Below are 72089 nucleotides of genomic sequence, written 5' to 3'. Positions count from 1 at the left end.
TGGGCATCCTTGTCTTGTCCCAGATTTTAGTGGGAAGCTTTTGAGTTTTTCAACATTGAGTACTATGCTGGCTGTAGGTTTGTCATATATAGCTTTTATTATGTTGAGATATGTTCCCTCTATACCCACTTTGGCGAGAGTTTTATCATAAATGAGTGTTGAATTTTATCAAATGCTTTTTCTGCATTGATTGAGATGATCATGTGGTTTTTGTCCTTTCTCTTGTTGATGTGATGTATTACATTGATAGATTTGCGTATGTTGAACCAGCCTTGTGTCCCTGGGATGAACCCCACTTGGTCATGATGTATAATCTTTTTTATGTGTTGTTGGATTCAATTTGCTAAAATTTTGGTGAGGATTTTGGCGTCTATGTTCATCAGTGATATTGACCAATAATCCTCTTTTTTTGTAGTGTCTTTGTCTGGTTTTGGTATCAGGGTGATGGTGGCTTCATAGAATGTATTTGGGGGTATTCCCTCCTTTTCAATCATCTGGAAGAATTTGAGAAGGACTGGTATGCGTTCTTCTTTGTATGTTTGGTAGATTTCCCCGTTGAAGCCATCTGGTCCTGGACTTTTATTTGTAGGGAGGTTTTTAATTGCTATTTCTATATCCTTTCTAGTGATCGGATTGTTCAAGTGTTCAGTTTCTTCTTGATTCAGTCTTGGTGGACAGTATGTTTCAAGAAACTTGTCCATCTCCTCTAGGTTATGCAGTTTGGTTCCATATAGTTTTTCATAATATTCTCGTATGATATTCTTTATTTCTATTTTGTTTGTTGTAATTTCTCAGTTTTTCTTTCTTATTTTGTAATTTGTGCTCTCTCTTTTTTCTTCTATGTGTGTTTGGCCAGATGTTTGTCGATTTTATTTACTTTTTCAAAAAACCAGCTTTTGGTTTGGTTGATTTTTCTATGGTCTTGTTAATCTCAATTGTATTTAATTTCTCTCTGATCTTTATTATTTCCTTCCTTCTGCTGCTTTTTGGGGCTTTTTGTCCTTTGGTGGGTTAACTTGTTTATTTGAGATTGTTCTTCTTTTTTGAGGAAAGCCTGTATCGCTATAAACTTCCCTCTTAGCACTGCCTTTGCTGTGTCCCATAGGTTTTGAGTTGTTGTGCTTACATTATCATTTGTCTCAAGGTATTTTTTAATTTCAGCTTTAATTTCCTCATTGATCCATTGGTTTTTCAATAACATATTGTTTAATCTCCATGCTTTCCTTTTTTTCTCCTTTGTTTCTCTGTTGTTGATTTCCAGTTTCATGGCATTGTGGTCAGTAAAGATGCTTGGGATAATTTGTATCTTCTTAAAATTGTTGAGGTTTCTTTTGTGCCCAAGCACATGATCGATCCTGGAAAATGTTCCATGTTCCCTTGGAAAGAATGTATATCCTATTCTTTTGGTGTGTAATGCTCTGAAAATATCCACCAAATCTAGTTTTTCTATTGTAGTATTTAATTTCTCTGTTGCCTTGTTTATTTTCTGTCTGGAAGATTTGTCTAGTGATGTTAATGCAGTGTTAAAATCTCCAACTATGATTGTATTCCCATCAATATCCCCCTTTATCTCTGTTAGTAATTCTTGTATGAACTTAGGTGCTCCTATATTGGGTGTATATATATTGATGAGTGTAATATCTGCATCTTGTATCACTCCTTTAATCAGTATTAAATGTCCTTCTTTATCTTTCTTTATGGCCTTTGATTTAAAGTTTATTTTGTCTGAAATTAGTACTGCAACACCTGCTTTTTTGGCTTTTCCATTTGCATGGAATATTCTTTACCATCCTTTCACTCTCAATCTATATGTGTCCTTCTCCCTAAATTGGGTTTCTTGTAGGCAGCATTTTGAAGGTTCTTGCTTTTTTATCCAGTCTGCCACTCTATATCTTTTGACTGGAGCATTTAGTCCATTAACATTTGCAGTAATTAATGATAGATGTGTGTTTATTGCCATTTTGAACTTATCTTTGCAGTTGAATTGGTATATCCTCTTTGTTCCTTTCTTCTTCCTTTTGTGGTTTGGTAATTTTCCTTTGTATTATCATGGATTTTATTTAATTTTTGTGACTCCCTTGTAAATTTTTGACTTGTGGTTACCCTTTTTTATAAATCTATTAACCTATTATTATAACTGTTTTTATTAAACTGATAGTAACATGATCTCAATCCCATCTTACGCTTTAGAAAATTTAAATAAGAAAGAAAAAATATTCTATATTTCCCTGCCTCTCTCTTCCACTCTCAGTGATTTGTATGTTTTCTTTATTTGTAATTCATGAATTATTACCTTTCCAGTGGTGAGTTTCTCATTTCTGTAGCATCCTGCTGCTTTCCTATTTAGAATAGCCCTTTCAATATTTCTTTTAGCGTGGGTTTAGTGTTGCTAAACTCCTGCAGCTTTTTTTTTTTTTTGTCTGTGAAACTCTTTATTTCTCCTTCTATCCTAAAGGATACCCTTGCTGGATAAAGTATCCTAGACTGCATCATTTTTTCATTCAGGGCTTTGAATATATCTTCCACTCCTTTCTGGCCTGTAGTGTTTTTGTAGAGAAATTAGCTGAGAGCCTTTTGGGGGTTCCCTTGTAATTCACTCTTTGCTTTTCTCTTCCTGCCTTAAGAATCATTTCTTTAACCTTGACTCTGGCCATCTTGATTATGAAATGTCTTGGTGTGGGTCTATTTGGATTCTTCCTGTTTGGGACCCTCTGTGCTTCCTGTACTTGGATATCTGATTCCTTCTTTAAGTTTGGAAAGTTTTCAGTCATGATTTCTTCAAAAACCTTTTCAATCCCCTTTGATTCTTCTTCCCCTTCTGGGAACCCTCTTATGTGAAGATTGGGATTGTTTATATTATCCCATAGGTCCCTTATGCTATTATCATTATTTTTTTTTTTTGCTTATCTAGTAGTTCTTCTGAATGGGTGCTTTCTATTGCTCTGTCTTCTAGATCACTAATTCGTCCCTCTGCATTAACTACTCAGCATTGCACAGCTATTAGGTCATTCTTTGTCTCTGTCAATGAGTTTACCCATTCTTCTTGGCTCTTCTTTATAGCTTCAATTTCATTTTTGACATATTTTATATCTCTAAACACTATCTCTTTTTATTCCTTCAGCAATTTGATCAATCCTTTTTTGAAATCTTGATCTAGTTGGCTATCAATGTCTAGTTCATTGATCTTTCTTTCAGGGGATTCCTCTTGTTCTTTTAATTGGGAAAGGTTTCTCTGCTTTTTAATCTTGCTCATACCTCTCTGGTATTGTGCTTTATGGAGTATCAGTTGTCTATTTTGGATCTTAAGGATTTTATCTGTCTAGTGCCTATTTAGGAATAGAACTTAGAAAAAAAATATAAGAGAGAGAGAGAAAGATTTTTAAAAGAAGGGAGAGAGAGGGTTTGAAAACAGTGTATAATGAATAATAGAAGAGCAAGGTGAAGAAGAGTATTAATCGGGTTGAGACGTCCTTTTAAAACCTAAAAAAAAAAAAAAGAAGCGGTGGGGAAATGAATAGATGTATTTGAAACCTGTGTCTAATCAATAACAGGACATCAAAACCCAAGAGAAATAGAAATGAATTAAGAAGTAAAAATTAAGGGTGTAATTGAAAATAGAACAGGTAAAAACAGATTTAAAAAAAAGGGGGTTGTCGGTGTTCTCCTGGAGTCTGTGTGCTTTTAATGTGAAGTCTTTCTGTCTTCGTCCTGTTTTGGTAGCTCAGCTTGTTTTCATAAACCCTCTGTTGGCGCCCTCATCTGTGCTGCTCCCAGCACCTGTCAGCAAGCAGATCGCTCCTCCTCCTAACCCAGGGTCAGATGCAGCTTTCCTCTGCTGTGGGCGGGCTGGTCACTGCCCCTCCGGATGCCATAGTCAGATGTTGTAGACTGGACAGGTAGGAGGGCGGGTCGTGCCCCCTCCCAGCACTTCAGTCAGGGGCTGTGTTCTTGCCCGACAGGCGGGGGCTGCTCTCCCTCTACCTGCGCCGCTGGTAGCTCCGCTGCTCTGTGCGGCTGCGCGCTCCGCCCTGGTCGGCGCTCCGTGGGTGGCTCAGGGAAGACTGAGGGACAGCCTCATCCCTGCTCCGAGCCAAGACCCAGCTCCTTGTTTGTCTTTGTGGAGCAAGTTCTCTGAGGGTCCAGGATGGAAGGATCCTATCTGCCCCGGGCTGTAGGCGAGTCTCAGTCTGGCCTTTGAGGCTGCTAAACCCTTCAATGCGGATGAAGGTTTCGCCCCCGCCCCCGCCTGAGGGTTCAGCACCTGAGAATTTGGCGGCTGTGCCTGAGCCCCACCTCTCTTCCCCTGAAAAGTTTCTGCGGGTTTTCAGAGATGGGGGTAGGCACCCTTCCCCCGAGAGCACATCAATCTTGCCGTTTTAGAGGGCCCAGGTTTTTCTGTCCTGTACACCCACAGCCACGGCCCCCAGCCCATTGCAGTTCCCAGGGGCTGCCTCCGTGCAGCCGCCCCCGTCCTCCGCCCGGCTTGTGCAGCCTGGCCCTGCCCACCGCTGCCTGCCCGCGTCTCAGGCTGGGTGTCGGGAGAACGCTTTGTGCCCGTTTAACTTAGTTCTGTCAGACAAGGTCTACTCTGTACAGGTCCGAGCCTCAGAGGCTCCCCCTCCGTCCCGCTGGCCTCTCAGTTGGAGAGGGGAGACCCAGTGAGCGAGCTCCTGCCCTCCTTTGCCGCTCCCTCCCCGCGGGACCCGTCCCGTGCTGCTTTGCCTTTTGTTCTTTCTTTTTTCCTTTTCCCCTACCAGATTTTTGGCGTCTATATCTTTTGAAGAGGGCGATGTTCTGTCAGATTTCCGCAGGCACTCTGGTTGGTTGAGTGGTTCTGTAGATGTGGGTATTGCTGTATTTGTGGGAGATGGTGACTTACGAGCGTCCTTCTACTCCGCCATCTTGCCTCTTCTGGGAGTGTTCTAATTTCATTGATTTACATGTAGCTGTCTAGCTTTCTTAACATCACTTGATGATGACTGTCTTTTAGGCATTGTATAATTTTGTTTCCTTTGTCATAGTTTAGTTGACCATAGGTGTGATTTTTATTTGTCTCTGTGTTCCATTCCAGTGATATAGATATTTCTTTGTTTTCCAGCATTGTGCTCTTTTGATTACTGTATTTTTGTAATATAGTCTGAGATCTGGGAGGGTTATGGGCTATGCCTCCAACTTTGTTCTTTTCCCTCATTGTTACTTTTGCAGTTCTGGTTCTTTTGCAGTTCCATACAAATCATAGGGCTGTTTTTAGTTCTGTGGAAAATATCATGTAGTTCAATCTGAATCTCTATATACGTAGACATCTTTTGTAGTATGAATATTTTAACAATATAAATTCCTTTAAACTAAGACCATGAGATTTTTTTACATTTCTTTGCATCATCTTCAAATTTCTTTATCAGTGTCCTATTGATTTTATTATCTTGGTTTTTTCATAGGTTTATCATTTTTTGATCTGATTTCATATGGATTTTTTAAAATTATGGAATATTTCATTCTTAGTGTAAAGAAATGTGACAGTTATTGTATATTAATCATGCATCATGCTACTTTGCTAAATGTCTTTATTAGTTTTAGTTGTTTTGGTGTGGAGAATCTTTAGGGTTCTCTATATAGATTATCATGTCATCTAAAATAATAACAGACTTACGACATTGAATCCAACATGAATAACTTTTTTTCTTGTCCGAATTCTGTTGCTAGGTCTTCACGTACTGTGTTTAATACAAATGGTGAGAGTGGGCATCCTTATCTTATTCCTTAATTTGGCTTCCAGTATTTCACTTTTGCATGTTATGTTGTCTGTGGGTCTGTAATTAATGACTTTAGTTATGTTGACATATATTTCCTGAATCCTAATTTGCTAAGAGGATTCTGTCGTTTTTAATGTTGTTCTTGTAGTTGTTGGTGTGAGGTGATACCTCACTGTAGTTTTGATTTTCATTTCTCTGATAATCAGTGATATTGAGCATTTTTTGATGTGCCTTTTGATTATTTGTATGTCTTCCTTGGAGAATTGCTTGTTTAGGTTTTCTGCCCATTTTGATTGTTTTTTTTATTTTTTCTTATTCAGTTGGATGAGCTGCATATATACTCTAAAGATCAAGCCTTTGTTGGTTTCATATGCAAATTTTATTTCCCATTCCGAAGGTTGTGTTTTTGTTTTACTTCTGGTTTCATTACTGTGCAGAAGCTTGTAAGTTTCATTAGGTCTCATTTGATTATTCTTGCTTTTATTTTTTCTATGAGAAAATTTTCGAGACTTATATCAGATAGTGTTTTGCCTATATTTCCCTCTAGGAAGTTTATTTATTTAGTCTTATGTTTAAGTCTTAGATCCATTCTGAGATTTTTGTGTATGGTGTTCTAGCTTCATTGAGAGTGTTCTAGCTTCATTGATTTACATACTGCTGTCCAGTTTTCCCAACATCATTTGCTGAAGAGTCTGTCTCCTTTCCATTGTATTTTCTTGCCTCCTTTGTCAAAGATTAATTGACCAAAATTTTGTGGGTTTATTTCTGGACTCTCTGTTCTATTCCATTGGCCTATATGTCTGTTTTCCTACCAATACAGTGCTGTCATGTTGACTGTAGCTCTATAGTATTATCTGAATCATTAGCATAAAGAAATATCACTGATTTTTGAACCTTAATCTTGTAACCTGCTACCTTGCTGAATTATTCCATCAGTTGTAGTAATTTTTGTCTGGATCTTGCAGGGTTTTCGATATATAATAACATATTATCTGCATATAGTTATAATTTTACCACTTCCCTTCCAATTTGCATCCCTTTTACTTCTCTCTCTAGTTTGATTGCTGTGGCTAGGTCTTCCAAGTTTATATTGAGTTGGAGTGGTGTTACTGTGCATCCTTGTCCCAGATTTTAGTGGGAAGTTTTTAACTTTCTCATCATTGAGTACTATACTAGCTGTAGGTTTGTTATCTATAGCTTTCATGATGCTGAGTTATGTTGCCTCTATGCCCACTTTGGTGAGAGTTTTTATCATAAGTGTGTGTTGAATCCTATCAAATGATTTTCCTGCATCTATTGAGATGATCATGTGGATTTGCTACTTTCTTTTGTTGATGTGCTGTGTTCATTGATTAATTTGCATATGTTGAACCACCCCTGTGTCCCTGGCATGATCCCAACTTGGTCATGATGTATAATCTTTTTTCTGTGTTGTTGGATTCTGCTTGCTACTATTTTGGTGAGGATTTTGGTGTCTGTGTTCATCAGTGATATTGACCTATAATTCTCTTGTTTGGTAGTGTCTTTGTCTTGTTGTGGTATCAGGGTGATTGTGGCTTCACAGAATGACTTTGGGTGTACTCCTTCTTTTTCATTATTCTGGAAGAGTTTGGGAAAAACTGGTATGAGTTCTTCTTTCTATATTTGGTAGAATTCCTCGGTGAAGCCATCCGGTCCTGGACTGTTATTTTTAGGGAGGCTTTATATTGCTATTTTGATTTAATTTCTAGTTCTCTGCATTTTCAAGGGATCAGTTATGTCTTGAATCAGTCTTGGTGGACAGTATGTTTCCAGAAAACTTTCCATCTCCTCTAGGTTATCCAGTTTGTTTCCATAAACTTTTCATAATATTCTCGTATGACATACTCTATTTGTATTTTATTTGTTGTAATTTCTCCATTCTATCTTATTTTGATAATTTGTGCTCCCTCTCTTTTCTTCTATTTGAGTTTGGACAGAGGATTGTTGCTTTTACTTACTTTTTCAAAAAACCAGCTTTTGGAATGGTTGATTTTTTTCCAATTATTTTTTGAATCTCTATTTTGTTTATTTCTTCCCTAATATTTATGATTTCCTTCCTTCTGCTGCCCTTTGGGGTTTCTTGTTCTTCTTTTTCTAGTTCATTCTGCTGGTGGGTTAAATTGTTAATTTGTGATTGTTCTTCTTTTTTGAGGAAGGCCTGTATGGCTATAAACTCCCCTCTCAGCACTGCTTCTGCTGTGTCCCATAAATTTTGTGTGGTATTGCTTTCCTTTCCTTTTGTCTCAAGGTTCTTTTTCATTTCAGCTTTGATTTCTTCTTTGACTCATTCGTTTTTTAGTAACATATTGTTAACTCCCCATGTTTTCCGTTTGTTCTCATTTGTTTCTCTGTTGTTGATTTCTAGCTTCATGGCATTGTGTTCAGAAAAGATGCTTGAGGTAATTTCTATCTTCTTAAAATTGCTGAGGATTCTTTTGTGCCCAAGTACATCATGAATCCTGGAATATGTCCCATGTGTACTTGAAAAGATTGTATATACTAATTTGTGGGGGGGCAATGCTCTGAAAATATCCACAAAGTGTAATATTTCTATTGTATTTTTTAACTTCTCTGTTGCCTTATTCATTTTCTGTCTCAGTGATAGGTCCAGTGATGTTAATTCAGTGTTGTAAATTCCAACTATGATTAGATTCCCATCACAATCCCCCTTTACATCTGTTAGTAATTATTTTATGTACTTAGGTGCTCTTCTATTTGGTGCATATGTATTAACGGGTGTGCTATCCTCATCTTGTATCACTCCTTCAATCGTTATAAAATGTCCTTCTTTATCTTTCTTTATGGCCTATGTTTTAAAGACTCTTTTGTCAGAAATCAGTACTGCAACACCTGCTTTTTTGGCTTTTCCATTTTTATGGAATACCCTTTTCCATCCTTTCACTCTCAATCTATATGTATACTTCTCCCTGAAGTGGGTCTCTTGTATGCAGCATATTGAAGGTTCTTGCTTTATTATGCAGCCTGCCACTCAATGACATTTGACTGGAGCATTTAGTCCATTAAATTTACAATAATCAATGATATGTTTTTATTTATTGCCATTTTGACCTTATCTTTGCCGTTGATTTGATATTTCCTCTTTGTTCGTTTCATCTTCCTTTTATGGTTTGGTCATTTTCCTTTGAATTATCATGAATTTTATTTAGTTTCACTGACTCCCTGATATGTTTTTGTCTTTTTGTTACCCTTTTATAGAAGTCTTTTATACCATTATTATAACTGCTTTTATTAAACTGATAGTAACAAGATCTCAAACCCATTCTACTGAGAAAGAAAAATTTTAAAAGAAAGACAAAAAAATTCTCTATTTTCCTGCCTCTCTCTCCCACTCTCAATTATTTATATGTCTTTTTTAAAAATTTTATGTTTAATTTAGTTATGATTAATGAGTTATCACCTTTCCAGCTGTGTGTTTAACATTCCTGCAGTATCCTACTTCTTTTGATTTTAGAGTATACCTTTCAATATTTCTTTTAGCATGGGTCTAGTATTGCTAAAATCTTGTAGCTTTTTCTTGTCTGTGAAATCTTTATATCTCCTTCTACCAGAAAGGATACCATTGCTGGTTAAAGTAGCCTACAATATATCATTTTTTTCATTCAGGACTATGAATATATCTTGCCAGTACCTTCTGGCCTGTAGTATTTCTGTAGTGAAATCAGCTGGGAGCCTTATGGGGATTCCCTTGTAACTCACTCTTTGCTATTCTCTTACTGCCTTTAGGATCATTCCTTTATCCTTTTCTATGGCCAACTTAATTATATGTCTTGGTGTGGGTGTATTTGTGTTCTTCCTTTTTGGGACACTCTGAGCTTCCTATACTTGGATATCTGATTCCTTATTTAAATTTGGGAAGTTCTCGGTCATTATTTCTATGAACACCTTAGCAATACCCTTTAATCTTTCCCCCATTCTGGAACTTGTATCATGCCAAGATTGGCATGCTTTCTATTATCCCATATATTCCTTATGCGTTTTTCATTTTTTTCTCATTGTTTCTCTTGTAGCTCTTCTAATTGGGTGCTGTCAATTGTCCTGTCCTCTAAGTCACTAATTCTTTCCTCTGCATTATCTAGTCAACATTGCAACACCTTTAGATCAATCCTCATCTCAGTCAATGAGTTTACATATTCTACTCATTTCTTCTTTATAGCTTCCATTTCATTTTTGACATATTTTGTATCTCTAAATACTTTATTTCCTTCAGTCATTTGATCACTCCTCTTCTGAACTCCTGATCTAGTAGGATATCGATGTCTATTTCACTGATCATTCTTTCAGGGAATTTCTTTTGTTCTTTTAATTGGGAATGGTTTCTCTGCTTGTTCATCTTGCTCCTACCTCTCTGGCACTGTGGTGTATGGAGTATCAGTTATCTAATGTGGTCTTAAAGGAGTTTGTCTACCTAATGTCTATGTGGTAATACAACTTAGAAAAAAAAGAGAGAGAGAGAGAGACAGAGAATTTTAAAGAAGGGATAAACAAAAGTTTGAAGACATTGTATAATTCATAATAGAAGATCAAGTTGAAGCAGAGTTTTGAAAAACAATAATAATAAAATTATTTTTTAAAAATTTCAAAGGGATTAAAATGGGTGTGTATATAATTGCCTTAGAAGTAAAAATTAAGAGGTTAATAAAAAATGGAACCGTTAAAAAGAGATTAAAACTTTGGGGTGGTCCGTGTCCTCCTGGTGACTGTGTATATTTAATGTGAAATCTTTCTGTATTCATCCTGTTTTGGAATCTCATCTTCATTTTATCAGAGGCCCTCCATTGGAGCCCTCACTCTGCTGCCACCAGTGTCTGTCGGCAAGCTGATCGCTCTTACCCCCAACATTGCATCTGGAGCAGCTCTCTTTGACTTGGGCTTGTTTGTCACTCTCCTTCCGGATGCTGCAGTCAGCTGTTCCAGACTGACCAGGCAGAAGTGGGCATCACACCATCTCCTGGCACCATGTTCAGGGGCTGCGGTCCAGCCCAAAAAGTGAGGGGCCACACTCCCCCTCAGGGTGCTGGTCACTTCGCTGCTCTGTGTCACTGTACTGTCTGCCTCGGGTTTGCACACCAGAAGTTGGCTCCAGGAAGACAGAGGAACAGCCCTGTCCCTGGTCTGGCCCAAATCCCAGCTCCTTGTTTGTCTTGGTGAATCAAGTTTTCTGAGGAACCAGGACAGAAGTGTCCTATCTGCCTCAGGCTGTAAAGAAGTTTCCGTCTGGCCCTTAAGGTTGCTATGTCCTCAGAGGTGCATGCAGATTTTTCCCCCACTGCTGCCTGGGTGCAAAGTACCAGAGGGTATGGTGGCTGTATCTGATCCCCAGTTATCTTCACCTAGAAACTTTTGTGGGTTTTCAGACATGGTTATGCACCCTTCCCCACACAGGGCACATCTGCCCTATTGTTTTATGGAGGGCCCAGATTTTTCTGCCCTGTGCACCCACAGCCATGGCACACAGCCCCCTCCATTTCCCCTGGCTGCCACAGTGCAGCCATTCCCATCTACCACCCAGCTTGTGCAGCATGGCCCTGCCCGCAGCTTCCGGGCTGCATTTTGATCTGGGTGTCTCTGCTTGTTTAACTTAGTTCTGTCAGCCTACTTATACTCTGTACAGACCCAAGCCTTGGAGGCTCACCCTCCATCCTTCCGAATTCTCAGTTGGAGAGGGGAGACCCAGTGAATGAGCACCAGCCCTTCTTTGCAGCTCCCTCCCTGGGGGACCTGACCCCCTCTGTTTTGCCTTTTCTTCTTTCTTTCTTCCTTTTCTCCTACCAGCTTTTCCACATGTTTACATAGTGAAGAGGACAATGTTCTGGCAGAGTTCTGCATGTTCTCTGCTTAGCTGAGTAGGTCTGTGTGTGTGAGTCTTGGTGCATTTGTGGGAAATGGTGAGTAACGAGCATCCTTCTAATCCACCATCTTGGCCTCTGCCCCCAAAAAGTTTCACTTTATGGTGGAAGATAAACACAGCCTGGAAATAGATGGAAGAGATATTTCATGGAAATTACAAGAAAGTGCATATTGCAATGATAAACTCATACAAAATACGTTTCAAAATAAGGGCCACAATGAAAGATAAATATGAGATTATATAATGAAAAAGAGATCAATATTAAAATAGGGTATTACACTCATTAAATTATATATGGACCCAACACCGCAGATCCAAATTATATAAAGACATATTAGTAGACATGAAGGAATTAACTGATTATAAAACAATAATAGTAGATGAATTTAACACCTCTTTATTCTGAAGGCCAGTTCAACCAGAAAGAATATCTGTAAGGAAACAGAGGTCTTAATAGTATATTAGATCATTTGAACCTAACTGGTTTATTGGTCATAGCATCAGAAAATCAGAACACATAAACTTTTCAAGTGTGCACAGGATGTTATCTAAGGAATTAACCACAAATTATGTCATGAAAAGTGCCTCAGGAACTTTAAGCAAATATAGATTACAGCAAGTATTTTTTCATACTCATAATTATGAAAAAATGCATCAACTCTAGAAAGAAGAACAGGAAAAGCACAAACATGAGATTAAACCACACCCTTTAAAAAAATAAAACAACGTCAATTATGAAATCAAAGGGGTAATAAAATCATACCTAGAGACAAATTACAATGAAAACACAGCTTCATAAAATGTATGGGATGCAGCAAAGACAAATCTATCAAGTAAGTTTAGAACAATTAAGGCCTTTTACAAGGAACAAGAAAAACCTGACACAAAGGACCAAGCATAACACCCAAAATTACTTGATATAAAAACAAGCAAAACCCAAAGGCATTAGAATAAGAATTCTTTAATGAGTACTTTGAAAATAAATGAAATAAAAATCAAAAAATAAATTAAATGTCCTAAAATCAAGAGTTTTTTTCTTAAAAATATTAACAACCTGGTAAGCATTTAGCCAGGCTTATCAAGAAATACACAGAATGGACCCAAACAAAATAAGAAATGAAAGAGTAGAAATAACATTTGATATTACAGAAATACAAAAAAAGATTATGAAAGCACTGTGAGAAGTTATGTGACAAAAAACTGGACGACCTTAAAGAAATGGATACATTTCTAGAAACGTGTAGCCTACAAACACTTTATAAAGACAAAAAAGAAAACTTGAAAAGCAGAATCAGTATAAGTTAAATAAAATCTTTAATTTTAAAAACACCCCTTGAACAAAATGCCTGGGTGCCTTCACTGAAACCTCTTTCCCACCAACTCTTTCAAAAAATGCAGGAGGAAGGAAAATTCCCAGATTTATTCTATAAGGCCACCATTACCCTGATAACAAAACCAAAGACACTACCAAAAAAAAAATGAAAATCCAATATCCTTGATGAATATACATTCAAAAATCCTCAAAAGAACATCAACAAATTAATCCAGCAATACATAGAAAGGATTATACACGATGATCAGTTGGATTCCTTCCAGAATCACAAGGATGGTTCAACATACACAGGTCAATCAGCATGACACATATCTAACAAAAGAAGGACAAAATTCACAGGACCATGTCAATACACACAGAAAAAGCATTTGACAAAATTCAACATACATTCATGATCAGAACTCTCATGGATGTGAGTATAATGGGAACATCTCCCAGCATAATAAAGGCCATTTAAAACAATTTATAATTCTCAGGGGGAAAAGCTGAAAGCCTTCTGGGTAAATTAGGGTAAAATATAAGGGCTCCTACTCTCACCATTTCTGTTCCACAGTAAAACAATAAAGGAAGAGGAAAAGAAAAGGAAGTAAAAGAAATGCAAAATGGAAAGAAAGAGGCAAAACTGTCGCCAGTACTGATGACATAACAATCTGCATAGAGAGTCCTAATGGATCCACACTGCCTATTATGAATAATAAATAATTTCAACAAAGGAGCAGGGTACAAGATTAATGTAAAGAAGTCTCTTGCATTTCTACACATTAATCATGAGATACCCTAAAATGGACGTTGAAAGCAATACTATTTAAAATCCATCCCCTCGAATATCTTGGAATAAATGTAACCACATATGGGAAAGGTCTACACACTGAAAATTATAAAACATTGACAAAGAAATTAAAAATTATTCAAAGAAATGGAAATATGTCTTGTACTCTTGGATTGAAAGAGTTTGTATTGTTAACATAGTCGTACTACACAAAGAAACCTGCAGATTTAAGCAAATTCCTGTTAGATAGCTATAGTGTTTTCCATAGAAGTAGAAAAAAATAACTGTTTTACATGAAACCATTAAAAATTGCCAAAATGATCTTGAGAAAAACAACAAATCTGTAGATATTACCCTCCCAGATACCTTACTATACTACAAACCTACAGGAATAAAAACAGCATGGAATTGGCACAGAGATATAATCAATAAAAACAGTCTAGAAATAATTCAACACACCTATGAGTAATGAATCTATGATAAAAGAGGCAAGAGTACACAATGGATAAAATGTCACGTCAATGGATGTTGTTGGGAAAGCTGGACATCTACATGTAAAACAGTGAAATTAGAGCATTCCCTGACATCATATACAAAAATATACTCCAAGTGTATTAAGGACCTAAATATAAGACCTGATACTATAAAACTGCTAGAAGGGAATATAGGTGATACCCTATTGGATATATATCATAGGAATATTTTCTTATATCAGTCTCCATAGGTAAAAGAAATAAAAGCAAACATAAGCAAGTGGGACCTAAACAAACTTGAAAACTTCTGCACAGCTAAGGACACAATCAATGAAATGAAAACTCTGCCTGTGTAATTGGAGAACATATCGGTAAACAATGCAAATGACCAGGGTTTAATAGATGTAGGTAAATAGATGCAACATACATTTAGGTTACACAACTCAATGTGAAAGGCAAAAACCCAATCAAAAACAAGGGCAGAGTAACTGAGCTAATATTTTTCCAATGAAAACATAAAGATGAGCAACAAGCAAGTGATAAAATTGCTCAACATTACTAATTATTAGGTAATTACAAAACAAAACAACAAAGAGGTATCACTTCACACTTCTCAAATGGCTATTATCTAAAAGTCTACAAATAGAAAGTGTTGGAGACCATGTGGAAGTAAGAATTCTCTTGAATTCTCTTGGTAGGAATGTAAATTTGAACAACTTCTATGGAAAACAATCGTCAGATTTCTTTAAACCTAAAAGACAAATACCATATGAAACATTAATAACTCTCCTCAGAAAAATCTGGGGAAAACACCATAAATTGAGAAGAATCAATGTTCAAAACAGCATTGTTTATTATATGCAAGACAGGGAAGCAATCCAAGAGTCCACAGTAGACTATGGAATTAAGAAGATATGATATTTCTATAAATATGCAATGGTATAAAATGCAGCCATGAAATAGTATAACACATTGCTATTTCAACGTCATGAAAGGACCTAGTAAATAATGTGCTTAGTGAAGTAACTTATACAAAGACAAAACTATATAATATAATTTATGTTTGGAATCTAAAGAATAACAGATATCTATGTAAATCTATCTATAGCTATCTATTGATAGATGGCAGATAAATAGATAGATAGAAGGATAATAAATGATAGATAGATAGATATATAGATAGATGATAGATAGAAAGATAGATAGATAGATAGATAGATAGATAGATAGATAGATAGATAGACAGATAGACAGATTGATTGATTGATTGAATGATTGATAGAGATATGATAGAAAGAAAGAGAGATTAGATAGACAAGACTGAAGCAGACTGAAATATATGGGAAAACATTTATCTTTACCAAAGTGGAAGGGAAGTGCAATTTTATGGTATGATATTGAGGGATATAATATAGAATACATAAAGGAGAGAAGCAACAAGATAATCTGTATAGATCAGGGAATTATACACAATAACTTAGAATAATTTAATGTTAAAAATATTGTCATAATTTATAATGCAATATTATCCACAAAGAGGTTGGTATCCCTTAACTGTACATCTGAAACTGCACAATATACTACATCAACTGTACTTCAATTAAAAATAAAACATCTCATGTATAATTTAGCCCTTTTTCCGCTGATAGCAGCTCCTTTAATATTGATTTATTTTTACTCTTTAACTTTTAATATTACTGTCTCAAATTAGTTCATTTATTCTTGTGAAGTTGTTACCAGATTGATGTATATATATTTATTGCCCCTGATTTCCTATTTTTCTTTCTTGAATACATATAGTAGAGAAGCTTTTAAAAACATACCCAAAGAAACAGTTGCAAATTTCTCATGTTGTCTACTTAGCATTTTGTTCAATGTTTTGCATATTTTTGCTCTCTTATTTTTCTTAGTAGAGCTCTTTTCTGCACCCCGTATAAGGTGTCTCAGTTTTGTTTTTTCATCTCATTCAGGTTTTTTTTGTCTGGTAAAGACTTTATTTTCACTTTATACCTAAGTGATAACTGTGCAAGGTAGGGTATTCTTGGGTGAGAGGTTTATTATTTTAGGAGTTTGAAAATGTCATTTTATTTACCCTTGGCCAATGTTTTCTGCTGAGAAATCTGCTGAAAGCCTAATGAGGTTCCTTTGTAGATTATTATAATATTTTTTGGCTGCGTTTAAAATTTTCCTCTGTCATTGAGTTGTCAATTTGCATCTGACGTATCTTGAATGTCTCTTTGCCTTAAAGTTATTGGTGTTTTGTTGGCTCACGGACTTGTATATCAGTTCCTTACACAGGTTTGGGAAGTTATCAACTATTACTTCTTTAAATAAACCATCAGCTACATTCTAACTTTCTTCTCCCTCCAGGATTTCACACTAAAGTGCATTTCCTGAAGAAGTCTGATGGCTATTGTAGAATTTCCTCACTTTTTAATATCTTGTATCTCTGCCCTCTTCTATCATTTCTAGTTTTGTATTGGTCAGCTTGGTAAATTCTCTTCCACATAGGCAGTCTGCTTCCAGTGCTTTCTGTTGCATTCTTCGTCTCAGTTTTTGAGTTCATCTCGTCCTCCAATTATGTTTGGTTATTTTATAGTTTCAGTCTCTTTGGTAATGTATTGCTTATCAGCATTTAATTTATTCCTAAGCTCACTAAACTTATATCTGAGTTTTGTTTTATGTATTGAGATTCTGTATGACACCTATTTGGAGTCTAAATTATATGGCAATATACCATGACTTTAAGTTTGCTGCAGGGTTGACATTGTGTGTGTGTGCGTGTGTGTGCTCGTGTGTGACTGTGTCTGTTTTGGTGTCTGTGTCTGTGTATCTGTATGTTACCATGCCCTATAATTTTACTGTGATTGGTCATGGTCTTGGTAATTTACTGCTCTGATGACACTAAATAACAGATTGGGAGTTGAAGACCTTGCTTTTGTTTTCTGGTAGTTTGCAATATTGCACAATTTTTGGTTTTACTTACCTGAGCTACCTCTGATAATATTTCAAAATGGCACTTTCCAGTCGTTACTGTCTGGATAAAAGATGTGCTTTCATTGTCACTTCTTAGAATTCTCCGGTAGTTAATGCCACTCTTGTCACTGGTATGGTGAACACTTCCTTTTATCTGATATGCCTTGAGACTCAGTGTACACATTGAGGAAACATGCAAAGACAGGTGGGTAATTGGAATCAGGCAAGTGCCTTTCCCATGACCAGTTTTGCAAGGTAACTTGTCTCCACCAATATGAATTGGGAGTTAGGACAATGTCATGAATGTCTGAGTGTCTGAAGGATGGAATTCCTGTCTCCATTGTGGCTCCCTCCTAGTTACCTGTGACCATGAGTACTGGTGCAGTTTGAGGCTGAAGCTGTGTGAACCACTGAGACCCTGTTTCTACTGGGTTCTCTGAACCTGTAGGCTCAGATACCCTAGTCAGTGGTCCTTGGTTGCAGGCACCAAATCTTCTCTTCCCTCAGTAGAGCCTTCTTTATGTGTTTTAGCCCACCAAACGTCAGCTGTACATATGCGTTCTGGAGTATTGTTTTGTGTTGTAGTTATTTTTGTTGAGATGTGAACGTTTTACTGACTGTAGATTTAAGGGGAGAGACAGAAATAATTTAAACTTATGTCACTTTTTTCAAAGTATATACTTTTTCATTTAAATGCTTAAATTATAATAAGGACATTATAAGAAGAATAAAGAAATTGAACAAATCACCCCCCTTAATGTCATAGTACTACAAAATATTTTATTTTCCTGGGTTCTTTTCTTCAATATTTTTCCCACATACACGCACATTTTACTAAAATATATGCCTATAATTTCTTTAAAATCATTTAATTTATTAAAATATTTCTGTGCTGTAAATATAGCACTGTTGCTCCTCTAATTTATAACTAGTAGCTTGCATATTTCTGTCTTCCCCATCCTTCTTGTCTGTCCCCAAAGGAAACCACTACTTGGAACAGTACACATATATATGTGATTATGTTACTGTTTCTTTATGATTATTACACTTATATCTTTAATTTTCTCATGTAAGTTATAACTTAAAGTGTTTTTGTCTGTATGATTTATTTTCATATATACAACACTCTCTGGGTCCAGTCACATTGTTCCAATTTGAAGAATTTTATTTTTTGATATGGCAATGACTATTTATTATGTTACCTATATCTCACATCTACTTCAGCCAATCATCTCTTGATGGGCAGTTGATTTGTGCATCTATCCTTGGCTATTATAAATGATGATGTAAAGAACATTGGGGGTAAAATATCCTTTAAAGTTAATGTTTTCATATTTTTACAGATTTATACCAAAAACTGGAATTGCTGCAACATATAATGCTTCTATTTCTAGTTATTTGTGCACTGTTTATACTTTTATATAAGTGGATGCATCAATTTTTATTTCCACCAACAGTGTACCTGGGCTCCATTTTATCCTTTGATGGTTGTCATTTGAAGACTTTTCTAATAGCCATTTTGGTTGCTGTGAGATTATATTTCATTCTGGTTTTGATTTATGATTCCCTTATGAATAGCAAAATTATGTTTCTTTTTATGTGCATGAAAATCATCCACATGTCTGTTTTTGAAAAGTTTACATGAAGACCCTTAAAGTGTTTTTAAGATGGGGCATGTGTTTTAAAATATTGGGTCTAATATGCTACATATATATTATGGCTATTAACACCATCTTGGTCTCATTGTCTGAAGTTTTTCCTTCTATTCTATGTGTTGTCATATTTCTTGTAGAAGGTTTCCTTTGCTCTGAAAACGGTTTTGCACTTCACACTTATACAAGAATTAGAATCCCTGTATCACGTAGAAAATCTAATTTTTCCTTAGTAAACTTAAAACTATTATTAATTTTCCTTTTTTTAATTAGGAGACATATCAAAAATAAATATTGCTATGATTTATCTCAAAGTCAGTTCTCCTCATGTTCTTGGTCAGAAATTGTATAGTTTCAGGTTTTACATTAAGGAAATTAATCCATTTTTTTTGTATTCTATGGAAGGAAATGCTCATACATCTTCTTTTTACATGTACTGTCCTGTTTTCCCAGAACTACTTGTTGAAGGGATTGCCAATTTTCCATTGTATACTCTTGCCTCCTTCATTGTGGACTAATTGACCATATGTGTGTGGGTTTATTTCTGGACTTTTTATATTGTTCCATTGATCTATGTGTGTCTTTTAGTGATAAATTTTGATGTTTTGAATACTGTAGCTTTGTAATATGTTCTAAAGTCAGGGAGGGTAATACCCACAGCTTTGTTCATTTTTCAAAAATAATTTTAGGAAATTTGTGTCTTCTGATTTTGAATATTATTATTTTTCTCCTTGTTTTGTGAAGAAACATATGGATTCTGGGAGAATAGAAATTTTCTAAAGGAAAAAACAAAAGAAAAATACTAAAATTTAGATTATAAATCATACAATATTAAACAACCAATGGATTGCTGTATAAATCAAAGGAAATATATTAAAGAAAATGACAACAAAAACAAAGTCCATGGGGTATAGCAAAAGCAGTATTAATAGGGATGAATATAGCAAAATAATCCCACTTATTCAAATAAGAAATATCTCTCTCTTATAACATAATCGTACAAACAGATGATGTAGCAAAATATGAAACAAACTTGTTAGTAGAAGGAAAGACAGCTGAAAGATCATAAGATACACGAATAAAAAGATTAAAAATAGAACCATTCAATCATACTAAATAATGGCTATTGAAAGATAGATAAAATTGATAAAATTTAACCAGACTCATGAGTAAAACCAGAATACAGATAAATAAGCTCATAAATAAATGGAAGTTACAGTTTATATCAAAGAAATACAAAACATTATAAGAAGATACAACAAATTATATGTCAATAAAATGGAAACCCAAGAAGAAATGGACAATTTCTTAAAAAGACATAATATCCAGGATGGAATGAGAAAGAGAAAATATGAACAGATTATCACTAATGAATTTGAATAAGTTATTAAACAAAATCTTCCAAGAAACAAAATTCCAGGCCTAGACAGCTTCACAGGTGAATTCTGACAAACAATTAGAGAAGAGCTATCACCTATACTTCTCAGAGAATTCCAAAAATTTGCAGAGGAAAGAAGGCTTCCTACCCCAACTTTCTGTATCACATTACTATTAAAACTGGAACAAATACCTCAAAAAATTACAGGTTAAATACTACTGATAAGCATAGGTGTAAAAATCATCACTAAAATGTTAGCAATGAAAAAAATACAGTAAAAGGATTATACAGTATGATTAGTCCATTTTATTCAAGGGATGCAAAAGCGATTCATTACCCACAAATTAATTAATATGATACACCACACTAACAAATTGAAGAAAAAAATAATATGCTCACTTCAAAAGAGTCATAAAATGTTTTGAAATATTCAGTATCTATTTATGAGTAAGTTTCTCCTCAAATTGGGCATGAGGAAACATACCTCAACACAGATAAGATCATATATTACAAGAACTCAGCTAACATGACACTCACTGATTAAAAGCTGAAATCATCTCCTTTATGGACAGGAAAAAGACAAGAATGCACACTCTTTCAACTTTTATTCTGAATAGTATTGGAAATTCTAGCCATAGTTATCCAAAATAAATGTAAATAAAATATGGCTAATTTAGAATAGGAATAAAAGTATCTGATTGCAGATGACATACTTTAAACAGAAATCCTTAAGATGGCACCTCAAAACTACTAGGGCTTATCAATGCATTTGATAAAATTTCATATTGTAAAATTAACATACAGAAATCTTGCATTTCTGCACACTAACAACAAGCTAACAGATAGAGAAAGTGAGGGAACTGTCTCACTTAGAGTTGCATTACAAAAAAAATAAACCTGGAAATATATCCAATCAAGGAGGTAAAAGAACTGTACACAGAAAACTATGAAATATTTATAAAAGAAATTGAAGATAATGCAAACAGATGAAAGTATATATTGTGTTCATTGATGAGGTAATAATATTGTTTCAATCACAGTATTAGCAAAGAAAATACACTAATTAAATTCAGTGCCTATCAAAATACCAAGGGCATTTTCATAATTTACAATAAATAATTCTAAAATTTACATGTAAACACAAAATTGTTGAAATCACTAAAACAAATAACAAAAGAAAAAAACAAACCATAAATACAAATTTATTTTATAAACAACAAAGAGGATGTATCACTTTCCCTGATTTAAAACTATAATACAAAGCTACAGTAATAAAAAGAATTTGGTAGTGGCACAGAACAAAGGGAATAATGGCACACAAAGAATGCCTAAAAATGAAATCAGACAGTTATGGTCATTTAGACCATTATAAAAAATGAATATACAGTGGGGAAAAGGTAACCAACAGGCATATGAAACCGGTCAACATCACTAATCATCAGAAGAATGCAAGTCCAAAACACAATGAGAGTTTATGTCAGCCCTGTCAGAAAGAATATAATCAAAAAGATAACAAATATAAGTGTTGGTGAGTATGTAAGAAAAACAAACCTGATGCACTGCTGGAGTGAATGTAAATTTGTGCTGCCACTGTGGAAAACAGTATGCAGTTTTCTCGAAAAATTAAAAATGAAATATAATCCAACATTTCCATATCTGGATACTTATTCCAAGAAAATAAAAACACTAACCAGAAAAGATAAATTCAAACATATATTCCCTGCAGCATTATATACAATAGACAGGATATAGAAGCAAATTAATTGCTCATCAATAGATGATGGATAAAGATAATGTGTGTTTATAATATATATATCTACACAGCTATATTTTTATCTTTGATTTTATTGATTAATCTATATTTACATGTATATATAAATATATATGTATATATATATGCACACACACAGATAAAATTCCAATGGGTTATTACTCAGCTATAAAAAGAATAATTTTTTCATTTGCAACAAATTTGTAGACCAAAAGGGTAATATGTTAAGTGAAATAATTCAGAAATAGAATGACATATGATATATGATTTTACTCATATTTGTAATTTAAAACAAATGAAAATAACACAGCAGAAAAGGAGATATAGATATACAAAGAAACATGTTGTTCACAAGAATGGGGGAAATGGGGTGAGGAAAAAGAAATATTTCATGAAAATTAAGAGAGAAAATTTTCCAGTTGCAAATTAAATGAGTCAGGGTCAAGAAATGTGCTGTATGGGGAATAGTAAATAACTACGAAATATCTTTAAATAGCAACATATCATATCTAGATATATTCTGGTTATCAGTTTGAAGTGTACTAAAAGTTGCAAAGAGTTTGATGTTTAAGAGATACTAACACAGTTTATAAATTAATGTTCACTTCGTAAAGAAACATACTTTTAGAAAGAAATTAGATTTGTAGTTAACAGGGGCAGGGGTTGGGAAAGGAGAATTTGATTAATGCACTCAAATGCTATAAACCTCCAGCCATAAAATAAACGTGTTCAAGGGATGCCCCGTAGTAATATGAAAATTACAATAAATACTGCTTTATGTTATATATGAATGTTGTTAAGGAAGTAGACAATAAGGTTTTATATCACAACCAAAAGGCAAATCGTATTTCTTTAATATTGAATCTAAATGAGATAATGAATTCTCCCTAATGTTGCTATGATATTTGTTTCAAGATACTTGTTAATCAAGCCAATATCCTGGACACCTAAACTTACACAATGTTCTATGCCATTTATATCTCAATAGATGCAGAAGGAAAAATGGAAAGACAATATTCATTTTTCCCATGATATTTCTCATGATTGTTTCTGCAGCAAGTAAATTTGAGTTATGATATACTTATCCTAGGTAAAGATACTAATAAATATGTGATTCTAATAAATAATACATAAAGATACTAATATAATTAGTTTTACCACGCCTTAAACATTGTTCATGTTAACAGCCCACTGCTTCTGTAGGCATCAAAATTTCACTCTGTGTATTCATCTGAGATTAGGAAATGGATGCTCTTCTGCTGAGTGATAAAGTTCACTGTCTCTGACCGATGGTCTCATCTCCATGACAGCATCAGTAAGAAAGGAACATGCTAGGTTGCTAAAAATCTCAGCATGGGAAAATCTCAGAACCCCTACAATTCTTAACTGTTTTGCAATGGGAAGTCAATACTGACAAAGACTTGATTTTGGATAACAATGTGGTGTTTTCTCATGGTTGCATTAGAGAATGTGAGGATAATCATTGAGACCCACAACAAATATTCTCGCTCAAGAGCTGGGCAAAGAACTGTAAATTTTCTGCATTATTAGGACTGAGGACTGCTTTCAAAATGATGACAATGCAAACTCTACTCCATGTAGTCCAAGGAAAGAAAGATTATTGCAATTTCTAGGTGAACAGGAATAAGTCAGTGGTTCAGTCTCTATAAATTAGTCAACGGGTGTTCAAAGCCAAAATAAGTTGTGACAACAATGAGAATTAAAAGAAAAATAACTTAGATGTAAGCTTAAATTAAAAAGGAGACACAATCCTGTTCTGGGCTCTGTGGACTGAAGAATGTACCTGCCTCAGTCCAATTCAAGGGTTCAGAGGCTTGGCCCTAGCTTCAGCTCGGGATTCAATGAACAGTTAACAATTAGTATACTGGAAGAAATATAATCTACCTCTCCCTGATCGGTAGAAAATCTGGTGGCTCAATGAAACTCTTAATACACAGATATTCTGCCAAATGCAGAGGAATATTTCACTGATGACTCAGCTAAGACAAACTTAACAATCCATCTTCACACACACACAGTGGTAGACAGATTTGTAGTATTTACTGGGAAGAATTCAGTGGGCAGTGCACAGAGAATAGTTTTCAAAGCACCAGCCAACTTTTGTACTTTTGCCAATGGTCTAGATTTTACCAGGGAGAAAACTACAGATGGACAAACAAACAATATTCTTCTTTAGGATTTTGAATTTTGAAAGTAAACTGTAGCTTTTGGCTTATAAGTATAGAACCTTGTTAAGATGATTACGGTAAGACCCACTGTCTGATAAGAGAGCTGGAAACTAGCTGCTGAACCAGCCCATCTGAACCCCAGACTGCTAATGTAAGCAAAAACATAGCCACCATCAGATTTGAGCTGACAAACTTAAAAGCGTGATGTTTCTGTTGTAGGAAAAACCACTGCTGTCAATACACAGATCTCCTACTGCAAGTGGTCTCTTTCTTCTCTTGATAAAGGTCATATTGGTGGGATGTTCCAAGAGCTTACCCTGGACCATTTGCCCATTCTCCAGATAATCAAATACTTTCTTCACAACTGGTGACACATTTTCAGGACTCAATTTTACCATTCCAGTCTTATCAGCTGACACTGGCTGCATGATTATGACCAGAAGCCTTAGACACCCTGACCTTGCCTACAATTTTTCCAGCCTTTCAGGGCATTTCACATTCTGAAAATGCTTCACCTTTTATTTTAAATAAATGGGAAATACTCAAAGTCTTCCAGGAATATATTATATTTCCTAATATCTGCAGAAATTTGGTAATCTTGCAGTTGGACAAATTTTAATTCCACCACCCTCACCTCCTACTATTCCACACATATTAGATTGCAATTTCGTTACTGAATACGACCACCACAACCAAGGGTCTAGTACCTCTTAGATACTTCCTGTGTTAAGGTTAGAAGGGGCACAAATTATGTGGGGTGTATAAATCTACATTAAAAGTTTGAAATGGCACTGTCTCTTCTGGACAAAGCTCTGATTCTAAGAAGTAAATTAATTAGAAGGCAGTATAGTTATTGGTATGGGGAAGAGAATCAGCTATTTTGGGTGGGTGTGTGATGAAGAGATAGGAAGAAATCCAGCAAATGAGAATGGAATACTTTATGCCTCTCGAGGCATGAATTAAGAAGAAAATAATACTTTGTCTACTTTACCTACTTCCACTTACTGTTTTGAGTGACTAGTCCTTGGGCTATGAAAAGAGCTAGTTTGTGGGGAAGAGTAAACACCATAACGAAATAGTTTGAAAAGCATGAGAGATTTGTTGTTTCAGGAAAGTAGATTTTCCTTAAAGTCAACATGTATCTTTCATTCACTAAATATTAAATTGCATCCTGTGGCATGTGCTGTGCTTACAGTGCTGGTATCCAAGTTAGACAATGAAAGGGGGATAGACAGAAAACATCTGGAGGAGGTGGTTTCATGCTGAGACTGGGAAAGTCTAAGAAGGTAAAAGGAGGATACCTAAAGTCCATGGATGAGCTGGAACAAAAGTGGTAAGGTTGGAGCTTATATTGTTGACAAGCATTTGCCTGGATATATCTCCAGATACTGTGAAACATAAAGATATTCCAAGGAAGTCAGATACCAGACTTATTAAGGAATGACTAAACTAAGTTGAGTTTCTGGGCTTAGAGATGGATAGGCATTAAGTGCCAACCTGAGGACATAAGCTTGTCTTTAGCTGGAACGTAAAAGCAACATAAATTATTGACTTGTTAATATACTGTAGACTCTTTAGTTCAGGAAATGAAACCACCAATTGGAATGTTTTGAGAACAGCACAAAGAAGACCATAGATAAAATTGCTTCTTAAATTCTACCACATGCTTAATATGCCATCTGAGACTACATTATGTGAACTTTATGGTTCCAGGAGTGACACAATAGAGACCATGATCCCTGGGCTTGTCCTACATTTACCTTCTGTTCCAACCTATCCTAACTTAAAACTATTAATACTTTCAAGGATGAACCAGAAACCATTTAGTACATTTGTCTCTCTCCATGTGTTAGTTTTTTTCCAAATTCTTCCATTTTCTCTTCTTCCTTACAAGAAATTATTTAAATTTACTTACATATTGTTCCATCAAATGATCAAATCAATCAAATATTTTTTTTCTTAAATGGTTACTTAGTCTCACATTTAAATTTTAACTCCATTTAAAACAAATAAGGAAAATACAGGTACAAATCTATGTTTATTGTTCAAATAAGAAATTTGCAGATATTTGTGGACATTTGACAACATCAATTTTAATCTTTGTTATCTTGCATAATCTGGTAGTCCTCTGGTAGATCAGTTTTAATTAGGATGACGTTGATAAACTGAAGATGGTTGATGAGTTGGCTTTGAAAGAGAGGTAGTTGATGTATCAGCTATCCCTGGCACTGGAAACCGTGGGTTGCTCCCTGGTTGAAATTTAGAAAAACGACCTTCACTGGCAGATTTGTTGTGATATCTATTTGGAAAAGTAGAAGGCTCCAACATCAGTCCATAACAATTGCTCTGTATGGGAGACAAGATGCTGTATTGAGAATTAGAAGTTGTAGTTGTAATGAAGTTCACAACAGTGTCATTTGCTTCATTGAAGCTGCTTTGAGAGTGCCCGTGGACAGTGGTAAACTGACTTAAAATAGCACGTTGATCCACTGCAATTTGCACTCGTGGTCTAACTGATATTGATGATGGAGGAGAAAAATCACCTCTGATCGGGGTATTTGTATCACCAATAATGTGGCTAGTAGGGGGCTGACTTATTAGATTCATATTTAAATTTGCAGGAGATAAAAATGCACTTTCTCCACTAGTGTCAGCCACAAAACCAGAATTAAGATTATCCACATTACCACCTGATTTAAAGTGCTTCTTGTTGAAATCTTCATCCAATGAAGATACCAGAGAGGCATTTTTAATCCCAACTCTTCTTTTTATTCTCACTAAAAGCTGGGGACAGACTCGTTTAAAATTTGGATAATGATAGAATTGCAGCTACAACCAAAGGAGAAAAATTTTAGTAATATTTTAAACCAAAATACAAGACTACAATAAGCCTAACTAATAAAACCTCAGATTTCACGTTTACTGTGCATAGAAAATATCATCAAAATATAAACAATGCTGATGATATTTTGAAGTTCCTTATTTGGAAAATACAAATTTAAATTTTATAGTCATCAAATTTAAGAAGTTAACATTTGCAGCAACGGTGAATTCCAATTTTTAAAGCAACTTTAATACCTTTATTTAGATTTCTGGTGTGATTCATAGTTGCAAGCAAAGTTTCTCATAATCTTGACTACTTAAGGCACTGTCCTCATTTTTTTGAAAAAATAAAGGATTTTAGTCTTAGTAGTTCTATACAATTTTCAAAATCTAGCTTTACATTTATATTACCATAGATTGATGTACAAAATAAACTTTTATATATAAGTTACCAAGTCGTAACTAATATTTCTGAATATCTTGCTTAAAACAGAGACTAATTTTTCTTCTGCCAGAATGTCAGCTAGACAAGCAGATCTTTGAAAATTCTGCCACTCTTTACTAAACCCATAAAGCTTAAGCTCTCTAACTAAACTTTTCATACTTCCAGTTTCAAATATAGTGAAAGGGGACTTTCTTTCCAAAACTTCCTTCTTAAAGACATCTTCATCAATCACTACAGAGGTTCCATTATCATCCCAACAGATGGATTTAAATTGGTCACTCCCAGTCATTTTCCAGAGTATTCTGGGAAATGTCAGAGAACGAAAATTATTATCTTCATCTGGTTCAGAGACACAATGTGTGTAACATGGTCTTTTTATCATGGATTCTTCAGAGAAAGTCTGGAAAATATTTTCCTCAATCATAGACCTCAAGTCCAAGTCCCCAGAGAATGTTTGATCACACAATAGAGATCTACCGGGGTTTCCTGAACCAGTTTGTTCATCTTTACGAGACACATCTTGAATTTCTGAACAAACATGTGCCATCTCAAATAAATTTTTCCACAGCTACTTTTCTAATCAGCATGATTTTGAGCACTGCAGCTACAAATGCAGCTTTGGCAGTCTTGCACAGATAAACTGCTAGGCCATCACAATGGTTCTCAACCTGAGTAGCTGTCACATCACAAAGCGACTGATCTCCTACCAACCCAAGAGTAACATTCAGCCACTGTTTACTTCTCATTCATCCAGTTAAAATGAAACATATAGGATGCTTATGTTTATAGTGTTATCTGCAAATCTTATTCCCACAAAATCTTTTTAAATAATTTAATTTTGGGGTCTATGAAATAAAACCAATCTCCATCCTTTTGTACACAAATTTATACCAGATTGGTGAACAGAGTATAAATAATGCACAAAATATCTATAGTAATTTTAAAGTTTTGGAATTTAAAGTGAAATTTGTGTAAAAACTGTAAAGAAATGGTATAATGATTTCATCATCATTTGTAATTAAAGTGAAACTTAGTTTGATTTGGAAATGGAAGTAGTTATTTATCTGTGTACTTTACAATATGTATCTCTATATTCAAAACATGTGAAGAATAAATATGTTTATTTTTTATGTTTATAAATAAATGATAAATATTTATGAAATAAAATTAGATTAAAATAATCATTAAAATTTAAGAAATCCCAAAGGGTGGCATTTTTGTTTTAAATTGTAATTCAGTGCTATAAGTAAAACAAATGTAATTTAATATACTACTTTAAAATTACAAGAGAGACAATCTTATGGTATATTTACAAATGTTTGTTTTTGCCATTCTTTCACTCAGAGGTTTCTCAGTGCATAGAACTAATAAATTTTCTTGTCATCTATATAATACATACCCTTGGGGCTTCTGTTATGTGTTCCAAAATGATGTTGATTAATACTCTTATGCACAATATCCTGGGTTCAATAAATGTGCCTCCATTAAGGGGGAAACAAACAATCAAAAAACAAAGAAATAACAGTGTATGTGGGTTGGGGTGGAAAAGACCAGGTAATGCATTTTAGGAAGCAACATATTTCTCAGTCCTGAAACATTTGTCATTGTAAGTATAATACGGCATTTTAAGGCAAGTGTCTTGTGCACTAATTGTAATAATAGCTATGTTCTGTATCAGTAAACTGTAGTAAATCCAGTTCTACCAATACTTATATACTTATTTAGAAATAAATTCCGTTAAACATAAGCCAAATTCAAAATGGGAGATAAAATTTTTAAATAAATAAATGTACCCTCAACTACAATGTAAAATTTTCCTTCAGTATCTGTAAATTCCATTCTAAATAAATAATAGCAACCTGAATTTATTGCACGTTATAAGTATTAGAAATTATAGTTAAGTTGGGTTTAGTCCTCATTCATAAATATTACTTAACATATGTAAATGAATATATGTGATACCGTCCATTAGAAAACAAAGAATTCAAAAATAACAATCTGAAAATATGTAGGAAAATTATTCACAGATTGGATATTACCTTTTTTTATAAAAATATTCTTAACAAATTTGCTCTAGATTGAATGTAACTAAACATAATAAAAGCCATATATGGGAAACCCATGACTAACATCAAGTTCAATATTAACATACAGTAATGTTTTCATCTGGCCCAGTAATAAGAAGAAGTAGCTCATTTTCAGAAGTCCTAAATTACAGTACTAGATGTCCTAGCCAGAACAAGTAGTCAAGAAAAATTATAAAAGGCATCCAACTTGTAAAAATGCAGTAAAATTTTTACAGATGACATAATTATGCATAGATAGAAAACTCCATATACTCCTCCAGTGACTGTTAGAAATAATGAACAAACTTAGTAAACTTGCAGAATACAAAATCAATATACAAATATCCGTTGCATTTATGTATACTAAAAACACATTATCAGAAAGAGAAATTAGGGAAACAATTGTGTGTAAATTAATACCAAAAATATTAAAATACGAATAAATTTGATAAGTGCAATAAAAGATCTAAGCATAGATGTGTAAATTACAGGTGCAAGAAATAAAAGCAAACAAAATAAATACAAAGATATTCTGTGCTCATGGATTGTATACATTGTGAGGAAATATTCTAATCTATCTTTTACATGTTCAATCTCCCAGCACTAATTATTGAGGAGAATGTCTTTTCTTCATTTTATACTCTTGCTTTCTTTATCATGGGTTAAAAGATCATAGGTGTGAGGGATTATATTTGGTTGCTCTATTCTCTTCAATTCATTGGTGTCTGTTTTTGAGCCAGTATCATGTTGTTTTAAATACTAAAGCTTTGTAGGACTATTTAACGTCAGAGAACTTTACACCATTATATTTAATACACTTTTTGAAGATTATTTTGGCAACTCATGATCTTTGTGGTTACATATAAATTTTGAAATTATTTGTTCTATGAAATGGAAAATTATCATGGGTATTTTGACATGAATCACACTAAATGTAGATTGCTTTGGGTAGTAGGGTTGTTGCAACCACATTGTTTCACATTATTAACACAAGAGATTTTTTTCATTTCTTTGGACCAGTTTTAATTTCATTCATCAATATTTTCTGTTTTTTAATGTATAGGTTTTCTCCTTATTTGTTAACTTATTTGTAGGTTTTCTTTACATATATATAATTAAATACATTGTATTTGTAAATACATTTCCTGCACAAATACAACAGGCAGAAGGCAGTGGCAAGTCATATTCAAAGTCCTGAATGAAAATAGCTGTAATCTAAGATACTTTATCAAGCAAGGCTACCTTTTAGTGTAGAAGGTGAGATAAATAGCTTCCACACAAGCAAATACTAAAAGAATTAAGCAAGAGAAAAAGAAATAATGAAAGATCTACTCTAAATAAAAAACAAGCAGGAAGCTATAGAACAGAGAAAGGTATAATTAGAAAGGAAATAGCTACAATGACTTACAACAGAATAAATATGATGTTGTAAAACAGGACGTCAAAATTTTATGCGTCACCGACTGAAACATGAAAATACAGTGTTTTCTTCTTGTTTCTCTTCTCTGCAGGATGGGTTTGAGTTATATTCTTATCAGTTAAAATAAACAGAAATATCATAGGTCAATATAAATATAAAACAACGTAATAATAAGTCAAAAGCTTACAATGAATTCACAAAGCAAAAAAGAAACCAAGATTATAAAAGAATACTTATCAAGCCACAAAAAGAAAAAGAAATGAACAAAAAGGAAATACCAATCAACTGGAAAATGAAGTTAAAAATGGAAATAAACACTAGTCTATTAATAATTATCGCAAATGTTAATGGATTTAGTACTTCAATCAAAAGATATATATTGTCAGATGGGATAATATAACAAGACCCTACATTATGACGAATACAAGAGAACCACTTTTGCGAGAGGAACACACATCAAATTTATGTCAGAAGATGGAAAAATATATTCCATTCAAATGTACATATGAAGAATGCAGGACTAGCAGTACTGACTTCACACAATAGAGACTTTACAAGAAAGGCCATAGAGAAAGATAAACAAGGACATGATATAATGATTAAAGGAACAATGCAAAATGGGGGTATTATACTCATTAATGTATATGCACTCAATAGAGTAGCCCCTAAATATATAAAGCAAATACAAATAGATAAAAAGACAGAAATCCCTGGGAACACAATCAGAGTTGGAGACTATAACTCCCCATTACATCACTGGACTGGTCTTTCACACAGAAAATTAATAAGGGAACAAAAATACTAAAAGACATTATAAAATAATTGGAGATGGTTGATATTTTTAAAACAGTAATTCTCCCCAAAACAGAATATGCACTCTTTTCTGTGCACATGGAACATCTTCTAGGAAAGATTATGAACTCAGGCTCTGAAAAAGCCTCAAAAAATTTAAGAAGATAAAAAATATTTCAAGCATCTTTTCTGAGTATAATACCATGAAACAGAAAAACAGGGAGAAAAAATGACACCATCCAGAATAAAAAACATGGTACTAAAACAAGGGGGAGAGTTGATGAAATAAAAGAAGAAATTACAAAATATCTTGAGAAATATGACAAAACACAGCACAAATTCTATGGAAAACTTAAAGCAGGCTTAAGAGGGAAGTTCATAGTGAAAAGGCCTTCGTCAAAGAAGAAGAACAATTTCAAATAAATAATCTAACATTCTATGTAAACTAATCAAGAAAAGAAGAGCAAACAAAACCAAAAGTCAACAGAATGATGTAAAAAATAAAGACCATGGAAGGAAGATTTGGAATAGAGATTAAAAAATAGAAAAAAATTAATCTAATTATTTTTTAAAATAGTAAACAAAATTGACAAATCTCTGTACAGGCCCACCAACAAGAAAAGAGAGAGAACACAAATAATATAAGAAATGAAAATGGAGAAAATACAAAGAGTACAACAAATTTGCAAAATATCATAAGGGATTACCATGAGCAACTGTATGTAAACAAACTGGGCAACCAGGAAGAAATGGAGAAGTTTTTGGAAACATTCAGCCCACCAATATTGCATCAAGAAGAAATTAACCATTTGAACAGACAGATCACCAGAAATCGAATAGAAATATCAATAAAATAAAATTCTCTGCAAACAAAATCCAGACCCAATTACCTTCACTGGGGAATTTGATCAAACATACAAAGAAAAATCCATACCAGTCCTCCTCAAACTCTTCCAAAAGATTGATATGGAGAGAGTACTCCCAAACTGACACCATAGGCCAATATCAAACTGATACCAAAAGCAGAAAAAGACACTACCCCAAAAAGAAAACTATAGGCCAATATCATTGATAAACATAGATGTAAATGTCCTTAAGAAATTATTAATAAACAGAATCCAACAGCATGTAAAAAAAGATCATGCACCATTTACACTTTAGGTTCATCCCAGGAACACAAGGATGGTTTACCATTTGCAAATCAATCAAACAATTGTGATACACCATATCAACAAAAGAGAAGACAAAAATGATATGATCATCTCAGTAGATGCAGAAAAAGCATTTGATAAAATTTAACACCTATTTGTGATAAAAGTTCTTATCACAGTGGGCATAGAAGGACCATATCTCAACATAATGAAAGCTATTTATGACAAATATTTAGCCAGCAAATACTCAATGGTGAAAAACTGGAACCCTTTCCACAAAAACCTGAGACAATACAAGGATGCACATTCTCACAATTTCAATATAGTCTTGGAATTCCTAGCCACAACGATCAAGCAAGAACAATAAATAAAATGATTCAGACTGTAAAAGAAGAGTTAAAACTGTCATGATATGCAGATATGACACTATATATAGAAAACTGTAAAAGCTTCACAAAAAATACTTAGGGTAAAAAAGGAATTGGGCAAGGTAGCCAGTGTAATGTACAAAAACCAATTAGATTTCATTACACTACCATTGAATCAACAGGAAAAAAAAAGTATAGAAACAACCCCTTTTATAACTGCACCCAAAACTATAAAATGCTTAAAAATAACTCTGACCAAGTAGGTGAATGACTTATACATGGAGAACAGGAAATCATTGTTTCAGGAAATCAAAAAGGATTTTAAGAATTGAAAAGATAACCAATGGTCTTGTAATGGAAGAAATAATATTGTTAAAATGGCCATACTGCCCAAGGCAATCCACAGACTTAATCTCAATTTTTATCAAATTATTCAAAACATTTCTTTTTAGGACTGAAACAAATGATCATAAGAATTATATAGATACACTAAAGATCTATAATTTTCCAAACAATATTGAAGACAAAGAAAGAGGCTGGAGGAATAACCCTCCTGGTCTCCATACACTATTGCAGACCTACAATAATGAAAACGACATGATATTGGTACAGAAACAGACATATGGCCAATGCAACAGAATTGAGAGACTAGGAATAAATCTACAGGCCTATGTTCAATTAATCTTTGACAGAGTAGCCAAGAATATGACTGAGAAAAGACCATCTCTTCACCAACTGGTGTTGGGAAAACAGGATAGCAGCAAGCAGGGCAATGGAGTTAGAACACTCCTTCTCTCCATACACAAGAATAAACTCAAAATGGCTTGAATACTTAAATGTAAGGCAAGACAGAGTAAATCTCCAAGAAGAAAACATAGGCAAAACACTCTGAGATAAATCTCAGCAATGATCTCCTAGTACAGTCTACCCAAGTAATGGATGTAAGAGCAAAATTATTAAAATTGGACCTAATTAAACTTATAAGCTTTTGCACAGCAAAGGGAACCATAAACAAAGCAAAATGACTAACTACAGGATTAAGGAAAATATTTAGAAATGATGCAACTGACAAAGGCTAAATTTCCAAAATATAGAGTTCATACAACCTAATAATAATACAAAAAAAAAGAAACCCAATCTGAAAATGCACAGAAGCCCTAAACAATACATTATCCATTAGAGACATACAAATGCCACATAGAAATATGAAAAAAAAATTGCTAACTCTCATTATCAGAGAAGGGCAATTCAAAACTATAATGAATTATCACCTCACATTAGTCACAATGGGCGTCAATAAAAAGTCCAAAAACAATAAATGCTGGGGAAGCTATGATGAAATGGAACCCTCTTACACTGTTGGTAGGAATGTAGTTTGTTGAAGTCATTGTGGAAACCAGGATGGGTATTCCTCAAAAGAATAAAAATATATTTAACTTATCCAGCAATCCAACTCCTGGGTATATATAAAAGAGGACCCTAATTCAAAATGTCACCTGCACACAAATGTTCTTAGCAGTGCTATATACAAAAGCCATGACATGGAAGCACCCTAAATGTCAATCAACAGATGACAGTATACAGAATTTATGCCTTATTTACAAAATGGAAGAATATTCTGCCATAAAAATTGATAAAACAATGACATTTGCAGCAAAATATATCTCCCAAAATGTGTCATTCTAATTGAAGTAAGCCAGAAAGAGAAAGAAAAATTATACATGGCATGACACATGGAGAAACCTAAAAAAAAAATTTGGATGAGAACACTATGATTTCATCTACAAGTATGAAACACACTTGCAGATCTACATAATAATCTTATGGTAACTGCCGAAATGGTCAAGGATAGGATATATTTGGGAGCTGTAGATTTATAAATGTTATCCACTATATATAAAAATAAATATTTTCAAAATGTCTATTGTATGACACAGGGCAGTATGTTAAATATCGTGAAGTTAAATTTAATAGGCATGCAAACATATGCATGAAGTGGGTCACTGTGTTATGCACCACAGATTGACACGTTGTAAATGGAAGTAGTTCAATGATAAATAAATGAATATATAAGTAAATAAGAAAATAAATAAGTAAATAAATAGACAAATTAAATAAATAAATAAATAAATAAATTATATTTAATAATGAATGTAATACAAAGATTCACGCTACTTAACTTTACACATCAAGAACCTAGGAGAAAACAGAAAGAATGAAGAAGAAAATTGAATGAATGAGAGTAAGGCAAATAACAAGAGAAATAATTGAAAAGATAACAAAAAATATACCTAAGTGTGATTCTTTTAAACATAAACTGGACAAAAGTTTAGGTTGGCTAAGAAAATAAAGACAAATAAAATTTGAAATAGAAGAGAAGATATTAACACTGATGTTGTAGAGATGCATAGCATCATAAAAAATGACCACTAGATAACAATTTGAATGACCTAGAACAAAAGACAAATTCCCAGAAATATGTCTTCCAATACTGAATCAAGAAGTAATTAGAAAGTTAAATATAGCAAAACTGTGTATGAGCAAATCAGTAATCCAAACCTCTGAAACCAGAAAATATTTACAAAAAGTCTTTACCGGTATATTCTGTCATATATTTGAAGACAATTTTTCACCAATTCTTCCCCAAATCTTCCAAGAATTTGATGGGGTGAAAGTTTCCAAACTAGATTTATGATGCCAGCTATATTTGCATAAAATGCTAGAAAGGACATTATATGCAATATATATAATATAACCCTCATGAACATATAAGCCAAAATTCTCAAGAAAACACAAGCAAAATGGATTCAATAAAACTTTTAATGTATCATACACATACATGAGTAAAGGGATTTATCCCTGGGTTTAAGGAAACTTCAAAATATTCAAATCAATAAAGATGACATGCCACACTAATAGAATGAGAAATAAAACTCACATAATCATCTCAATAGGTGCAGAAAGAGTATTGTATATAATGCAACATCTTTTTAAGTTACTCCCAACAAATTAAATTAAACCTGTCAGAGGCACGATATAATATACACACAAACACTGTGTGGAGATAAGCGAAGCAGTTCTCTGTTTATTGATTCTTAGGAAAAGGGTTTATATACATCATGCACAATGCCTCACATATCATCTAAGTTATAACAATGTTAATAATCGTAAGCTATTTATGTCCCCATGCTCCTGCAGTAAGCATAGGATGTTAAATGATCAAGGATTGTTTTAAAGTTCATCACAGAACTTCATTAAGTAGGCCATCTCTTATCCAGCCGGCTCTGCCTGTCTTACGTTGTCCTCCTATGAGTATCTTATCCAGCATAGGCTATCCAGCCAACCATACAGGATACATTGAATAGGCCATTTCTTTTCCAGCCTGGATATGTAACACTCCTCACAGCTTATTTATTAGTTCAGCCCATGGGCTTATTCTCTAGAGCCTTCAGACAGGGGCCTACGAACCAAACATCCCTTGACAGAAAACTGGATGAAGAAAATTTGATGTTTATATGTTATGGAATCAATACTTTGCATTCCTATCAACAGTTTCCATGGTGTTCCCTTTTCTCCACAATCTCACCAATATCTATTTCTTTTCCTTTTGTTGAGAGCCTTCTGACAAGTGTGAGGTGTTGTCTCATTTTTGGTTTATGACTTTCCTAATAATTTATAACTCTGAACATATTTTCATGTGTCATTTAGCAAACTGTATGTTTTCTACAGAAAATTGATTCAGATCTATCTATTCAGTACCTATGGACTTTTTTTAATTGAATTGTTTGGTCTTTATTTTGTTGTGGTGTATGAGTTTGCCATATATTTTGGATATTAACACTTGATAGGAAAATATCACTTGCATATATTTTCTCCCATTGTCTTGGTTGACTGTTCATTTTATTGATCATTTCTTCTGCAGTGTAAATCTGTTTAGACTGATACAATCACCTTTTGTTAATTTTGCTTCTGCTTCCCCTGCCAGAGGAGACATATGAAAAATCAAATTAAGTCAAGTGTACTTCTTTTGTTTTACCCTAGGATTCGTTGTTTTCAGGTTTTATGTTTTATATGCCCAGGAGTGGGATTACTGTGTCATAAGATAGGTCTATTTTTATTATTAAAAGGAACTTCCGTACTGTTTCCAAAGTGGTTGCACTAATTTTCATTCCCACCAACAGCGTTGGAGAGTCCCTTATTCTCTACAACCTCCACAGTCTTTATTATTTGTAGACATTTTGATGACAAACCTTCTCACTAGTGTGAGGTAAAACATTATTTTATTTTTGTCTTGCCTTTGTATAATGATTAGCAATATGAGCATGTTTTTATGTTCCTGTTGGTCATCTGTGTGTCTTCTTTGGAGAATTGTCTTCTGCTCATTTTCTGGCTGGGTTGTTTGTAGATTTTTGAAATGGAGTTTTATAAACGATGTGTGTATTTTAGAAATTAGCCTCTTGTTGATTGCATTTTTTCCAAATGTTTTCTCCCATTTGGAATTTCATGTTTTCATTCTGTTTATTTTGCTGTGTATAAGCTTTTAATTTTAATTCAGACTAATTTGATTATTTTGCTTTTATTGTTTTCAGCTTGGGAGAGTGAGATAAGAAAATCTCAGTACAATTTATCTATTGTTTTCCTTATGTTAGTTTCCAGGAGATTTATTGTGTCATGTGTTAGATTCAGATAATTAAATCATTTTGAGTTTATTTTTGTACTGTATGAGGGAGTGTTCAAATTTCATTGATTTACATGTAGCTGTCTAATTGCCTCAACATCACTTGCTGAAGACTGTCTTTTAGGCATTGTATATTTTTGTTTCCTTTGTCATTGTTTAGTTGACCATGGGTGTGATGTTTTATTTCTACCTCTGTGTTCCGTTCCAGTGATATAGATGTTTGTTTTCCAGTATTGTGCTGTTTTGATTACTGCATTTTTGTAATATTGTCTGAGATCTGGGAGGGTTATGGGTTATGCTTCCAACTTTGTTCTTTTCCCACATTGTTCCTTTTGCAGTTCTGGTTCTCTTGCAGTTCCTTACAAATCTTAGGACTGTTTTTATTTCTATGGAAAATATCATGTATTTCGATCTGAATCACTTTATATCTGTAGACATTTTTGTAGTATGTATATTATAGCAATATTATTTCCTCTAAGCTAGGACCTTGAGATTTCTTTCCATTTCTTGCATCATCTTCAATTTTCTTTATCAGTGTCCTAATGATTTTTTATCTTGATTTTTAATAGGTTTTTCATTTTTCATCTGATTTCATATGGTTTTTTAAATTATGGAATATTTCATTGTTAAAGAAATGTGACAGTATTTTATATTAATCATGAATCATGCAACATTGGTAAATGTCTTTATTAGTTTTAGTTGTTCTGATGTGGAGAATCTTTAGAGTTCTCTATATAGATTATTATGTCATCTAAAATAATGACTGTTGTACTACATTCAATCCAATTTGAATACAATTTTTTCTATTCCAATTGTTGTTGCTAGGGCATCCCATACTGTGTTTAATAGAAATCTTGAGAGTGGGCATCCTTGTCTTATTTCTTATTTTGGCTTTCAGTTATTCACTTTTACATATTATATTTTCTGTGGGTCTGTAATTAATGACTTTAGTTATGTTGAGATTTATTTCCTGAATCCTACTTTTGTAAGAGGTTTCTGTTGTTGTTGTTGCTGTTGTTGTTGTTGTTGTTGCTGTTGTTGTTGTTGCTGTTGTTGTTGTTTTAATGAATAAATGTTGAATTTTTTGAAATGCTTTTTATGGATTTATTGGGGTGACCATATCATTTTCACTTTTTCTTTTGTTAATTTGGTGTATCAAACTGATTTGTGTATGTTGAACCTCTCTTGTGACCCTGCAATAAATCCAAGTTGATCATAGTGCATGATTCATTTTAGCTATTGTTGCATGCAGTTTGCTAATGATATTTGGTAGAACTTTTGCAACTAAATCAATCAAATATATTGGCTTGAAATTCTCTTTGCCTGTACTTTGTTGGCTTTGCTATCACATTGATGAAGTCTTCATTGAATTAATTTGGGAGTTTCCCACATCTTCACTATGTTTGAATAGTTTGAACAGTATAAGTCCTGTTTTGTATGTTTGTACAGTACTCCACGACAGCTGTTTATATCTGCACTAATGTTTAACGATTTTTTTAAATGAAGATTCTAACTTTCTTCTAGTAATTAGTTTGTTCAAATTATTTGTTTCTCCTTATCTCTGTCTCTTTCTAGACATTTGCCTATTTCTTCTAAGTTGTCCAGGTTATTGGCATGTATGTGTTGACAAAATGATCCTTTTTTTGTATATCTGAGGTAACAATTATTATTTCTCTTTTTATTTCTTATTTTATTTCTTTGGAGCATCTCTCTTTTCTTCTTGGTGCACCTGGCTAGAGGTTTTTTGATTTTGCTTACCTTAAAAAGAAAACATAAAACAAAATCTGGTGTTTTACTACTCTTTTGCATAGTGTTTTTGCTCTCTAATTTATATTTACACCTGTAATATTTAGGATCATGTTTTCTTCTATTTTTAACTTTTTTTATTCGTTTATATTCATTTTACAAAGTTGACTCAAATTCCAGCGAAGAGCACAATCTTTCAGTTACAATGAACATAACACATTTGTTTTCCCATTTTTTCCTCAGTGAGCTGCCGTAAGATGTTTTCTATATTTCCCTGTGCTATATAGTACAATCCTGTTTATCAATTCTACAATTTTGAATTCCCAGTCTATCTCTACCTGCCCCGTGCCCCCTTGGCAACCAAAACATTGTATTCTATATTTATGAGTCTATTTCTGTTTTGAATTTATGTTTTTTTTTGATTTTTGTTTTGTTTTGTTTTTAGTTTCCACTGATGAGCCATCTCATATGGTATTTCTCTTTCTATATATGGGTTACTTCACTTAGACTGATTTTCTCCAGGAGCATCCATGTTGCTGATAATGGCATTATGCTGTCAGTTTATAAGCCTGAATAGCATTCCATTGTATAAATATACCACCTCGTCTTTATTCAATAAACTGTTGATGGACAGTTTGGACTTTTCCACATCTTGGCTATTGTAAATAATGCTGGCTATGAACATTGGGGTGCAGGTGTCATCCTACAATAGGGTTTTTTCTGGATTTATGCCCAGGAGCGGGATTCCTGTGTCATATGATAAGTCTATTCCTTGGCTTTTGAAGAATCTCCATCCTGTTTTCCACAGTGGCTTCACCATACTGCATTGCCACCAGCAGTGAAGGACTGTTCCCTTTTATCCACAGCTCCTCCAGCATTTGTCATTTGTGGATTTTTGAATGATGGCCATTCTGAGTAGTGTGAGGTGATACCTCACTGTAGTTTTGATTTGCATTTCTCTGATAATCAGAGATATTGAGCATTTTCTGATGTGTCTTTTGGTCATTTGTATGTCTTCCTTGGAGAATCGCTTGTTTAGGTTTTCTGCCCATTTTTGTATTATGTTGTTTATTTTTTCTTATTCAGTTGGATGAACTGCTTATATACTTTGGAGATCAAGCCTTTATAGGTTTCATATGCAAATTATTTTCCCATTCCGTAGGTGGTCTTTTTGTTTCACTTCCGATTTCTAACTGTGCCGAAACTTGTAAGTTTCATTACGTCTCACATGTTTATTCTTGTTTTTATTTCACCTGCAAGAAAATTTTGGAGACGTAAGTTAGATAACGTTTTGCCTATATTTTCCTCTAGGAGGTTTCTTGTATCTTGTCTTATGTTTAAGTCTTTGACCCATTCTGAGTTTATTTTTGTGTATGGTGTTCTAGCTTCATTGGGAGTGTTCTAGCTTCATTGATATTCCTGCTGCTGTCCAGTTTTCCCAACACCATTTCCTGAAGGGACTGTCTCAATTCCATTGTATTTTCTTGCCTCCTTTGTCAAAGATTAATTGACTAAAAGTTTGTGGGTTCATTTCTAGGCTCTCTATAATGTTCCACTGGCCTATATGTCTGTTTTCCTACCAATACAGTGCTGTCATTTTTACTGTAGCTCTTTAGCATTATCTGAATCGTTAGCGTAAAGAAATGCCACTGATTTTTGAACCTTAATCTTGTAAACTGCTACCTTGCTGAATTCTCCGTTCAGCTGTAGTAGTTTTTGGTTGGATCTTGCAGGGTTTTCTCTATATAGTAACATATTATTTGCATATAGTGAGAATTTTACCTCTTCCTTTCCAATTTGCATCCCTTTTACTTCTCTCTCTTGTTTGACTGCTGTGGCTAGGAATTCCATGATTATATTGAGTTGGAGTGGTGATAGTGTGCATCCTTGTCTTGTCTCAGATTTTGGTGGGAAGGTTTAATTTTCTCACCATTCAGTACTATGCTGGCTGTAGGTTTATCTTTAGCTTTCATGATGCTGAGATATGTTGGTGAGATTTTTTATCAAACTTGAGTGTTGAATTTTATCAAATAATTTTCCTGCATCTATTGAGAAGATCATGTGGTTTTGTTCCTTTCTCTTGTTGATGTGCTGTATTACACTGATTGATTTGCATATGTTGAACCACCCCTGTGTCCCTGGCATAATCCCCAATTGGTCATGATGTATAACCTTTCATCTGTGTTGTTGGATTCTATTTGCTACAATTTTTGTGAGGAGTTTTGCATCTGTGTTCATCAGTGATATTGATCTAGAATCCTCTTTTTTGGTAGTGTCTTTGCCTGGTTGTGGTATCAGGGTGATTGTGGCTTCATAGAATGACTTTGGGAGTATTCCTTACTTTTCAATCTTCTGAAAGAGTTTGAGAAGGACTGGTATGAGTTCTTCTTTGTATGTTTGGTAGAATTCTGCAGTGAATCCGTCCTGTCCTGGAGTTTTATTTGTAGGGAGCTTTCATATTGCTATTTTGATTTCATTTCTAGTGCTCTCCTTGTTCAAGGGGTCAGTTTCTTCTTGATTCAGTGTTGGTGGACAGTATGTTTCCAGAAACTTTTCCATCTCGTCTAGGTTATCCATATACTTTTAATAATACTTTCGTATGATATTCTGTATTTTTTATTTGTTGTTATTTCTCTATTCTCCTTCCTTATTTTGCTAATTTGTGGTCTCTCTCTTTCCTTCTTTTCGAGTTTGGACAGAGATTTGTTGAATTTACTTACTTTTTCGAAAAACCAGCTTTTGGATTTGTCGATATTTTTCTATGGTGTTTTTAATCTCTATTTTATTTATTTCCTCCCCAATATTTATGATTTCCTTCTTTCTGCTGCCTTTTGTTGTTTTTTGTTCTTCTTTTTCCAGTGCATTCTGCTGGTGGTTTAAATTTTTTTGAAATTGTTCTTCTTTTTGTGGAAGGCCTGTATTGCTGTAAACACCCCTCTGAGCACTGCTTTTGATGTGACCCATAAATTATGTGTGGTATTGCTTTCATTTTCTTCTGCCTCAAAGTATTTTTCATTTCAGCTATGATTTCTTCATTGACCCATTGGTTTTTTATTAACATATTTTTTAATCTCCGTGTTTTCCTTTTGTTCCCCTTTGTTTCTCTGTTGTTGATTTCTAGCTTCATGGGTTTGTGGTCTGTAAAGATGCTTGAGATAATTTCTATCTTCTTAAAATTGCTGAGGTTTCTTTTGTGCCCAAGTATATCATGAATCCTGGAAAATGCCCCATGTGCACTTGAAAAGGCTGTATATTCTATTTTTTGTGGTTGCAATGCTCTGAAAATATCCACCAAGTGTAATATTTCTACTGTATTATTTACCTTCTCTGATGCCTTATTCATTTTCTGTCTCAGTGATCTTTCCAGTGATGTTAATGCAGTGTTGAATTCTCCAACTATGATTAGATTCCCATCACTATCCCCCTTTATATCTGTAAGTAATAATTTTATGTACTTAGGTGCTCCTTTTTTTCATGCATATGTATTAACGAGTGGGCTATTCTCATTTTTTAATCACTCCTTCAATCATTATAAAATGTCCTTTTTTATCTTTCTTTATGGCCTTTGTTTTAAAGAATATTTTGTCTGAAATCAGTACTGTAACACCTGCTTTTTTGGATTTCCTATTTGAATGTAATTCCCTGTTCCATCCTTTCACTCTCAATGTATATGTGTCCTTCTATCTGAAGTGGTTCTCTTGTATGCAGCATATTGAAGGTTCGTGCTTCATTATACAGCATGCCACTCTTTGACTTTCTACTGGAGCATTTATTCCATTAACATTTACAGTAATCAATGATAGGTTTCTGTTTATTGCCATTTTTACCTTATCTTTGCTGTTGATTTGTTATTTCCTCTTTGTTCATATCACCTTCCTTTTATGGTTTGGTCATTTTCCTTTGTATTTTCATGAATTTTATTTTGTTTTAGTGACTCCCTGATATGTTTTTGTCTTGTTGTCACCCTTCATTATAAGTCTTTTAGACCATTATTATAACTGCTTTTATTAAACTGATAGTAACATGATCTCAATCCCATTTAACCAAAAACAAAAGAAATTTTAAAGACTAAAAAAAAAAATGTTCTATTTTCCTGCTTCCCTCTCCGACTCTCAATGATTTGGATATCTTATTTTAAAATTTTGTGCATATTTTATTTGTAATTCATGAGTTATCACGTTTCCAGCTGTGAATTTCACATTTCTGAAGCATCCTGCTTCTTTTCTATTTAGAGTAGACTTTTCAATATTTCTTCTAGCATGGGTCTAGTGTTGCTAAACTCTTGAAGCATTTTCTTGTCTGTGAAATTCTTTATGTCTCCTTCTACCAAAAAGGATAGACTTGCTTATTAAAGTATCTTAGGGTATATCTTTTTTCACTCAGGCCTTTGAATATATCTTTCCACTCCCTTCAGGCCTGTAGTACTTGTGTAGTGAAATTAGCTGGGAGAGTTATGGGGATTCCCTTGTATCTCACTCTTTGCTATTTTCCTGCTGCCTTTAGGATCATTTCTTTATCCTTGGCTCTGGCCATCTTAATTATATGTCTTGGTGTGGGTATATTTGTGTTCTTCCTGTTTTGGACACTCTGAGCTTACTGTACCTGAGTATATGATTCCTTCGTTATGTTTGGGAAGTTCTCAGTCATGAATTCTTCAAACGGCTTTGCAATCACCTTTGATCTTTCCTCCCCTTCTTGGACTTCTATCATACCAAGATTGGCATGCTTTATAATATACCATAGATCTCATGCATTTTTCATTTGTTTCTCATTGTTTCTCTTGTAGCTATTCTGATTGTGTGCTTTCTATTGTCCTGTCTTCTAAGTCACTAATTCTTTCCTCTGCATTGTCTAGTCAGCTTTGTGATGCTTTTATATCATTCCTCATCTCAGTCAATGGGTTTACTAATTCTACTCGGCTCTTCTTTATACCTTTCATTTCATTTTAAACATATTTTATATCTCTAAACACTATCTTTAATTTCCTTCAATAATAAGATCACTATTTTTTTGAAATTTTGATCTTGTAGGATATTGATGTCTATTTCACTGATCATTAATTCAGGGGATATCTCTTGTTCTTTTAATTGTGAATGGTTTCTCAGCTTCTTCATCTTGCACCTACCTCTCTGGCACTGTGATTTATGGAGTATCAGTTATCTACTGCGGTCCTAAAAGAGTTTATCTACCTAATACCTATGTAGTAATACAAGTTAGAAAATGGAAAAAAGAGAGAGAGAGATGAAGAATTTTAAAGAAGGGAGAACAAAAGCTTTGAAGACATTGTATAATGAATAATAGAAAAGCAAGTTGAAGCAGAAATCTGATAAATAATAATAATAAAAATATTTTTAAAAATTTCAAAGGGATTTAAATGGGGGTATATATAATTGCATAAGAAGTAAAAATTAGGAGGGTAATGGAAAATGGAATAGGTAAAACAGATTAAAACATGGGGGTGGTCAGTGTCCTCCTGGAGACTGTGAAATTTTTCTGTATTCATCCTGTTTTGGAATCTCAGCCTGCTGTTTCCTGAGACCCTCCATTGGAGCCCTCATCTGTGGTGCTCCCAGGGCATGTCGGCAAGCAGATAGCTCCTAAACCCAACACTGGGTCAGGTTCAGCTCTCTTTACTATGGGCTGGCTTATCACTGCCCTGCCTGATGCTGCAGTCAGATGTTGCAGACTGACAAGGCAGGATTGGGCATCACAACCTTTCCCAACACCATGGTCAGGGGCTGCATTCCAGCCCAAAATGTAGGGGGCCACATGCACCCTCAGGGTGCCGGTCACTCTGCTGCACTGTGACACTGTACTTTCTGCCTCGGGTTTGCACAACAGAAGTGGGCTCAGGGTAGACTGAGTATCTGCCCTGTCCCTGTTCTGGGCCAAAATCCAGCTCCTTGTTTGTCTTGGTGGACAAGATCTCTGAGAAACCAGGACAGTAGTATCCTATCTGCTTCAGGCTGTAGGCAAGTCTCCATCTGGCTCTTGAGGCATCTAGGTTCTTAGGTGTAGATGCAGGTTTTGCCCCACTGTCACCTGGGTGCAAAACACCAGAGGTTATGGTGGCTGTGTCTTAGCCCCAACTCTCTTCACCTAGAACTTTTTGCAGATTTCCAGAGATGGGGATAGTACCCTTCCCCCCAAAAGGGCACATCTGCCCTGTCGTTTTATGGAAGGCCCAGGTTGTTCTGCCCTTTGCACCCACAGCAATGGCACAAAGCCTTTTCCATTCCACTGGGATGCCTCAGTGCAGCCATCCCCATCTTCCTCCCAGCTCGGGCAGCAAGGCCCTGCCCCCTGCATCTGGGGTGCATTTTTGGCTGTGTTTCAGAGTGATCCTCTGTGCCTGTTAACTTAGAATTGTCAGTCAAATTATACTTTGTAAAGGTCAAACCTTGGAGGCTCCCCTTCCGTCCTGCCAAACTCTAAGTTGTAGAGGGGAGATACAGTGAATGAGCACCAGTCCTTCTTTGCTGCTCCCTCCCCGTGGGATCTGTCCCACTATGTTTTGCCTTTTCTTCTTTCTTTCTTCATTTCTCCTACCAGATTTTTCGCACCTTTATCTATTGAAGAGGACAATGTTCTGGCAGAGTTTTGCAGGTCCTCTGGTTAGCTGAGTGGGTCTGTGGATGTGAGTCTTGGTGCATTTGTGTGAAAGGGTGAGCTACGGGCATCCTTCTGCTCTAACATCTTTGCCTCCCCCCAAAAAAAGTCTCACTTTATGGTGGAAGATAAACATAGTCTGGAAATAAATGGAAATGATATTCCCTGGAAATGACAAGAAAGTGCAGATTGCAATGCTCAACTCATAGGAAATACATTTTAAAATAAGGGCCAAAATGAAAGAAACATGAGATTATATAAAGAAAAAGAGATCAATAAAAAAATAGGGTATTACACTCATTAAATTATATATGGACCCAACACCATAGATCCTATGTATAAAAAGAAATTTTAGTAGACAACAAAGAATTAATTCATTATAAAACAATAATAGCAGATGAGTTTAAGACCTTATTATAATGATGGCCAGATCATCCAGAAAGAATATCTGTAAGAAAACAGAGGTCTTAATAGCATATTAGATCATTTGAACCTAACTGAAATGTTAGACACTGCATCAGAAAAGCAGAACACATAAACTTTTCAAGTGTGCACAGGATGTTGTCTAAAGAATTAACCATACATTATGTCATGAAATGAGCCTCAGGAACTTTAAGCAAATATAGATTACAGCAAGTATTTTTACATACACAAAAGTATGAAACTATGAATCAACTGTAGAAAGAAGAATAGGAAAAGCACAAACATGAGGTCAAACCACATCCTTTAAAAAAATAAAATAAAACATGTTCAATGATGAAATCAAAGAGGTAATAAAATCATACCTGGAGACAAATTACAATGACAACACAGCTTCATAAAATGTATGGGTTGCAGCAAAGACAAATCTAAGAGGGAAGTTGAGAAGAAGCCAGGGCTTCTACAAGGAACAAGAAAAACCTCATAGAAAGGACAAAGCATACCACCAAAAATAACAAGAAATAAAAGAAACAAAACCCAAAGGCAATAGAAAGAGAAATCTTTAATGATTAAGTTGAAAATAAATAAAGTAAAAGTTGAAAAATAAATTACAATTCATATCATCAACAACTTTAATTTTTCTTAAAAATTTAACAAACATGTAAGCATTTAGCCAGGCTTATCAAGAAATACAGAGACTGGACCAAAACAAAATAAGAAATGAAAGAGTAGAAATAACATCTGATATTTCAGAAATACAAAAAAAAAAGGTTATGAAAGCACTATGAGCTTTTACATGACAACAAACTGGACTACCTAAAAGAAATGCACAATTTTCTAGAAATGTACAGCCTGCCAACAGTGAAGTAAGGGAAAACTGAGAACTTGAAAAGAGCAATCAGTATAAGTTAAATAAAATCTGTAATTTTAAAAACACCCCTTGAACAAAATGCCTGGATGCATTCCCTAAAACCACTTTCCCCCCAACTATTTTAAAAAATGAAGATAGAAGGAAAATTCCCAAAGTTATTCTATGAGGCCACCATTACACTGATAACAAAACCAGTCAAAGAAAATACCAAAAAAAATGAAAATGAAAATCCAATATCCTAGATGAATATATATTCAAAAATCCTCAAAAAACATCAACAAATTAATCCAGCAATACATAGAAAAGATTATACATTATGATCAGTTGGATTCCTTCCAGAGACACAAGGATGGTTCAACATACACAATTCAATCAGTATGACAATTATCTAATAAAGGAAGGACAATATTCACAAGACCATGTCAATACACAAAGAAAAAGCACATGAAAATTCAACATACATTAACCTTCAGAACTCTCATGAAAGTGAGTAAAATGGGAACATCTCTCAACATACTAAAGGCCATTTATAACAATTTATAATACTCAGGGGAAAGGCTGAAAGCCTTCTGGGTAAATTCGGGAACAAGACAAGGGCTCCTACTGTCACCACTTGTGTTCCACACTAATACAAGAAAGGAAGAGGAAAAGAAAAAAAGTAAAAGAAACGCAAAATGGAAAAAGAGGCCAAATTTTCACCAGTACTGATGGCATAAAAATCAACATAGAGTGTCCTAAGGGCTCCACACTGACTATTATGAACAATAAATAATTTCATTAAGGGAGCAGGGTACAAGATTAACGTAAAAAAGTCTCTTGCATTTCTACACATTAATGAAGAGATACCATAAAATGGACATTGAAAGCAATAATGTTTAAAACCCCATTCCCCAGAATATTTTGGATTAAATGTAGCAACATATGTGAAATATCTACACACTGAAAATTACACAACATTGACAAAGAAATTAAAAATGTTTCAAAGAAATGGAAAGATGTCTTGTGCTCTTGGATTGAAATGTTTCAAAGAAATGGAAAGATGTCTTGTGCTCTTGGATTGAAAGATGTCTTGTTAACATGGCCGTATTACACAAAGAAACCTACAGATCAAGTGCAATTCTTGTTATGAAGCTGTAGTATTTTCTACAGAACCAGAAATTAAATAACTCTAAGTTTTACATGAAACCATTAAAAATTACCAAAATGATCTTGAGGAAAACAACATATCTGGAGGTATAACCCTCCCGGACACCTTACTATACTACAAACCTACAGTAATAAAAACAGTATGGCATTGGGAAAGAGATATAATCAATTAGAAACAGATAGAGAGCCTAGAAATAATTCCACACACCTATGAGCAATGAATCTATGATAAAAGAGGCAAGAGTACACAATGGAGAAAAGACAGTCTCATCAATGGATGGTGTTGGGATAGCTGGACATCTACATGTAAAACAGTAAAATGAGAGCATTCCCTGACATCATATACAAAAATAAACTCCAAGTATATTAAGGACCTAAATATAAGACCTGATAATATAAAACGTCTAGAAGGGAATGTAGGTGAAACCCTATTGGATATATATCATAGGAATATTTTCTTATATCAGTCTCCTAAGGCAAAAGTAATAAAAGCAAAAATAAGCAAGTGGGACCTAAACAAACTTGAAAATTTCTGCACAGCTAAGGACAATATCAATGAAGTGAAAACACTGCCTGTGTAATAGGAGAACATATTTGCAAACAATGCAAGTGACCAGGGGTTAATAGATGTATGTTAATAGATGTAAGATGTATTTAGATTACACAACACAAGGTGAAAAACAAAAACCCAATCAATAACAAGAGCAGAGTACCTGAGTTAATATTTTTCCAAAGAAAACTTACAGATGAGTAACAGGCAAGTGATAAAATTGCTCAACATAACTAATTATTAGGTAATTGCAAATCAAAACTGAAATGAGTTATCACTTCACATAGGTCAAACGGCTATTATCAAAAAGTCTACAAATAGTAAGTGTTGGAGATGATGTTGTGGTAACAAATCTCTTGTATACTCTTGACAGGAATGTAAATTGCTACAACTTCTATGGAAAACAGTATTCAGATTTCTTTAAAACCTAAAAAGTTAACTACCATATGATCCAGTAATGCCTCTCATAGAAAAAATCTGGGGAAACACCCTAAATTGAGAGGAACCAATATTCCCAATAGCAGTGTTTATAATATACAAGACAGGGAAGCAATCCAAGAGTCCACAGTAGACTATGGACTTAAGAAGATATGATGTTTCTATAAATATGCCATAGAATATTACTCAGTGATGAAAAAGTATAACACTATGTTATTTCAGCATCATGAATGAACCTAGTAAATATTGTGCTTAGTGAAGTAACTTAGAAAAAGACAAAAGAATATAACATAATTTATATGTGGAATATAAAGAATAACAATTATCAGTTTACATCAATCTATAGCTATCTTTTGATAGATGACAGATAAATAGATGGACAGATACATACATACATGGTAGATAGATAGATAGATAGATAGATAGATAGATAGATAGATAGATAGATAGATAGATACATGGATAAATAGACAGAGACATGATGGAGAGGTAAAGAGATTAGATAGACAAGACTTAAGCAGGCTCAAAGATATGGGAAAATATTTATGTTTACCAAAGCGGAAGGAAAAGAGAATTTAATGGTAGGACATTGACAGATACAAACTAGTATAAATAAAGGAGAGAAGCAACAAGAATAATCTGCATAGGTCAGGGAATTATACACAATGGCTTAAAATAATTGTATGTTACAATCATTTTAATAATTCATAATGCAATAAAATCTACAAACTGGTAAAAATAACTATGCTTTACTTCTGAAACTACACAATATACTACATCTACTGTACTTCAATTAAAAATAAAACATCTCATGTGTAATTTAGTCCTTTATCAGCTGATAGAAGCTTCCTTAAATATTATTTTATTTTTAATCTTTACCTTTTATGATTACTGTTTCAATTTATTTCTTTTACTGCTATGAACATGTAACCAGTTTGAAGTATCTATATTTATTGCAACTGATTTCCTATTTTTCTCTCTTTAATCCATATATTATAGTAGCATTTAAAAACATACCCAAAGAAACAGTTGCAAATTTCTTGTGGTCTCTCCTTAGCATTTTGGTCAATGTTTTGCATATTTTTGCCATTTTATATTTCTTGGAAATCTTCTTTTTTACACCTATTATAAGTTATCTCGGTTGTTTATTTTACCTCATTCAGGTATTGTTTGTCTGTTAAAGTCTTTATTTTCACTGTATCTCTAAGTGATAATTGTGTAAGTATTAATGGGTGAGACATTTTGTATTTTAGTATTTGAAAATGTAATTTTATTTACCCTTGGCCTATGTTTTCTTCTCAGAAATCTGCTGATAGCCTAATGGGGGTTCATTTGTAGATTATCATAAATTTTTTGGATGCTTTTAAAATTTTACTCTGTCATTGACTTGCCAATTTGCATATGACGTATCTTGAAGGAGGTCCCTTTTTCTTATAGTTATTGGTGTTGGCTCACGGACATGTATATCAGCTTCTTACACAGGTTCGGAAAGTTATCAACTATTACTTCTTTAAATAAACCATTAGCTGCCTTCTAAATTTCTTCTCCCTCCAGGATTCCAGTCTAATGTGTACTTCCTGAAGAAGTCTGATGGCTATTGTAGAATTCCCTCACTTTTTAATATCTTGAATCTCTGCCCTCTCCTATCATTTCTAGTTTTGTATTGGTGAGTTTGCTAATCTCTCTTCCACAAAGACAGTCTACTTCCAATGCTTTCTGTTGCTTTCTTCATCTCATTTATTAAATTCTCCTGGTCCTCCAATACTATTTGGTTATTTTATAGATTCAGTCTCTTTGATAATGTATTCCTTATCATCATTTCATTTATTCCTGAGCTCACTAAACTGCTTTCTTAGTTTTGTTTTTTGTATTGAGATTCTGTATGACACCTATTTGGATTCTCTATTAGTAATGTGGCAATATACCATGACTTTAAGTTTGTTTGCTGCAGAGTTGACATTGTGTGTGTGTGTGTGTGCAGTTGCATGTGCATGTTTGACTGTGTCTGTGTCGGTGACTTTGTGTGTCTATCTGTGTGTGTGCATGCCCTATAATGTTACTGTGATTTGTCATGGTCTTGATAAGTTATTTCTCTGATGACACTAAATAACAGATTTTGAGTTGGAGTCCTTGTTTTTGTTTTCTGGTTGTTTGCAATATTGCACAGATTTTGTTTTACTTACCTGAGCTACCTGTGATAATATTTCAAACTGGCACTTTCCAGTCACTATTTTCTGGATAAAGATATGTTTTCATTGTCACTTCTTAGACTTCTCTGGTAGTTAATGCCACTCTTGTCACTGGGACTGTGAACCCTTCCTTTTATTTGATATCCCTTGAAACTCAGTGTACTCAGTGAGGAAACATGTAAAGACAGGTGGGTATTTGGAATCAGGCAAGTGCCTTTGCCATGTCCAGTATTGCAAGGTAACATGTCTCCACCACTGTGAATGGGGAGTAGGGACAGTGTCATGAATGTCTGAGCGTCTGAAGGATGGAAATTCTGTCTCCATTGTGGGTCCCTCCTAATTACATGTGACCATGAGCACTGGTGATGTTGGAGGTCGAATCTGTGCGAACCACTGTGACTCTGTTTCTACTGGGTTCTCTGAACTTGTGGACTAAGATATCTTAGTCAGTGGGCCTTGGTTGCAGACACCAAATCTGCTCTTCCCTTAGTTCAGCCTCATTTGTGTATTTTAGTCCATCAAACTTTACCTGTTCACATGCCTTCTGGATTATTGCTTTGTGTTGTAGTTATTTTTCTTCAGATGTGAATGCTTTACTGACTGTAGATGTAAGGGGAGAGACAAAAATAATTTAAACTTATGTCACTTTTAAAAGTATATACTTTTTCAAATGAAAGCTTAAATTCTACTAAGGACATTATAAGAACAGTAAAGAAAGTGAACAAATCACATCCCTTAATATCATAGAACTACAAAATATTTTGTTTTTCCTGGGGTTTTTCTTCAATGTTTTTTACACCCACATACACATTTTACTATAATATATCCATATAACATCTTTAAAATCAATTAAATTATTAAAATATTTCTCTGTGCTGTAAATATAGCCCTTTTGGTTTTCTAATTTATTACCAGTATCTTGCACATTTCTGTCTTCTCCATCGTTCTTCCCTGTCCCCACAGGAAACCACTACTTGGTACACTACACATATATACGTGATTCTGTTTCTGTTTTTTTATGATTATTTCTCTTATATCTTTATTTTCCTCATTTAAGTGACAACATAGTGTGTTTTTCTCTGTATGACTTATTTTACTATGTGCAATAATCTCTGGGTCCACTCACATATTTCCAAATTGTAGAGTTTTATTTTTTAATATGACAATGACTTAGTATTTATTATGTTATCTATATCTCACATCTACTTGAGCCAATCATCTGTTGATAGGCAGTTGAGTTGTGCTTCTATCCTTGGCTATTATAAATGATGATGTTAAGAATTCTGTGGGTAATTTATCCTTTAAAGTTAATGTTTTCATTTTTATCAGATTTATAACAAAAACTGGAATTGTGGCTACATATAATGTTTCTATTTCTAGTTTCCTTAGCACTGTCCACACTTTTATATTAGTGGATGCATCAATTTATATTTCCACCAACAGTGCACCTGGGTTCCCTCTTATTGATATTCTTATTAATATTTGTCATTTGTAGAGTTTTTATTAAAAGCCGTTTTGGTTGTTGTGAGATTATGTTTCATTCTGGTTTTGATTTTTAATTTCCTAATGAATAGCAACAATATGTTTCTTTTTATGTGCATGAAAATCATCCACATGTCTGTTTTTGAAAAGTTTCCATGAAGATCCTTCAACTGTTTTTAAGTTGGGGTCTTTGTTTATTAAATATTTTGTCTAATATGCTATATATATATTATGAATATTAACATCTTGTTGGTCTCATTGTCTGAAATTTTTCCTTCTATTCTGTCTGATATCATGTCTTGTTGAAGGTTTCCTTTGCTCTGGAAAAGGTTTTGCACATCACACATATACAAGAATTAGAATCCCTGTGTCACATAATACATCTATTTTTTCCTCAGTAAACTAAAAACTGTAATTGTTAGTTTTCCTTTATGCTTGAAATTTGAAGACAAATCAAAAATAAACATTGCTATGATTTATCTCAGAGTCACTTCTGCTCCTGTTCTTGGTCAGAAATTGTATAAATTTGTGTTTACATTTGGGAAATTAATCCATTTTTACCTCATTTTTTATACTTTGGAAGGAAGTGCTCTTACATCTTCATTTTACATGTACTGTCTACTTTTCTCAGAACTACTTGTTGAAGAGACTGCCTTTTTTCCATTGTATACTCTTGCCTCCTTCATTGTAGACTAATTGACCTTAGGTGTGCGGGTTTATTTTTGGACTCTTTATTTTGTTCTACTGATCTATGTGTTTCTTTAAGTACCATATTTTGATGTATTGATTGCTGTAGCTTTGTAGTATGTTATAAAGTCAGGGAGGGTAATGCCCACAGTTTTGTTCATTTTTTGAAATACTTTTAGAAAATTTGGGTCTTTCAGATTTATGTATAAATTTTAGTATTATTCTCCTTGTTTTTTGAAGAAACTTATGGATTCTGTGAGAATGAAAATTTGCTAAAAGAAAAAACCTGAGAAAAATACTAAAGTGTGGAGGATAAATCATGCAATATTAACAACAAATGGATTGCTGAATAATTGAAAGAAAAAATATATATAAAACATGACAACCAAAACAAAATCCATGGGGTATAGCACAAGCAGTATTAATAGGGATGCTTATAGCAAAATAATCCCACTTATACAAATAGGAAATATCTCTCTCTTATAAAATATAGTTACCAGCAAATGTTGTAGAAAATAATAAACAAACTTTTTGCTAGAAGGAAAGACAGCTGAAAGGACAGAACATAATTAAATAAAATAAAGATTAAAATAGAAACATATAATCAAACTAAATAATGCCTTTTGAAAGATAAATAAAGTTGATAAACTTTAACCAGACACAAGAGCAAAAAAGATAGTTACAGATTAATAAGCTCAGAGATGAATGAGAAGTTACATCTTTTTTCAAAGAAATACAAGGCATCATAAGATGATACAACAAATTATATGCCAATAAAATGGAAAGCCTAGAAGAAATGGACAATTTCTTAGAAAGAACTAATCTCCAGAATGGAATGAGAAAGAAAATATGAACAGATTATCACTAATGAAATTGAATATGTAATTAAACCAAATCTTCCAAGAAACAAAATTACAGGCCTACACAGATTCTCAGGTGATTTCTGCCAAACATTTTGAGAAGAGGTTTCACCTATACTTCACAGAGTATTCCAAAAATTTCGAGAGGAAGGAAGGCTTTCTACCCCACATTTCTGTATCACACCACTAGTAAAACTGGAACAAATACCTCAAAAAATTAGAGATTAAATACTACTGATAAGCATAGATGCAAAATCATCACTAAATTGTTAGCAAATCAAACAATATTTTCAGAGGATTATACAATATGAATAAGTCCATTTTTTTCTAGGGATGCAAAATTGATTAAATACCCACAAATTAATCAGTATGATACACCACACTAACAACCTGAAGAATAAAAATTATATGGTCACATCAATAGAGTCATAAAATGTTTTGACAAATTTGGTATCTTTTTAAGAATATATTTCTCCTCAAAGTGGGTATAAAGAAACATACCTCAATATAGTTAAGTTCATATATGACAAGAACTCAGCTAACATGACACTCACTGATTAAAAGCTGAAAGCATCCCCAATAAGAGAAGGAAGAAGACAAGAATGCTCATTCTTACCACTTTTATTCAGTATAGTACTGGAAATTCTAGCCATAGCTATCCAAAATAAAAGTAAATAAAATATAACTAATTAAGAAAAGGAGTAAAAGTATCTGTTTGCAGATGAAATACTTTAAACAGAAATCCTAAAAATGGTGCCACAAAATTTCTAGGAGTTATCAACGCATTTGGTAAAATTTCCGAATGTAAAATTAACATACAGAAAACTTGCATTTCTACACACTAACAACAAGCTAATAGATAGAGAAAGTGAGAGAAATATCACTTTTACAGCTGGATTACAAAAAACAAAAAAAAATCAAGAAATGTTTCCAACCAAGGAGTTAAAAGACCTGTTCTCAGATAACTGTATAATATTTACAAAAGAAATTGAAGATAATGCAAACAGATGAAAGGATATACTGTGTTGGTAGATGAGAAAATAAATTTTTTAAATGACAGTACTAGCCAAGAAAATAAACAAATTATATTCAGTGCCTATCAAAATACCAAGGGCATTTTCAGAATTTACAATAAATAAATCTAAAATTTACTTGTAAACACAAAATAGTTGAAATCAATTAAAAAAAAGAAAGAAAAGAAAACAAACTAAAAACACAAACGCTTTGACAAAGAACTAAGAGGGTGTATCACTGTCCCTCATTTTAAACTACAATTAAAAGCTACAGAATTAAAAGAATATGGTAGTGGCACAGAACAAACAGAATAATGGAACACAAAGAAAGCTTCAAAATGAAATCAGACACTTATGGTCATTTATCCCATTACAAAAATTGAATATACAGTGGGGGAAAGGCAACCAACAGGCATATGAAACCGATCAACATCACTAACCATCAGAAAAATGCAAGTCCAGAACACAATGAGATTTTATGTCACTCCTGTCAGAATGACTATTATCATAAAGCTAACAAACATAAGTGTTCATGAGGATGTAAGAAAAACAACCATGATGCACTGCTGGAGTGAATGTAAATATGTGCTGCCACTGTGGAAAACAACATGGAGATATATCTGAAAATTAAAAATGAAATATATACCAACATTTCCATATCTGGATAATTATTTCAAGAAAATGATAACACTAATTAGAAAAGATAAATTCAAACCTATATTTACTGCAACATTATTCACAATAGACAGGATATAGAAGCATATTTATTGCTCATCAATAGATGATTGATAAAGAACATGTGTGTTTATAGTATATATATCTACCCAACTTAAATGCAGATTTATCAATATTTATATATACATACACACAATATATATTTATATGCACTATATATATGCACACACACACATAAAAATACAATGAGTTATTACTCAGCTCTAAAAAGAATAATTTCTTGTCATTTGCAACAAATTCGTAGATCAAGAGGGTAATATGCTAAGTGAAATAAGTCAGAAACAGAATGACAAATGCTGAATGATTTTACTCATATGTGGAATTTAAAACAAATGAACATAACAACACAGAAAAGGAGTTATAGTTAAAGAAAGCAACAGGTTGTTCACAAGAAGGAGGGAAATGGGGTAAGGAAAAGAAAAAGTTGAGGGAAATTAAGAGAGAAAATTTTCCAATTGCAAATTAAATGAGTCAGGGACAAGAAATATACTGTATGGGTATTAGTAATTAACAATAAAACTTCTTTACATAGCAACAAGTCATAACTAGGTATATTCTGGTGAGCAGCTTGAAATGTATTAAAAACTGCAAACAGTATGTTGTGTAAGAGAAACCAACACAGTGTTTAGATTAAAGTACACTTCAAAAACAAGGAAACATTTTTATAGAAAAAAATTAGACTTGCAGTCAACAGAGGCAGAGGTTGGGAAAGGAGAATTTGATTAATGCACTCAAAATCTACAAACCTCCAGCCATAAAATAAACGTGTTGTAAGGATGTCCCATAGTAAAATGAAAATTACAACTAATAGTGCTTTATGTGCTAAATGAATGTTGTTAAGAGAGTAGACCATAATGTTTCTCATCACAACCAAAAGACAAGTTGTATTTCTTTCAAATTGTATCTAAAAGAGATAATGAATTCTCCCTAAAGTTGCTATGATATTTATTTCATGATACTTGTAAATCAAATCACTATCCTGTGCACCTAAACTTACACAATGTTTTATGCCAATTATATCTCAAAAAAAAGTGGAAGAAAAAATGGAAAACCAATGGTCATTTTTTCCCATGTCATTTCTCATGATTGTTTTTGCAGCAAGAAATCTTGAGTCATGATATACTTATCCTAGGTAAAAATACTAATAAATAAGTGATTCTAATAAATTATACATAAAGATACTAATAAAATTAGTGTTTTGTCATGCCTTAAACTTTCTTCATGTTAAAAGCCCACTGCTTCTGTAGGCAACAAAATATCACTCTGTATATTCATCTAAGATTAGAGAATGGAAACAAATGGTAACCCTGGCTGCTTTTGCTGTGAGTGATAAAGTTCACTGTCTCTGACCGAAAGTCTCATCTCCACGACAGCATCTGTAATAAAGGAACCTGCTGGGTTGCTAAAAATCTCAGCATGGTAAAATCTCAGAACTCCTACAATTCTTAACTGTTTTGCAATGGGAATGCAATACTGACTAAGACTTGATTTTGGATAACAATGTGGTGTTTTCTCATGGTTGCAACAGGGGATGTGAGGATAATCCCTGTGATCCACAACAAACATTTTCGCTCAAGTGCTGGGCAAAGAACTGTAAAGGTTCTGCATTATTAGGACTGAGGACTGCTTTCAAAATGATGACTATGCTCACTCTATTCCAGGTAGTCCAAGGAAAGAAAGGTTATTGCAATTTCTAGTTGAACGGGAATAAGTCAGTGGCTCAGTTGCTATAAATAAGACAACGGCTGTTCAAAGCCATAATAAATTGTGTCAACAATGAGAATAAGACGAAAAAAATTAGACATAAGCTTAAATTAAAAAGGAGACACAGTCCTGTGCTGGGCTCTGGGGACAGGAAAATGTATATACCTCAGTCCAATTCAAGGGTTCATTATAATGGCCCTAATATCAGCTTGGGATTCAATGAACAGGTAACAATTAGTATACTGGGAGAAATAAAAACTACCTATCCCTGATTGGAAGGAAATCTGGTGGCTCAATGAAACTCTTAACTCACAGAGATTCTGCTAGATGCAGAGGAATAATTCACTGATGACTCAAATAAGACAAACAGTTGCTGCTTAACAATCCATTTTCACACACACACACACAATGGTAGACATATTTGTTGTACTTAGTGGGAAGAATTCAGTGGGCAGGTCTCAGATAATAGTTTTCAAACACCAGACTACTTTTCTACTTTTGCCAATAGTCTAGCTTTTGCAAGGTAGAATACTACAGATGGACAAATAAACAATATTCTTATTTAGGATTTCTAATTTTGAAAGTAAACTGTAGCTTTTCACTTTTCATTATAGAACCTTGTTAATATGATCGTGGTAAGAACCACTGTCTGATAAGAGAGCTGGAAACTAGCTGCTGAACCAGCCCATCTGAACCCCAGACTGCTAATGTAAGCAAAAACATAGCCACCATCAGAGTTGAGCTCACAAACTTAAAAGCTTGAAATTTCTGTTGTAGGAAAAAACCACTGCTGTCCAGACAAAGTTCTCCTGCTGCAAGTGGGCTATTTTCTTCTCTTGGTAAATTTCATATTGGTGGGATGTTGCTACATCTTACCCTGGCCCATTTGCCTTTTCTCCAGATTATCAAAGGCTTTCTTCACAACTGGTGACGCATTTTCAGGACTGAATCTTGCCATTTCAGTCTTATCAGCTGACACTGACTGCATGATTATGAGCAGAAGCCTTAGGCTCCCTGAACTTGCCTACAATTTTTCCAGCATTTCAGGGCATTTCACATTCTGAAAATGCTTCACCTTTAATTTTAAAATAATGGGAAAAAGTCAGAGTCTTCCATGAATATTTTATATTTCTAATATCTGCAGAAATTTGGTGTTCTTGCAGTTAGATAAATCTTTAATTCCACTACCCTCACTTCCTCCTACTCCACACATTTTAGATTGCAATTGGGTTACTGAATATGACCACTCCAACCAACGGGCTAGTACCTCTAAGATGCTTCCTGTGTGAAAGTTAGAAGGGGCACAATTTATGTGGGGTGTATAAACATACATTAAATATTTTCAATGGCACTGTCTCTTCTGTGTAAATTTGTGATTCTAAGAAGTAAATTAATTAGAAGTCAGTATAGTTATTGGTAAGGGGAAGAGAATCAGCTATTTTGGGGTGGGTGGGTGATGAAGAGACAGGAAAAATTCCAGCAAATGGGAATGGAATGCTTTAGGCCTCTGGAGGCATGAATTAAGAAGAAAATAATACTTTTTCTCCTGTACCTACTTCCACTTACTCTCTTGAGTTACTAGTCCTTGGACTATGAAAAGAACTAGTTTGTGGTGAAGAGTAAAGACCATAACGAAATATTTTGAAAACCATGAGAGTTTTGCTGTTTCAGGAAAGTAGATTTTGCTTAAAGTCAACATGTATTTTTCATTCACTAAATAGTAAAATTCATCCTTTGGCATGTGCTGTGCCTACTTTGCTGGTATACAAGTTAGACAAGGAAAGTGGGATAGACAGAAAACATCTGGAGGAGGTGGTTTCTGTGCTGAGACTGGAAAAGTGTAAGTAGGTAAAAGGAGGACACACAACTTCCAAGGATGAGCTGGAGCAAAAGTGGTGAGGTTGGAGCTAAAATAGTTGACAAGCATTTGCCTGGATGTATCTCCAGATACAGTGAAACATTAAGATATGCCAAGGTAGTCAGATGCCAATTTATAAAGAACTGACTAAACTAAGTTGAGTTTGTGGGCTTAGAGTTGGAAAAGCATTAAGTGCCACCCTGAGGATGTAAGCTGGCCTTTGGCTGGAACAGAAAAGCAATATAAATTATTGACTAGAAAATATAGTGTAGAATCTTGAGGGCAGGGAATGAAAGCACCCATTCGAATGCTTTGAGAACAGCGCAAATAAGACCATTGATAAAATTACTTCTTAAATTCTACCACGTGCTGAATGTGCCATCTGAGACTACATCATGTGACCTTTATGATTCCAGGGATGACATAATAGAGACCATGATCCCTGGGCCGATACCTGCATTTATCTCCTGTTCCAACCTATCCTAACTTAACACTTTTAATACTTTCCAGTATGAACCAGAAACCATTTAGTACTTTTCCCACTCTCCATGTTTTAGTCTTATTCCAAATTCTTCCATTTTCTCTTCTTCCTTACAAGAAATTATTTAAATTTACTCCCATATTGTTTCATCAAATGATCATATCAAATATCTCTTTTTTTTTAAATGGTAACTTACTCCCCATTTAACTCTTAATTCTATTAAAAAATAAAAGGAAAATACAGCTACACATCTATGTTTATCGTTCAAACAAGAAATTGGCAGATATTTGTCGACATTTTTCAACATCATTTTAATCTTTGTTACCTGTATAATATGGTAATCCTGTGGTAGATCAGTTGTAATTAGGATGACGTTCATAAACTGAAGATGGCTGATGAGTTGGCCTTGAAAGAGAGGTAGCTGATGTATCAGCTATCACTGGCACTAGAATCCGTGGGTTGCTCCCAGGTTGAAGTTTATAAAAACGACCTTCATTGGCAGATATGTTGTGATATGTATTTGGAAAAGTATAAGGCTCCACCATCAGTCCAAAATAATTGCTCTGTATGGGAGACAATATGCTGTACAGAGAAGTAGAATATTTATTTGTAATGAAGTTCACAACACGGCCATTTGCTTCAGTTTAGCTGCATTGATAGTGCCAGTGGACAGTGGTCAACTCATTTAAAATAGCACGTTGATCCACTGCAATTTGTTCTGTTGGTCTAACTGACCTTGATGATGGAGGAGAAAAATCACCTCTGATAAGGGTAGTTGTATCACCAATTATCTGGGTGGTAGAGGGCCTTCTTATTAGAGGCATGTTAAAATTTGCAGTAGGTTAAAAAGCACTTTCTCCACTAGCGTTAGCCACAAAACCAGAATTATGATTATCCACATTACCCCCTGCTTTAAAGTGCTTCTTTTTGAAATCTTCAGCCAATGAAGATACCAGAGAATCATTTTTAATCCCAACTCTTCTATTTACTCTAAGTAAAATCTGGGGACAGCCTCATTTAAAATTTGGATTATGATAGAACTGCAGCTACAACCAAAGGTGAAAATTTTTAGTAATATTTTAAATCAAAATACAAGCCAAAAATTAGCCTAACCTGTAAATCCTCAGATTTCACGTTTACAATGCAAAGATAATATCATCAAAATATGAACATTGCTGACGATATTTTTAAGTTTCTTGTTTGGAAACTACACATTTAAATAGAATAGTCATCAAATTTAAGAAGGTAGTATTTGCAGTAATGGTTTATGCCACGTTTTAAAAGCAGCATTAATACCTTTATTTTGATTTCTGTTAAGATTCAGAGTTTCAAGCAAAGTTTCTCATAATTTTGACTTCTTAAGGTACTGTCCTCATTTTTTAGAAAAAATAAAGTATTTTAGCCTTAGTAGTTTAATACAATTTTCAAAATCTATCTTAACATTTATATTACCATAGGATGATGTACAGAATAAAATTTTATATATAAGTTACCAAGTGGTATCTAAAATTTCTGTATACCTTTCTTAAAACAGAGACTTCTTTTTCTTTTGCCAGAAAGTCAACTAGACAAGCAGATCTTTGAAAATTCTGCTGCACTTTACCAAACCCATAAAGGTTAAGCTGTCTAACTAAACTTTTCATACTTCCAATTTGAAATATTCTGAAAGGGGGCTTTCTTTCCAAAACTTCCTTCTTAAAGACATCTTCATCAATCACTATGGAAGGTCCATTATCACCCCACCAGATGGATTTAAGTTTGTCACTCGCACCTTTTTTCCAGAGTTTTCTTGGAAATGACAGAGAACGAAAATCATTATCTTCATCTGGTTCAGAGACACAATGTATGTAACATGGTCTTTTAATCAAGGATCTTTCAGACAAATACTGAACAGCATTTTCTTCAATCATAGTCTTCAAGTCCAAGTCCACAAGGAATGTTTGATTACACAATAGAGATCTACCGGGGTTTCCTGAACCAATTGGTCCATCTTTATGAGACACAACTTGAATTTCTGAAGAAAAATATGCCATCTAAAGTAACTTTATCTACAGCTACCTTTTTATTCTGCATGATTTTGAGCACTGCATCTTCAAATGCTGCTTTGGTAGGCCTGCACAGATAAACTGCTAGGCCATCACAATGGTTCTCAACCTGAGTAGCTGTGACATCACAATACGACTGGTCTCCTAGCAACTCAAGTGTAATGTTCAGTCAGTGTTTACTTCTCATTTATCCAGTTAAAATGAAACATGTAGGATGTTTATTTTTATAGTGTGATCTGCAAATATTATCCACACAAAATCTTTTTAATAATTTAATTTTGGGGTCTATGAAATAAAACCAATATCCATCCTTTTGTACATAAATTTACACCAGATTGGGGAACAGAGTATAAATAATGCAGAAAATATATAAAATAATTTTAAATTTTGGAATTTACAGTGAAAACTGTTTAAAACCTCTACATAAAATTTATAACACTTTCATGATCAGTTGTAATTAAGGTGAAAAATAATTTGATTTGGAAATGGAAGTATGTATTTATCTGTGTACTTTACAATAAATAACTCTATATTCAAAATATTAGCAGAATAAATATCTGTTTATTTGGTATGTTTATAAATAAATGGTAAATATTTATGAAATAAAATTAGGTTAAAATAAGCAATCAAATTTAAGAAATCCCAAAGGGGGGAATTTTTGTTTTAAATTTCATTTCATTGCTATAAGTAAAAAAAATGTAATTTAATATTCTACTTTAAAATTACAAAAGAGAACATATTATTGTATATTTACAAATGTTTATGTTTGCCATTCTTTCACTCAGAGGTTTTTCATTCGCTAGAAGAAATAAATTTTTTGTCATGTTTATTATCCATACTCTTGTGGGTTCTGTTATGTGTTCCAAAATGATGTTGATAAATACATTTATGCACAAGATCCTTGGTTCAATAAGCAGTGCCTCCATTAAGGGGCAAAGAAATAAACAATCAAAAACAAAGAAACAACAGTATATGTGGTTTGGGGTGAAAAAGACCAGGCAATTCATTTTAGGTAGCAGTACATTTCTCAGTTCTGAAACAGTTGGCATTGTTAGTATAATACGGCATTTTAAGGCAAGTGTTTTGTTCACTAATTGTAAATAATAGCTATGTTCTGTATCAGTAAACTGAAGTAAATGCTGTTCTACAAAACTTTATATTTTTATTTAGTAATAAATTCCGTTAAACTGAAGCCAAATTCAAAATGAGTGATAAAATTTTTAAATAAATAAATGTACACTCAAGCTACAAAGAAAATTTTTCCTTCAGTATCTATAAATTCCATTCTAAATAAATATTAGCAACCTGAATTCATGGCATATTACAAGTATTATAAACTATAGTTAAGTTGTGTTTAGTCCTGATACATAAATATTATTTAACATACACAAATCAATATATGTGATATCATCCCTTAAAAAACAAAGAACTCAAAAATAACAATCTCAAAAAATGTAGGAAAATTATTGACAGATCTGATCATAACTATTTTATAAAAATATTCTTTACAAATTTGCTCTACAAAGAATGTAACTAAACATAATAAAAGCCATATATGAAAAAACCATGACTAACATCAATTTCAATATTAGCATACAGGAATGTTTTACTCTGGTCCAGTAATAAGAAAAACTAGCTCACTTACACAAGTCCTAAATTACATTACTAGAAGTCCTAGCCAGAACAATCAGTCAAGAAAAATATAAAAGTCATCCTACTTGTAAAAAAGCAGTGAATTTTTACAGATGACATAATTATGCATAGATAGAAAACTCCATAGACACCTCCAGTGACTGTTAGAAATAACCAACAAACTCAGTAAACTTGCAGAATACAAAATCAATATACAAATATTCATTGCATTTTTGTATAGTAACAACACATTATCAGAAAGAGAAATTAGGAAAACAATTGTGTGTTAACTTATATCAAATAGAATAATATAGGAATACATTTGGTATGTGAAATAAAAGATCTTAACATAGATCTATAAATTTCAGGTGCAAGAAATAAAAGAAAACAAAATAAATAGAATGATATTCTTTGCTCATGGATTGTATACAATGTGAGGAAATATTCTAATCAATCTTTTACATGTTCAATCTCTCCAGCACTAATTATTGAGGAGAATGTCTTCATTTTGTACTCTTGCTTACTTTACCATGGGTTAACTGATCATAGGTGTGAGGAATTATATCTGGTTGATCTATTCTCTTCTTTTGATTGGTGTCTGTTTTTGAGCCAGTAACATGTTGTTTTAATTACTAAAGCTTTGTAGGAGTGTTTAACATCAGAGAACTTTACACCATTAAATTTAATACTCTTATTCAAAATTATTTTGTCAACTTATGGTCTTTGTGATTATATATAAATTTTGAAATTATTTGATCTATTTAATGGAAAATTCTCATGGGTATTTTGATATGAATCACACTAAATGTAGATTCCTTTGGGTAGTATGGTTGTTTCAACCACATTGTTTCACATCGTTAACATAAGAGATCTTTTCATTTCTTTGGATAAATTTTAATTTCTTCATCAATGTTTTCTGTTTTTTTATGTATAGGTTTTCACCTTATATATTAACTTCATTTCTAGGTGCTCTTTACATAAATATATATAATTATATATATAAAATTTGTAAACTAGTTTCCTACACAAATACAGCAGGCAGAAGGCAGTGACAAGACATATTCAAAGTCATCAATAAAATAAAACTGGGTTCTAAGATACTTTATGATGCAAGGCTATCTTTGAGAATTGAAGGAGAGATAAATAACTTGCACACAAGCAAATACTAAAAGAATTTAGCAAGAGAAAAAGAAATAATGAAAGATCTACTCTAAATAAAATAGAAGCAGGACACTATAAAGAAGAGAAAGGCATAATTAGAAAGGCAATAGATTCAATGACTTACAACAGAATAAATATTATGTTGTAAAACAGGACATTAAAATTTTTAAGTGTCACAGAGTGAAACAGGACAATACAGGGAGTTTTCTTCTTGTTTCTGTTCTCTGTAGGATGGATTTGAGTTTGTGTTCTTTTCAGCTAAAATAAACAGATATAGTACGGGTCAATATAAATACAAAACAATGTAACCATAAATCAAATACTAACAATGAAGTCACAAAGAAAAAAGAAACCAAAATAGTAAAAGAAAACTTATCAAGCCACAAGGAGAAAAAAAATTAACAAAAAGGAAATACCAAATCACCTGGGAAATGAAGTTCATAATGGAAATAAACACCAGTCTATCAATAATTATCACAAATGTTAATGGACTTAGTGCTTCAATAAAAAGATATATATTGTCAGATGGGATAATATAACAAGACCCTACATTATGAAGCATACAAGAGACCCACAATAGTAAGAGGAACACACATCAATTGAAAATCAGAAGATGGAAAATTATATTCCATGCAAATGCACTTGACAGGAAAGCAGGACTAGCAGTACTGACTTCACACAAAATAGAATTTACAAGAAAGGCCATAGAGAAAGATAAACAAGGACATGACATAATGATTAAAGAAGTAATACAACGTGAGGATATTATACTCATTATGATATATGCACTCAATATAGGAGCACCTAAAAGAAAAGCAAATACTAATAGATAAAAAGAGAGAAATCCCTGGGAACACAATCACAGTAGGAGACTACAGCTTCCCATTACCACCACTGGACTGGTCTTTCACACAGAAAATTAATAAAGGAACAAAGATACTAAAAGTCATTATAAAATAATTAGAGATGGTTGACATTTTCAAAACAGTACTTCTCCCCAAAAGAGAATATACATTCTTTTCCTGTGCACATGGAACATTTTCTAGGAAAGATTATGAACTCAGGCACTGAAGAAGCCTCAACAAATTTAAGAAGATAATAATAATTTCAAGCAGCTTTTCTGAGTATAATAGCATGAAACTAGAAATCAATCACGGAAAACCAGGGAGGAAAATAACAGCATCCAGATTAAAAACATGGTACTAAAACAAGGGGGGTAGGTGATGAAATAAAAGAATAAATTAAAAAATATCTTGAGAAATATGACAAAACACTACACAAAGTCTATGGAATACAGTAACAGCACTCTTAAGAGGGAAGTTCAGAGTGACAAGACCCTCCTAAAAGTAGAAGAACATTTTGTAATAAATAATCTAATTTTCTATGTAAACTAATCAAGAAAAGAAGAGCAAACAAAACCAAAAGTCAGCAGAAAGAAGGAAAAAATAAAGATGAAGGGAGGAAGAATAAAATAAAGTTAAAAAATAAAAAAAAAATCAATCAAACTCTTTTTTGAAGTAGTAAACAAAATAGACAAATCTCTGGACAGGCTCACCAGCAAGAAAAGAGAGAGAACAAAAATAATATAAGAAATGAAAATGGAGAAACTACAAAGTGTACAACAAATTTACAATATATCATAAGGGAATACCATAAGCAACTGTATGGAAACAAACTGGATAACCAGGAAGAAATGGAGAAGTTTTTGGAAACATTCATCCCAGCAATATTGCATCAAGAAGAGATTAACCATTTGAATAGACAGATCACCAAAACTGGAATAGAATTATCAATTAAATAAAAAATCTCTGCAAACGAAATTCAGACCCAAATAGCTTCACTGAGGAAATTGACCAAACATAGAAGGAAAAATCCATACAATTCCAACTCAAATTCTTCCAAAAGATTGATATGGAGGAGTACTCCCAATCTCACACCATAAGGTCAAAATCAAACCGATAAGAAAACCAAAGACACTACCCCAAGAAGAATACTATAGGCCAATATCATTGATAAACATAGATGTAAATGTCCTTAAGAAATTATTAACAAACAGAATCCAACAGCATTTAAAAAAAAGATCATTCACCATGAACAAGTTGGGTTCATCCCAGGAACACAAGGATGGTTTAACATATGCAAATCAATTAATAAATTATGAAACACCATATCAAAAAAAGAGAAGACAAAAACGATATGATCATCTCAGTAGATGCAGAAAAAGCATTTGATATAATTTAACACCTATTTGCAATAAAAGTTCTTATCACAGTGGGCATAGAGGGACCATATTTCAACATAATGAAAACTATTTACCACAAACTTATAGCCAGCAAAATACTCAATGGTGAAAAACTGGAAAACTTCCCACAAAAACCTGAGACAAGACAAGGATGCCCATTCTCACACTTTCAATTCAATATAGTCTTGGAATTCTTACCCACAACGATCAGGCAAGAAAAAGAAATAAAAATTCAGACTGGGAAAGAAGAGGTAAAATTGTCACGATATTCAGACATGACACTATATATAGAAAATTGTAAAAGCTTCACAAAATATAACTTAGGCAATAAAAGGAAATGGGAAAGGTAGACAGAGTAATGTACAAACCATTTAGATTTCTTTACACTACCATTGAATCAACAGGAAAACAAAGTATAGAAACATCCCCTTTTATAACTTCACCCAAAACTATAAAATGTTTAATCAAAACTCTGACCAAGGAAGCAAATGACTTATACATAGAAAACAAGAAAACATTGATTAAGGTAATCAAGAAAGATTTGAAGAATTGAAAAGATACCCAATGGTCTAATAATTGAAGAAATACTATTGTTTAAATGGCCATACTGCCCAAGGCAATCCACAGACTTAATCGGAGTTCCTATCAAATTATGCAAAACATTTCTTTTTAGGAATGAAACAAATGATTATAGGACTTATATATAATCAAAAAAAATCCATAATTTCCAAAACAATATTGAAGACAAAGAAATAGGCTGGAGGAATAACCCGCCTGGACTCCATACACTTTTGCAGAGCTACAATAATCAAAACGACATGATATTGGTACAGAAACAGGCATATGGACAAATGCAACAGAATAGAGAGCCTAGGAGTAAATCTACAGGCCTATGTTCAATTAATATTTGACAGAGTAGCCAAGAATATGACAGAGAAAATTCCATCTCTTCACCAACTGGTGTTGGGAAAACTGGATAGCAGCATCAGAGCAATGGAGTTGGAACACTCCTTCACTCCATACACAAGTATAAACTCAAAATGACTTGAAGACTTAAACATAAGCCAAGACACAGTAAATCTCCTAGAAGAAAACATACGCAAAACACTCTGAGATGAATCTCAGCAATTATCTTATAGAACAGCCTACCCAGGTAATGGATGTAAGAGCAAATTTAATAAATGGGACCTAATTAAACTTATAAGCTTTTGCACAGAAAAGTGAACCATAAACAAGTCAAAATGACAACCTACAGGATTAAAGAAAATATTTAGAAGTGATGCAACTGAAAAAGGCTAAATTTCTAAAATATAAAGGGTTCATACAACCTAATAATAATAATAAAAAAAAACAAGAAACCCAATATGAAAATTTTCAAAAGCCCTAAGCAAGCAAATCTCCATTAGAGACATACAAATACCACATAGAAATATGAAAAAAAAAAATTGCTCACTATCTTTATCAGAGAAGGGAAATTCAAAACTTTAATGAAGTATCAACTCACAATAGTCACAATGGCCATCATTCAAAACTCCACAAACAATAAATGCTGGGGAAGCTGTAGAGAAAGTGACCACTCCTACACTGTTGGTAGGAATAGAGTTTGTTGCAGTCTTTGTGGAAAACAGGACGGTGATTCCTCAAAAGAATAAAACTAGACTTAACATATGATCCAGCAATCCCACATCTGGGTATATATCAAAGAGAACCCTAATTCAAAAAGACACCTGCACCCCAATATTCTTAGCAGTGCTATAGACAAGAGCCACGACATGGAAGCACACTAATTGTCCATCAAGAGATGACAATATGCAGAATTTATGCCATATTTACACAATGGAATTATATTCTGCCATAAAAAATGATAAAACAATGACAAATGCAGCAAAATGGATGTCCCAAATAGTGTCATTCTAATTGAAGTGAGCCAGAAAGAGAAAGAAAAATAATACATGACATCACATATGTAGAACATTAAAAAAATTTTGGATGAGAACACTATGATTCCATTTACAAAAGTGAAACAAACTTGCAGACCTACTTAATAATCTCATGGTTACTGAAGAAAGGGGCTAAGAGACGATGTATTTGGGAGCTGTAGAGTTATATATGTTATCAACTATATATAACAATAGATTTTTTCAAAATGCCTTTTGTATGACACAGGGCTGTATGTAAATATCATGAAGTTTATTTTAATAGGCACAAAAACATATGCATGAATTTGGACATTCTGCTATAAACCATAGATTGACACATTGTAAATGGTAGTACTTCATTGATAAATAAATGAATAAATAAGTAAATAAGTAAATGATTATGTAAGTAAATGAATAAATAATAACTATATAAATAATATTTAATAATAAAAGAAATACAAATATTCACACTACTTATCTTTACACATCAAGAATCTAGGAGAAAACAGAAAGAATAATGAGAAAATTGAATGAATCAGAGTAAGGGAAATAACAAGAGAAATAATTGAAAAGATATAAAATATACATAAGTCTGTTTCTTTTAAACATAAATTGGACAAACATTTAGGTTGGCTAAGAAAATAAAGATTGAAATTAAATTAGAAATAAAAGAGAAGATATTGTAGATGTGTAGAGATACAGAGCATCATAAGAAATTACCACTAGCCAACAATTTGAATGACCTAGAACAAAAGACAAATTCCCAGAATCATATGTCTTCCAATACTGAATCAAGAAAAAATTAGAAATTTAAATAGAGCAAAAGTGTGTATGAGTAAATCAGAAATCCAAACCTCCCAAACAAGAAAATATATACTAGATGACTTTACTGGTGAATTCTGTCATAAATTTGAAGACAATTTTTCACCAAGTCTTCCCCAAATCTTCCAAGAATTTGAAGGGGGTGAAAGTTTCCAAACTTATTTTATGGTGCCAGCTTTATTTGCAATACAATGCTAGAAAAGACATTATATGCAAAATATAGAATATTATCCCTGATGAAAATATGTGCCAAAATTCTCAACAAAACACAAGCAAAATGAATTCAACAACACATTTAATGTATCATACACATACATGAGTAAAGGGATTTATCCCTAGGTTTAAGGAGACTTCAAAATATTCAAATCAATAAAGGTGACATGCCACACTAATAGAATGAAAAGCAAAACTCACATAATCATCTCAATAGGTGCAGAAAGAGCATTGTATATAATGCAACATCCTTTTAAGACACTCCCAACAAATTAAATTAACCCTGTCAGTGGCACGATAACATATATACAAAAACACTGTGTGGAGAGAAGCGAAGCAGTTCTCTGTTCATTGATTATTAGAAGAAGGGTTTATATAGGACATGCACAATACCTCATATATCATCTAAGTTATAACAATGTTAATAATCTTAAGCTATTTATGTCCTGATGCTCCTGCAGAAAGCACAGGATGTTAAATGATCAAGGATTGTTTTCAAGTTCATCACGGAACTTCATTAAGCAGGCCATCTCTTATCAAGCCGGCGGCTGTGCCTGCCGTAGTTTGTCCTCCTCTGAGGAACTTACCCATCATTGGGTATCCAGCCATCTATACTGGATACATTGAGTAGGCCATTTCTTATCCAGCCTGAATATGTGACATTCCTCACAGCTTGTTTATCAGTTCAGCCGATGGCCTTAATCTCTACAGCCTTCAGACAGGGGCCTACAAACCCAACATCCCTTGAAAAAAACTAGATGAAGAAAATTTGATGTTTATATGCAATGGAATTAATACTTTGCATTCTTTGCATACACAGTGTCCTCGGTTATTCTTTTTCTCCACAATCTCTCCAACATCTATTTCTTTACTTTTTGATGAGAGCCTTCTGAGAAGTGTGAGGTCTTGTCTCATTTTTGGTTTATGACTTTCCTAAAAATTTATAACTCTGAACATATTTTCATGTGTCATTTTGCCAACTGTATGTTTTCTTCAGAAAATTGATTCAGATCTATCTATTCAGTTCCTATGGACATTTTTTTAAATTGGATTGTTTGATCTTTTTTGTTGTTGTGGTGTATGTGCTTGCCATATATTTTGAATATTAACAGTTGATTGGAAAATATCACTTGAAAATATATTCTCCCATTGTTTTGGTTGAATTTTCGTTTTATTGATCATTTCCTCTTCAGTGTAAATCTGTTTAGAATGATCTAATCATATTTTGTTACTTTTGCTTCTGCTTCCCTTGCCAGAGGAGACATATAAAGTATCAAATTAAGTCAAGTGTACTTCTTATGTTTTACCCTAGGATTCTTTGTTTTCAGGTTTTATGTTT

The 72089-nt window shown here is 33.6% G+C and overlaps 1 long non-coding RNA gene across 5 annotated transcripts; it reads right to left on the bottom strand.

The window, feature by feature from the left end:
- Window positions 1-26203: 26203 nt before the first annotated feature.
- Window positions 26204-62884, bottom strand: LOC140694061 (uncharacterized). 5 transcript variants are annotated; one of them, XR_012069809.1, is made up of 5 exons: window positions 62775-62884; window positions 61042-61298; window positions 52426-52496; window positions 28852-28931; window positions 26840-27013 (listed from the first exon to the last, which is right to left on the bottom strand). It is a non-coding gene; the product is annotated as an uncharacterized lncRNA (long non-coding RNA). The 5 variants fall into 5 exon arrangements; XR_012069806.1 differs by lacking the exons at window positions 26840-27013; window positions 28852-28931 and adding an exon at window positions 26204-26530; XR_012069807.1 differs by lacking the exons at window positions 26840-27013; window positions 28852-28931; window positions 62775-62884 and adding exons at window positions 26204-26530; window positions 62488-62760.
- Between the last annotated feature and the right edge of the window lie 9205 nt (window positions 62885-72089).

Source organism: Vicugna pacos, unplaced genomic scaffold, assembly GCF_048564905.1.
Source record: "Vicugna pacos unplaced genomic scaffold, VicPac4 scaffold_20, whole genome shotgun sequence".
NCBI classification, from domain to species: domain Eukaryota; kingdom Metazoa; phylum Chordata; class Mammalia; order Artiodactyla; family Camelidae; genus Vicugna; species Vicugna pacos.
This window is presented reverse-complemented; position numbering and strand designations above follow the sequence as displayed.